This window comes from Hetaerina americana, unplaced genomic scaffold (genome assembly GCF_022747635.1).
Source record: "Hetaerina americana unplaced genomic scaffold, ioHetAmer1.1.p SCAF_6, whole genome shotgun sequence".
Lineage (NCBI taxonomy): Eukaryota > Metazoa > Arthropoda > Insecta > Odonata > Calopterygidae > Hetaerina > Hetaerina americana.
In genome coordinates this window covers 25,006,038-25,078,126 of record NW_027287205.1, presented here as the reverse complement: position 1 = coordinate 25,078,126, position 72,089 = coordinate 25,006,038, and the positions used below count along the sequence as shown (strand labels likewise).

At 37.2% G+C, this 72,089-nt stretch overlaps 2 protein-coding genes across 2 annotated transcripts; both read left to right on the top strand.

Moving 5' to 3' along the window:
* The first annotated feature begins 23,693 nt into the window (after positions 1-23,693).
* On the top strand, positions 23,694-62,872 carry LOC139695282 (uncharacterized). The gene is made up of 11 exons (XM_071593978.1): positions 23,694-23,898; positions 24,520-24,654; positions 28,387-28,455; positions 30,710-30,766; positions 34,482-34,544; positions 38,997-39,176; positions 44,085-44,909; positions 46,960-47,313; positions 57,736-58,336; positions 62,767-62,800; positions 62,833-62,872. The coding sequence occupies exons 1-11, from the start codon at positions 23,764-23,766 to the stop codon at positions 62,870-62,872; spliced, it is 2,493 nt and encodes an 830-aa protein (XP_071450079.1). The 5' UTR covers positions 23,694-23,763.
* On the top strand, positions 62,825-67,064 carry LOC139695142 (zinc finger protein OZF-like). The gene is made up of 4 exons (XM_071593790.1): positions 62,825-63,111; positions 64,679-65,013; positions 65,595-66,103; positions 66,374-67,064. Exons 1-3 carry the CDS (start codon positions 62,880-62,882, stop codon positions 66,051-66,053), a joined length of 1,026 nt encoding a protein of 341 aa, XP_071449891.1. The 5' UTR covers positions 62,825-62,879; the 3' UTR covers positions 66,054-66,103; positions 66,374-67,064.
* The last annotated feature ends 5,025 nt before the right edge of the window (positions 67,065-72,089 follow it).

Below are 72,089 nucleotides of genomic sequence, written 5' to 3'. Positions count from 1 at the left end.
ATTTAGTAGTGTAAATAAATTATTTTTATTTTCCATAATCATTTTTGGAGGTGTTAAGGGGGAAGTGTAAAAAATGATACTGAATTTGGGGATGTAATTTGGTGAAAATAAAGTTTTTATGGCTGCTGATAATAAATATCAAAATAAATAAAACAGAAGTTTAAATTTCAAAGCTCTAATCATGAAATTGATATTATTCGTAAAAGTATGTCCAACAGATAAGAATATAACCCGATAAAAGAATGTGCCAATCTCATTCGAGTGCTAGTAAAATAAGGCTTGATGCAGTGGTCTTCTTTCTAAATGTCATGAGTTTTTGCTCAGGACCATCGACCTCAACAGTCTCAAAATACCCAGTGATCTCATGAAATATCTAATGCTACATCCATAATTATAGTTTGTGTAACTAGTTTAATTATTAGGAAGTCGAAAAAAGCACGGTGCTCATGCATTATTTTGCGCATCGTCATGAGCACACTGGATCAGGACGAACCTATTTTATCTCACGTGCTAACTTATCGCATGTAGCCATAATTTGACTTTCGAATAAGCAGAATGTTCAATAAAAGGTGACCATATATATATATATCCTCATACTTTACTATTCAAAGAAATTTATTCATATGCTTAGCTGATATGTAATACAGGTATGCATAGCATGTGGCAAAAATTGATCGATTGTACACCAGTATTCCGTCAGCGGCGGCTTTGAGGCAAGTTGTAGCATGTTCAGTTCACCTACGAATTTCTGAAGATGAGAAACGATTTCCACGAAGATATATGTTCACATTAGAGAGGAAAAGAAAGTCACATGGGAATAGGTGTGCTCTATAGTGAGTATGTAAATACGCTGCACGTTGGTTTTTGCGAAAATATCACGACGTATTGTACAATTTCACGGGAAAACGCCACACACAAACAAATCGAGTATCCAATTTATATGTAATCAGCGTTTCAGTGATTCAAATCAGAGTGCAGTTCAGAACCTAATTAGATTTTCAATATTTATTCAATCATTGTACAATCATTCATCAAAATTACACCAGTGGATGTAATATTTACGCTCATATGAATGGGGGATATTCACATGATAAACCTAATGGGGGATATTCACATGATTACTTGTGAAAATGAAAACCTATTTTTATGTGATGCCCCCAAATTTGAAAATTTATGTGTATATGCATTATTTACATTTAATTGCGACAAGTCCTATGGCAACGTTCTAGTGATGCATAAGAAGATCATATATGAAATAATTGAATGTTTGAATTTATGCTAGTATGTATATATATATATATATATATATATATATATATATATATATATATATATATATATATATATATATATATATATATATATATATTCAAACACGAAAACCTGCCAAATGGCGAACACACTCATCTAGAAATATATAGATATTAGGAAAATATGTGGGTTTCCATCCCTCTTCCTCATATCTACTATATATCATTGTGAATATTAAATATTATTATTAGATAATTTACCGATTAAAGTAGGTTTTGGATGGAAACAACTACCAAATAAAAATTGTTTCTCCTGACAAAACACAACCCAACTCCCTGTTTACTCAACAACAAGTCCCTCTTCATCACTGTGTAGTTCCTTCCTTTATACCATCTAACATCCCCATTCTTTTCCTGCCCTTTACTCGTTTGCCTAACATTCTCCCCTATATCACAGTCTTCAACATTCCACTCCCGATCAATATGCTCTTCATCAAGTTTTTTATGTTTTATCCTCGTTCACTATACCTACCACTTCCTCAGTTGTTTTCCTTATGGTCAATTACACCTTCTCTGTCCTTCTACACACCCATATTTCAAAAGCCTCCAATCTTCGTCCATCCTACTGCTTCAGTGCTCATGTTTTTGCAGCGAATGTACATACACTTCATATCAAAGTTGTTATGAGCCTTTCCTTAACATCTTTACTCAAGGTTCCTGTCATTAACTCTCTCCTCCGAGTGAAAACCTCTTTCTTTAGAGCATCTCTTCTCTTTACGTACCTACTAATTTGACCATTTTGACCCAAAACACATCCGAGATGCATTCATTGTTTCACCTTCTCCAGTTTTTGCCCTCTATTTCAATGCTAACTTTAACCTTTCTCTTTCTGGAAAATCGCATTACCTTTGTTTAGTTACATTGATTCTCATTCCATATCTGTCGCAGTGTATATCTAATTCCCTCATTCATGCCGGCATCCTCCTGACTTCCACTTCTTCCCATTCCTCTTTTATCATTTTCTCCACATACACGTTATACAATTTAGCTACAATTACCATTTTTAGTGAATGAATACTGAATGATTATCTGTGTTTACAATATTTCCCTTAAAGAGTTTTAACTTCGGTTACGTTTCTTCTTTTTACTTTCTTCCATTTAAAAAAATAACATTAATTTATTTTTTTTAAACTGAATTTTGATTTCCATTTACAGGTATGCGTTGAAAAACCAATTTCGACATTCGCAAATTATTTAAAAGGGGAAGCTGAACTTTCTTCAAATTTAAAAACTCTAATTTTGACTTGAATTAATTTTTAAATATTTTTTTGTCTCATTGAATTTTATAAAAAAAATTATCTCCAATTTATTTATGAAATAGCACACGACAGTACTTCTATAGCCTTTGTTGGTTTTCGGCTGCACCCCGTGAAAATTTGTTTTTTGGATATTTTGATAGGCTGCGTATTACGTACCAAGTTGACTGTTTCCAAGAGGAAGAAATCAAATTCACATAGTCGAATTTTAAACACAATAATATTTTTCTTCCATTGTTCTTATCTGTTTGACGCTTTGTCAAATGGAAAAGAAGAAGACTTAAAATTAGTTAAAATATGACCTTTTGTCACGTAACGCACGTATTGAAAAATGACAGTCTTCTCCGAAACATAAATTAATAAAGCCTGGGTCAAGTGTTACGCTTTATGAGCTGTGCTGGCTGCCACTTAATATTTTCAAACGTAATTTTCTTTCTGATAACTCAAATATCAGATTTGACTACCGAGAACCGAAATGTCTGCTTTTCCTCGAACCCATAAAAAACATCGCATGTACTTGAAAACTGGAGGGCCACGGAAATTTCTTAGAAAATGGGGAATCCCCAAAATAATTTATTAACTGTGCTATTGTTCTTACATTTCCAATGTTATCTTTTTCCACCCAAAGCGTCTCTTTCATATTAAGTTTCAAAATTTTGGGAAGTGGGATATAACCGAAATACTCCCTCGATGTCTTACATTGGGAAGATAAATGCGAAATGGAAGGAATAATATTTTTCGCGGAAAAACTTGCGCAGCGCGCAGTGAAACGATTAAAAATTTTCACGCTGAGATTTTAAATACCATTAAGATCGAAAAAAATGGCAGAAGAATCATTTCACAACTCTAGGAAAATTTCAGGGGAATAAAAAAATAAGCGATAAAGCACTTGTAACTGTTTTATTATTTTCAAAATTTTTATTATTAAACTATAATTTAAGGTATTTACCCCTAAATAGTATTTTGATGAGGATTTCAAGAGTCAAATCATGCAAGATCAATGAAGAGTTTAATTGAAAAATATATTCTGCTGATGGTAGGTTGATTTTCGACGGAATGCTGAACTTTGTATGCTTTGCAAGTGTTCCTAGATGTTTTGGACACATACATGGTATGGTTTTTTCCACCTTGCTTGCTCGCAATGAGAAGTAATGGAGGAGTTATGTATGCTTCAATTTTGGAACGATCTTACTTACTTTATGATAAAGAGCTTAATTAATTAACTATTTAGAGTACATAGATATCTTCTAACTTTTCATATGGAATACCTATTATTAACATTGAATGGTCTGCATGCTTGTCCATCGAAGATCCCTGAGCTCACCCCATGCACTCATTCTGATGTGTAACTACCACCCGATGCATTATGATGTCCTTCTTGATAATCCATTGTACATTGTCTTTTTTAAACTTTTTAGTGAATAGTACTCGTAGATCCCAAATTTATATGGTCTACTTATTTACTCGAGGGAGACATAATCAATCACCTGAGTTACCTTTAAAAATGAAAAGTCGCGCATTTTTATTTCATCTTCTATTCCGAACTGATGGGAGAGAAATAGGGGGACAGCAAAATCTGCAACCAACAACAACATCAATTACCATTATCTCATTCTAGGCAGTGTATCAGATGCTGCCCAACGCCAAAAGGCACCCTTACAAATGAAGTAGCTACAGGGAAGAAATTTTAGAAATTATCAAGTTACTTTGACCAACTTTTGTTCAATGACAACATTTTACGATTTCGATAGCTTATACATTTTTTAATATAAAAATATTACCGGAAGTAAACGTTTTCTAGCTCTATTACCACAGGAATCCATAACCCCATATACTTACCACAGACATCAGATCTAGCTTTAGTTGGGAAAGTTTCCAAAATATAATTTATTATTACTGCCTACTTAAATAAGTTCAAAAGATGAAAGAAACTATTATTCAGCAAAAATGATGCCAAGCACTGCATTTACTCATTCTTAATTGAAATAAAAAAAGTATACCTAAGTCATCAAAAGAGATTCTCTCATAAATGTTTTGGATCTTAATGATGGGATATTTTAGTGCGTTTCCACCAAATGCATCGCAATAATTGGGCCTTTGCCGGCTCTGAGTTCTGATAGGTTTATTTTTAAACTTTACCATTTTATTTATTCATGATTTGTGAGGGAATATAACAGCAAAAAACGCTAATTTAATGGCTGTCAAAAAGAGTCTTAGACTTAATTGGACTGGTTTTGAGAATCGAGAGGATAAAGCATGGCTGCATCTCATGGACAGGGTGCAATAGAAGAGGATCTGGAGACGAGATGTGCTAAAGTAGCAGGGACAAGAGACCATTTATTATCAAAGCATGAATTTGGTTAAGATGAAAGAAATATATATTATGGAACCGGCTGAAATGTAATAGCTGTGGAGCAAAACTAGTTGATAGCAATTAATTCTACCCTGTAGAAACGCAAAGTATGTTTATTTTTCCTTTGCACTATTATGGTATTCCATAAAGTATCGGCTTCAACAATCTCTCAACTGAGAAATAGTAAAGAAGTAGTAAACCCCTGCAAGAAAGTCACTCCATAAGAGCCGAGTTAGATTTCAACTTTGTATACTTGAATTTAACGTACCTGCGGTCGAGAAGCAATAGAAAACGAAATAGCCGAGACCGTAAACTTGATTGGATCAATATTTGTTTAAGGGGCTGGGGAAGGTAAAACAAAGTGACAAGTAAGGGGAAGATGGGAAACTCACACTAGGTCACTTGGATGTATCTGGGAAACAGTGAACCACGTGTACCTCAATCACACATAAACAATGCAAAGATAATAAATAAGGAAACACACTTACAACCACTCAATCGATGAGCCCCGAAGAGTAACAGAGTGCAATTCACAAAGGTTTAACCCACCCGAGATGCAGTGACTGCAAACATGAACTTGGGCCTGTTTTTTTTCTTTTTTGATTTTTTATTTCAATTTGTTTTACATTCCTGTGTGATCTAGACGGGTACTTGGCATAAGCAATATCCCTGTAAACCCTAAATTTGTGTGTGAATGCGATCCACGGAAGTGACTATTACTCATTGACCATTAACACAACTTAGTGATTGAGTGGTTGTAAGTTTGTAACCTTATTTATTAATTTTGAATTGTTTGCGTGTGATTGAAGTACACGCGGGTCACTGTTTCCCAAACACACCCTAGTGACTTAGTGTGTGTTTCCCATCTTCCCCTTATTTGTCACTTTGTTTTACCTCCTCCCCCGAAACAAACCTAGTGCCAATCAAGTTTACGGTCTCAGCTATTCCGTTTTCTTTTCTAATTTTGCCAAAATTTCGATTGGGATGAGGCAGTTTCCTCAGAAAATAATTTGTCAAATTCCCTCCTTATTTCAAGGAGACACAGTTTCTGTTATGAATCAAGGTGTTTCACTGTCCCATTTTTGAAAAAAAGAAGTGAATCTAACAGACTAATGTTTTAATACACAACTCCTCGTAGAATATGTATAATGAGTGAATTTTACATAGTATTTTTTCCTGAATTCATCATTAAAGACCGGAAGTTTTTTTAAATATGAGCGTGAAATAAAATGATAAATGGGAAGTGCACTGAAAGAAAAAGGAAAGAGGGGATGCGAGGGTATTAAAGATAAAATATTGTTAGTGGAAATTAAAAGAAGGTAGAAAAAGTAAATGCAGCGCGTCATGAGTGGTAATGGAATACTGAAGATGTTGATGTACATGAGAGAGCGTTAAGAAAGCATGGAGTGAGGAAATGAGTAGTCATGCTGGGTAGAATAAAAGGAAGTGGGAAATTTATGTAGCAAAAAAATGCATTTCGTAACGCTGGGTGTTGGAGTATTAATATACAGGTACTTAGGTAAAACTCAGAAGTGCAGTAGTACCATATAATGTAATGGCACAAGTACTCCCATATGGTTGAGTTGCAGTAAAAGTGTTGATGCAGTCTCACAAAGTTCACTGGGATTTCTCCACAAAGTATAAATTTTTCCCTTGTAAATGAGAACATAGGGTGTGTCCTCAATATAACAACCACTCTAGAACCTCACTCCAGAATGCCGTTAGAACATTCCTTTAAAAAGGTTGGAGGAGGAAGTAAATGAGGCTCCTTTCACTCTCTAGAGCCCTCTTCATGCATTGCACACACATACTAAGCGCTAACCATTCTTTTTAGGCACTCCTGGATCCATCCTCAATCTCTCTTTGCCTATATGCTCTTTATAATAATAATAGTTTATTAATATTTCATAATGCAGAGCCGCAGCCTTTGTAGCTGCTACGTTTCCCTTCTGCCCCCAAAAGAAATATTTTCCTAAAACGGGAATTCCGGAAGGTTGCTATATATATATATATATATATATATATATATATATATATATATATATATATATATATATATATATACACACACACACGTTATGGCATCAATGCCTTTAAAATTCAAAATTGAACTCGAACCTTTATGGGGATCGGGATAGTTGGGTGGCTAACGTATAGGCTTCCCACCGAGAGGGTCTCAAACCCTGGAGGCAACAAATATTTTTCAGTGGTATCCCGATCCCTACTTGAGGTGCTTTTTGGAGAGCACTTTGAGTGAGTACGACGTCCGTCGGATGGGACGTTAAACTGCGAACCCCTTGGCGCCTTTCGACAAGAGTAAGCTAATGCCGACGCCGGGTTTCTCTCCATCCTTCCTTTCTCATCCATCCTTAATGATGCAAATGACCTTATCTATCGATGGCCTCCCCTAAAACTACTACTAGAACTTTTATAACGAGCACGGTGAAAGAATAAGAGTTGGTCTAGGAATGCAATAAGAATGGCTATGTACTAAATACTATTCGCGGACAAAAATATATAGTTGCAGAGAAGAGAAAAGATTTATCAAGAATACTAGCTATTAAGGCGAGAGGGATGCAAAAGTACACACTCAAGATAAGTAAAAGTAAAATTAAGGTAATGGTCTGCAGTTGAATGGCAGAAGATGACATTCAAGTAAGCCAGGGACAACAACAAAGAAGGGGCAATGGAAGAAGGAAGAGGGATATAGAAAGCAGAATAGAAAAGGCGAATAAGACTTCTTATGAGAAGAAAAAATTGGAATCGGAAAATCGGCTATCGGAAAATTTGTCAACATGGACATAAGGAAGCGATTCGTCAAAACTAATATATGGAATCTCCTTTTCTGAGGACGTGAGACGAAAAATAGGATCAATGGAGAAATGAATATTGTAGGCGATGGTAACGTGCTACAGAAGAAGAATGTTGAAAATAAAATGAATAAACAGAGTAAGAAACTGAATAAATATATCTTAGTGTCGGAAAAGAGATAATTCAATGAAGGGCTTCTAGAAGAAGAAGATAACGGATTGGACGTAACTGAGGCCCGATAGCATACTTAAGACCAAAAATGGAGGAATATAGAGGGGAAGAAATACATGTTCAAAAGAAAGACTTGGATGAACTACGAGGAGTATGCCATGGGAAATGCCGTTCCAAGAAGCTATGAAGAAATGAAGAGGAAGGCAGGAGACTGTGCTATTGGAGAGCTGCTACACACCAATCCACGAATTGATGAGCCGTGAGGATGGATACGTAGACTTCCATTCCTCGTAATTCTCCATTCGGAAGTACGTCCCACACTCAGGCTCCTATGATTCGATGCCGGGGTCAGGCTGCTATGATTCAGGCTCCCTTTTCGATGCGTTCTCATGTCCGAACAGCTTTATCGTCTTGCGTGCGTTTTCAATTAATGCATGCAAATGCCTCTTGGTCTCACTTGTGCGACCCTGCCTTCTTTGATTTCCTAGAAATGAGATTATCTTAAGATGGTCCCGATCTATCAAATTCTCCTTTCCGTAGGGTACGTTTTACACTTCGTTTTTACTTCTTCCTTTCTCACTTAAATGGTCCTTTAAATCTTCAGTAGCAACACCTAACATTAGGTTTATTAGGCTACAAATATTTTCTGACCAAATTTTTCACGTGGTCAGTGTCTCTAATACGTGAGTTATCAAAATCTACAGAAATATTTTCATGGAATATATTTCCTGTTTAAAATTTTTAATGTTGAGTCCTTTTTAAACTGATTTTATGTTAATTTTAACTTTTTTCCATGATTATAATGCAGAATTATGTTTTCATCTTAGTACTCTCATCTTAGTACTACATCTCTTCTTAGTACTACATCTCTCTTATGGTGTAACTTTGAGTATAAACAACCATATTTTTCCCAGTGTCTTCTTATTGTCTATTTTTTGGTGGCAAAATGTCATAGCACTTGCCCTATTACGGGAGAAAAGGTTGCATTTATCTTTCATCTTAATGCCACTGCACTGCGTCTTACTCTCCCCAGTTTCGCTCAGACGATGAGCTGTTCCTTCTCGCCTCCGCGGGATTTGTCACCCTGAAGAGTTATCTGATGACGCATTGGTCCTTTCTGGGTGAGCGTTAACATATCCGTATTTTTATTTTCACTTTATAATAGTAGCTGTGTCCATCCAAAAACCTACCTTAACCGGTAGATTACCTAATAATAATAATAGTAGTTGTTTAATTTTAAATGGGAAGTTTTTTGCTGTGGAAGAAATATTTCATTTTTCATTAAAGGATTTTTTCTTTTGGTTCGAAAGCAGTGTTCATTTGTGCGTAAATTTCAATGAAATAAATAATTAAGAATGCTTTCTAAATATATGCACTTATGTTGAAATCATATAGTAATAACCATTAAAATATGTTTTCTGCCGATTAGAGAGTTAGGTTTTAGAAAATTCTGGCGAACATAATTGTATGTTGCAGAATTTTTTAGAACTTTTGTTCAGCATAAACGCTTTTAAATCTGGTTATATGATTCATATAATTTAATACCCCTTCATACCTTCCAAAAGTGCCTTTCTCTACCCATCCCTTTTCCCGGTGAACTTCTCCTCCTCTATCTCATATCCCCTGCTACTACATCCAACAGCACCTCGTTTGTCTTCTTCTCTGTCCAGCTTATCTCTTTCAGAACCCTCTTTTAAAAGTCTTCACTCACGCTCTCAAATTTTCCAAGTTTCTGAAGATTATACCGTTGCGCTACATTGAAAGCTTTTACTCTATGCAACATACGTATTATAAAAATAAAATGAACGTCTTGAAAATATTGGAGCCGCTTTATTTTATACTATATTGAAAAGAAAAAAAAATATTTTTTTACAATCACCAGAAAATTGGAATATTTTTAACTTTGACTGAAAAGGAAAACCGTTACTTTGTAAGTTTTCAGTTAGAACTTTATTTCTATGATACTATTTATCCCATAATTTTAAAAAATCAGTTTTGGTAAAAAATAAATACTATTAGTATTTTATTTAACTTAATGATGAATTTTGACTCATTCAAAACTATATTGAGCATCTTTCTGTGTTTAAATAAATTTTTATACACGTATTCGAGGTGAATTGGTATTTTTGTACCACTAGTCCCTTCCTTTCAGCAGTCGAATTTAACCGATAGAAAAATGGTCAGATGAAAGAGTTGATTTGAAAATTAATATTCCCATAATTTTACTTCCATCTTCCGAAGCTTAAGGACATCTCTACATTCAGTCAGATCCATTTATAATGAATAATGTGCTGGGAATATTACATTATTGGATCGGTAAGTTAAAAATTATCCACGTTATTCATAGCACTTTCAGCGTTCGCATAACATTGAGAAGTTCACCAGCGCATGCTAATGCAGCTGTGACTACGTTTTGATAATCGGAAACCAAGTTTATAAGTTGTACGGTATATTTTATTCCATCTTATCTATTTTTAATGTGGATTTCTGTTATATGTATTTTTCACTTTATTTTCATAAGCGTACGTTTACCCTTACAATCTTGTATTTAGATTTTCTTTACCAATGAAACGTTCTGTCCATTGTTCCAGAGATCCCTATGAAATCCTGCCAAAGTCCCGTTGGAGAATTCAGTCAAAGACTCAACGCATCCACGAAGTGATTTTTGAAACTCTGGGGAAAGATATGCATTTTAATATTCGCTCTGTTGCTTTCCCGAAACAATCGCGTGATGTGCATCGTCCTTTTTATCCCGAATCTACTACGCTCTCATCGATCGTTCGATTCGTGGATTGAAAAGGCGCGGAGGGAAGGGAGGCGCGCGTTTTCCCACTCTTTTTTATTCGGAAAAAATAGTTCTCGTATTCACGTTACCAATGGAAATACGGGTAAAAATACAAAAATCGAGGGAAAAGGTTTAAGCAATATATTTTCTGGGATCCCACAAGGAGACTGCGTTTACACGATACCCTAAATGAGCCACTAGTAGAAGGTGCATGGCAGGGGGCCTTGTTACAAAACGCTCAAAAATTATTCAGCGTTTAAAAAAATGGGAAACTAATTTTTAATTGCCTTAACATGAATTAATTTAAGTTGGAAAATCAAAGCTCATAAAAATTAGGCATGACAGGTTTTCTCTACGAAAAAAGCCAACCCCTTGGTAGTCAACTTCATATGATTTTCGTAATATATTCTAGTTTCTAGTATGGGTAGTTCGGATATGTAAATGAAATCAGTATCTCTTCTATCAATATCATATCCGATGATTCAGCTCAACTCCTGGGGCCATTTTTTTTTAATTTACGAAAATTGAATGAAAACTTAGAACTCTGCGTTGCAACTGGTAAATTAACTCCTTCCCAAGAAATCGATGTGCCTTCACTGCAAACGAGAATGTATATTTCGATAGAGGAGAATAAGCTGACGATTTGAGTGACATTTCTATGATGAAAAGATTAACTTGAAACGTCTCATATCCTGACAATCGTCCGCCACGCTCGACAGGCAGACGGACAAACCGACGGGATGGGAGATTAAGAGCGGCTCAGTCCGCGTTCGATTCGGGAGGGGTCACTCACCTCTGCCGCCGTCGGCCGTCGCCCCGGCCCCGCCCCTGGGCCCCCCATTGTTGCCCACTCCATTCTTGCCGCCTTTGCTGGTCCCGTTCGCGCCTCCCGCTGTTCCGTTCTCGACCACCGGTGGTTGGGGAGGCACTGCGTTCGCCTCTTTGCTCGTGTTGCAACCCATCACTCAAAAAAAGTGTCCCCTTTGCCAAGAAAAGAAATCCTCTTCCTTCTCTTTCCCCTTCGCACACTTCTTGTCCCTTAGGGTTCCACAAAGTCCCTGCGTGTCGACGCTAGGGTTTTGTCCGGGAACCGGTCGCAGATCTTCGGTTCCCTTCACGTTTCGTGCTCTCTCACTCGACTGTAATTTTTTTTTTACCTCGCCGCGTCCCCAGTACACTTTTTATTATCACTAGCCTCACTTTCCGTTTCGGAGATCAATGGTTCGCGCACTCGTGACGGCAATCACTCGCTCGAGAAACTCTCACCGATGGGATAGTCGTCCTCGACATATCGTTGAAAGCGGCGCACAAAGACGGAGGAGTGCGTAAGGAAATACATCTGCCTCCCTCCCGCGGACTCCCTCCCTCCTTTCGAACAATCTGTCTCCCACCCTGTAACCCTTCCCCTCTCTGTCCCACGATATTATTTCTCCTCTCACTCGTCCACAGAGATGACGGTGCGCGTAGGAATCACTATCCACGTGAGACTTTGGCGCCTATGCCCTTCTAGTTTCTCACGATAGGCAAGCCGCATCTGCAAAGGAATACGAATGAGGTCCACTTCGTTGTTTGATCTGGTCTCTCGAATCGCGGTCTATCGAGGTGATTTACAACCACGTGTCACTTAAGACGGATAGGGAAATCCCCACCACTTCCGGTCTCGCCCACAACTTTCAATGGAACGTCTTAATTCGACACACGAATGACTTCATTTCCCCGCGGAAAACCTTAAGTATTTCGAGTTGTGTTCCCCTAGGTAGAGGATCAGAAGAATGTAAACACAAGGATTGTTTTAACGTTACTACCTTATAACCTCAATTTCTATCGCGATCCCGTTCACTCAGTGATATAGAAACTCTATTCCTCAACCCCTAGTGGGTAGACTTTCTCTCCTTATCTATTTCCTCTCCTCCCGTGGATCACAATATATGCTCCTTCCTACCGTCCGTCCGAGCGTCCGCTCTGCTCCTCCGCGATCGCCTCACTTAGCCCCCAGACATCAAAGGCACCGCGCTGATGAGGGAACGGCTTCAACCGCCGCCACGCGGCGAGACGCGAAACTATCGAGGTGGGAGACCACGTGGCTTGGAATCAACTGCGGCTGAAGGAAAACTTCTCTCACCCTCCCTCTCTCTCTCTCTTAAAGTGCGCGACCGTCCACTTGTTGACTTCTCTCCCCACAAGCGCACCAGTCAAAAGTTCGAAGGATGTCCACGGGCTGCGAAAGGGTACGTACCTACCAACTGCACTGACGTGTCAGTGCACAATATGGAAAGGCTAGGGGGCCTGGGCGGGGTGGGAGGTCAGTGGACAGGGTCGGAAAAGGGTAAGCGATCGATCGGCCGGAAGGTCCTTCCTCCCGATTCACTTTTTTTTCTCCCCTTCCGTCTGAATCGAAGCTGGGATGCTCCTCAGGGCGTGTAACACGGAGATCACTTCCGTTTCCTCCCGAGACGTCTCCTAGCCCAGATGAACGGTCACTGAATCTTCGTCCCCCACGTCTGAGCTGGATTTCTTCCCAAGGGTTCAGGGTGTTATCCCCATCGACCTACAGTGAGGAAATCGGCTCCACGTTGAGCCCACGTGGTCACATGGAAAGAATTCCTGGGAAAGTCCCCGACAGACCGCGTGTCTGGACCAACTCCAACAATTTCCACAACTATCAGAAGGTTGATGTCACCGATGACTTATGCAAACGTAAAAACGTTACGATAACCTCCGTTCTTCTGGCACCAGCCTTCGAGATCTATTCACTGTCGTCTCCAATCTCTGATATCAATCTTGCCTATACTGGCAAGGGGAAAACACTACGAACGGAGAGGGAAGGGCTTGAGAGTCCGTCTCACCCTCAGCACAGCTTCCCTCCTGTTACCCCTTCAGTCGAGAAGTAGATGGAATGAGAAAGGAAACTCGGGAACCAGGCCAGGAAGTAAATGGCGCTATGGTGTAGGATATCAGTCAGGGAGGGTGGGCTTCTTAAACCGTCCTTCGTGGACGGGGACACGTAAAAACCATGATATGGACCTACAACAGGGGGTAGTTATAAAATTTGGAAGATTACCAGCACCCAGTATCGCTGCAGCCCCTACGGGAAACGTTTCACGGTATGAATCCCGCTTTCGTGTCTTCCGATCTACGGCCACTCTCGTCTCCCACCGCGCTACCTCTCTCCCTATCTCCCCAGAGCACGTGCTGAACTGGCGCCGCCGACGCCGGTGCGCGCTGGCTCCCTTCACTTGTTTCCCCAGTGACGCCGCAGCGGGGGCGTGGCGTGTGGCGAAGGGGTTTTCCCCCATTTGGGGAGGGTTGAGAAAGGGACGAGGAAGAGGTGGGGGGAGGGGAGGGTATTTACCCCTGACGAGTTCCAACCCACAATATCAGAGAGGAATTATTGAGGGTAAGCGCAAAGGGGGAGGGGAAGGAGGTGGCGCATGTCTACGCGTCTGCCGCGCAAGTGGGGGCGGGTTAGTTGGGGGATGAAGTGGGGGAGGGGTTTTGGAGGAAATGGGTTTGGGAGAGTACGAAAGGACCGCGGAAAATGTTTGCACTGATTCGAAAATCGATTGTTGTTTCAATGCCATGCCCGATTATCGAACGGGATTATCCCGATTACCCCGTCTGCTGAAGAGATAGATGCAAAACGTTCTTTTTTCACTCTTCCACAATTCAGGAACTCGCTAAAAAGAGGGGAAGATGACTTTAATACATGCCCTCCTTAATCTTTTTCTCTCCATTGGTCCTCTTTTCGAATATATCAAATTATGTCTCGAGCATTGCCCAGCTATTAGAAAAAAATGGAAGGAAACCAAAGGAGAAATTAAAATTACAGGATTCGCTCCTTCTATTGGATGCATGAAAATCGTATTGGATACGAAAAGTGAAGAGTCAGGCGTGATGTTGTGGAATCGAGACATAATCTTGTCAAACCATGGTCGGCAATAAAGTTTTAACTGTGGAAAATTGCAACGAAGTTTTTATTATTCGTATTGGTTAAATGCTGACACGGAGGAGATAGTTCTACCTCGCATTTCATTATTACACAAAACCAAAATGAATATTTTAAGGGATATCAACCTTTGTACGAGGTTTGCTATTTATACTTTGAGCCTTGACAACATTAAGTGCTTTAGGCGCCATCTGACGTTTCCATCTGAACGTTTGACCCTTTTAACGCTAACATTCTTCAGGGCATCATGTCGTTTGATCATAACTTGGGTTGTTTACAGTGACTTGAAAATATTTTTCCCAGCGAAAAAATTGAGTAAACTCGTAAGCACTTTCGTGCGATGATTTCTCACGACTTTCAACGAGGATTATCAAGTCAGGAGTGCATCGACCAACTTACTTCCACTTTTGGCGATTGAGCCCCATTCTTTGCCACTGTGAAACGCTACTGTAATGCATTCCATCATGGCCGCCGTTCGCTCAGCGACGAAAGTCGTGTAGGTCGTCCAAAATCAGTTGTTTTGCCCGAAAACATTGATGCTGTGCAAGAACTAGTAAAGGAGGATCGTCATGTAACTTATTGTGAGGTTAAAGCCTGCTTGAGGATTAGTTAGACAAGCATCAATAAGATATTGCATGAACATTTAACTGTGAAAAAAATTCGTTCGCGTTGCATCCCGCATAATTTGATAAAAGCTCAAAAAGATGCTCGTGTCAATTGGTGCAAATAAATGCTCAAAAAATACAATCGCGGTGCATCAAAAGCTGTATATAACATAAACATAGGTGACGAATCTTGGATCTGTGCGGATGGGCCCGAAACTAAACAGAAATTCACTCTATGGGTCTTCCAAGACGAGCCAAATCCGACAAAAGTGATTCGTGCACGAAGCAAATGATCGCCTGTATCTTCTGAATAACTGAACATGCGGCATCCATACCGTTAGAGCACTGTAGAACCGTGAATTCTGAATTGTACACGATAATTTTTTTGCCAGAAGTGCTTGGTGAAATACGGAAAAAGAAGCGGCGATGAAGGATCATTCTTCATCAAGACAATGCAAGCTCCCACGTATCGGCTGAAACAACTACCTATTTGAATGGCCAGAACGTGAAATTGATGGGTCATCCTCCGTACAGCTCTGATTTAACACCAAATGACTTCATTTTATTCCCGTTTATCAAGAAAAAAATGCGCGTCCAACTTTTTTTGGCACCTGAAGAAGCCGTTGATGCATTTTAAAACCATGTTTTGGAAGTACCTCAATCGGATTGGAGAAAGTGTTACGAAAATTGGTTCGAGCGCATGCCAAAGTGTATTTATTATCAAGGAGAATACTTTGAAAAACAATAAAGCTACTTTCAAAAATAAATTACTGTCTTTTCAATATTAGGCACAAAATATAAATAGCAACCATCGTATCTATCGATATAAAAATCCTTTTCACAGTAAATTTTGTGCCAAAGAATATCGGAAAAATAGAACGACTGGAGGCACTTGAAAATAAATATTCCTGGTTTCTCTTCCAAATGTCTTTTAGCGCCAACTTTTAGTTCATCTAATAGGTGATGACCGTTAACACCGTTTTCCCATGGCGACTTTGAGAACCACTGACATGTACTCGTACATGTAACTGTTTGATTTATTCATTTTACATGGCCGATGTTGTAGCTCCCCAGCGTCATATCTTCACTGTATCTTACGTAATATTTTTTTTAAATGCAGGGGCAGACTATGTTTATCAATTTGATTCATCAAGATCCCGGTCCACCAATTTCCACGGTTTCCATGAAATAATTTTTCTTGTAACCACTTTCCCCCTCGGTCACTTTGGTCTTAATATAAAGAGGTCGAAAAAACGACCCTCTTTCTTTAAATTACCTTTTGTGAATCTATGAAACAAAACCCTCTTTACCATCGATGACTACTTTTTAATAAAGAAAAGATGCTAATAATGTTCCACTAGATAGAATATCTAGTCGGATATTGTCACTATCTTTTCTTTATTATGTTAGAATTTCACCACATCAAGCCTGATACTACTCAATTTGGACTTTTTTCAATTCTAAATGAAGTTTGGAATTAATGAAAATATTGTCATAATTGCGGTCCTTCTTGCGACAATGTTCATTTCACCCCACCCACAAACTTGCATTCTTCCCGTCCCTAATATAGTATGAGTTTCATAGCTTTGTCAAGTTTCATTTTATACATGAAAAACTCGGTGACTCGGATTACCTAACTACCTGTTTGGATTAAGGTTGACTTTTATATGGCGCTGATATTCACGGTGGTATCAATATTCGGATAACTTTATATGAAGGAAAAGGGTCTGACGGTTTTGTAAAAGTAAAAATCATTCTCCTTGACTGGGATTCAAACCCGGATCCTTCGATGTCCAGTCGATGCATTAGCCAGTTAAGCTACCAAGACATCCTCTTACACTCCGATATTTTGAGGCATACACGTCCTCCGTAAGAGGACACCTCGGTAGCTTAATTGACTAAAGCACTTGGCTGGACATCGAGGGATACGGGTGCGTATCCCGGTCAAGTTGAATAATTTTTACACTTTCATATTCCTGCAGTTCAACGCATGTTAGCGAATGCCTCCGTTAAAAGTTACTGTCACTGAATCTCCTACAGTTCTTTGAATTTGGAAAATCCTCGTAGATTTAGAAATTATAATATTATGTAGGCATATTGCCGATGGTCAATGATTGTGAAATGGGTAGATACGAATATTGGGATAGGGGAAAGCGAGGATTGAACATGGGAACGATGATTCACGGGACTCGATCGCTTGATGAAGAATACTTCGATTAGAGGCTGCAAAACTAGCTAGAACGTTGTCAACAACTTTGCTGGGTCCGAGTGACACGAGCTAACTAATGGCTAACGTGGTAGCAGTGTGGAGTAACGGAAGTTAAGAGCAGGTTGTGAGTAAAAAAAGAAATTTGAGGAAGAATCAAAGGGAAAAGAGAAAGAGAGGTTTTCGCAACGCAGTGTCGACGGTAGGATCTTCATCAGGCAAAGTATAATTATGAAATAACTGCACAACTGGATCGTGGGGAAGTAAGGTGGAAAGTGAAATGATTTTGGGAAGTAACAAAAACCAAATACATTATGATTCTGGGGAGCAGAACTTACTCTTCTTAAAAAAACGTCTGTACAAAAAAGATGAGACTAGTCTGCGCGCGAACTGCTTGACGGACCACGATTAGTGAGGTGTCGCCTTCTACTGGCGTCTGTGAGAAGTAACGCCTTAACCGTGGCTCTAACTCGACTTGTATCCGCACAACAGCGATTTTTCGCTGAGCTTGCACACGCTTGCTGTACAAAGTCTTGTGTCAGTGAGAATAAAGGTGTCAGAGAAGCAGCGCGTGTGTATTGAATTTTGTTTTAACGTCGGGAAAAGTGCGACGTAAATTTGTGCATGATTCAAAACCTTCGGCAATTAATATACGTATGAGTCGGGCTCGGTGTTTTCGTTGGTACAACCGCATTCAGTCTGGACAAACCTCGACCGATAAAAAACCGAAACGTGGACGACCATTGACATCAACAAACGACGGCCACATCAACAGTGTGAATGATTTCGTGCTTCCAACCGTCAGGGAGATTGCCAATGAAGTATACATTAGTGTTTAATCATGTTTCACCATTTTGAATAAAATTTTGGGCATGCAGAACGTCGCGTCCAAATTTGTGCCGTAATTTTAACGGATGAACAGAGGCAAATACGTCTTGGAATCAGCCAGGAACGTTCCAACGACGATTGGAACTTCTTAAAAACAATCATCACTGGCGACGGAACTTGGGTTTATGGTTATGATGTAGAAACCAAAGCCCAGTCTTCGCAGTAGAAAAGGCCATATTCCCCACGACCCAAAATAGCTCGGATGCCGCGATCGAACTTGAAGGTGATGTTGATTGTTTTCTTCGATCGGGAAGAGATTATTCATTATGAATATTTTCGTTATTAACGAATGTTTGGCCAAAAACAGCATTCTGATGATTTCCCAGCCACCCTGCTCGTTAATTTCGTTTCCTCAATGGCTCAATTGGTAAGAATATCTACCCGACAAGTCGAAGATCTGTTGTTCAAGTCCTGGTCAAGGAAACTCTTCTGCGCGTGTGATATGCTTCGCTCCATCTTCCCTACCAATCCGGTGTTTTTCTTTTATGTGTTCCTATCCCTTTTCATTTTCATAAATACGGCATTGTTGTTATCTCAATCTTTCTTAAATATACTTGTTTTTGACCTCTCTCAGGGTAGCAATCACATGTGCTTTTTTCTAAAGTAAAATCAAGTAACTTCCTTTATGTGAATTTTTTTAACAGCTTTATGAATATTTCTCTGTTCCTACCCACATTCCACACAAAAAAGCTGAAATCGGGATCTGAGAATTTTCAGAAGTCCCTTAAATATCGAATTTACTCATAAATATCTTCGGCGTTCCCTTGAAATAACGCTTGTCAAGGCAACCCTTTGCACAGGATGAGGCGGCGTCTGCACTTAATAGTTTCGCCTTCTCATAGCCATCTTAACGGTCGGGAGAGTAACAATTATAGTTGCTGGGATCCACATGGGAATCAAGATGAGTCATTTACCTTTGTGAAAAAATGGGGTTAGGTTGTTGCAAAGGAGACCCGTAATCGAAATGTAAGTTTAGTTATTAATGGGAAACCATGGCTGATTCTACGTGATAATAAATGCAGAAAAAGAATGCCGGAATCATTTGTGCTAATGGTGGGTAATCCTCGATATTCAGAATATAGTTATAGTTACCAATGTGAAGTCATTGAGATAGCCTTGTATTTCGCGAAGCAAAACCACAAAAATTATGGTAGAGAGTTTCGTTACCGGTTATTCGTCACAGAAAAACTGGAAGAAGTAAAGTAGAACCCCTTGAAAAACATATACATGCCTGCAATCGGCAAAGAACAGAATTTTTCAAACTGCTCTAAATTTTTCACATATTCTCAATAAATTCCTTTTTGGAAGTCACGGTGTTTGCTATGCTCCTTCCAAGTCACCACCTGTCAAAGATGAATTACTCTGTCAGTAAAGAGCAGAGATAAACTGTTTATAGGAGGAACTTATATGCAAAAAAACTAAAAAGGACAGGAAGATATCATTAAGAAGAGATTCATTTGTGCTGACTGAAGAACATTACATTTTCAGAAATGAAAAAATATTAATTTAAAGGAATTTGACTCCTCCAATGACAACTGCCATTGTTTTATGGAAGCTGTATCCCCATAATAAAATTCACGGACTGAGATTTTCCGTGATTTGAAATGATGAAATAATTTAAATTTTAAATGGAGCTGCTACCCGGTTGGCGTCCACCCTCCTCGGTTGATTTTAATAGGTGATAGTGAGTTTAATTGATGGAAGTAAGTGGGAGGGGAAGAGGGGAGAGAAAAAACAGTCACATTAAAACACACTCAATGAATACGTACTATCTTCAAGACATATTCGTATATTGTGACGATGGAAAAGATAGGTCACTATTCTTTGAAAATTCAATTCAATCATGGAAAATGGAAATGAACGTAGAACTCTTTTAAGAACTTACTCCTCGGTATGAAGGAAAACTAGCATTTGTAATTTAGAAAGGAATTGAATATTAATATTATTGGTATTCTATCGATTGATGTAGATTTTGGATGGACACAGCTGATACAATTTTACAATTCCTATGTATACTTGCCTCTCTTAACAAAACCATAACCTAACAACGGACACCTGCCGCGTCTCTCTTCGATTCCGCATGATTCTTTCGCTCCCCTCTCTCAGAGTCTTTCACATCCCATTCCCAATTAAAGCATTTCTGTCTTCTTCGGATTCTCCCAACAATCCCCTCAACTCCCTTTCCATGCATAGCACTTCCTCATTTGTTTTCCTTTCTGTCCACTTCACCTTCTCCATCCTTCTCCTCACCCACATTTAAAAAACCTTAAATCCATGCCTATCATCCTGCTTCAAGGACGATTAAAATGCAGCAATTTTAAAGTGTAGAAATCATTCGTGTTGACCAAGGCGAATGATTTTTCTACTTTGATTTTGTTGAACATTAATGCATATTGGCTGAAGATTCCTTTAATTTTACTGTTGCGGCATCCCCCGCAGTTTCTTTGAATTTTTCAATGACCATGTTTACGTACTGTATAAAACCACGCTCCTTATCAAAGTTTTTTCTTCACATCCTTACTCAGCCTGTCATCAATCCCCTCCTCCTTGTAAAATTTTCACCTACCGCAATTCTTTGCCTTATGTATCCACTACTTCGACAATTTTTATCCAGAAAAATCCCAAAATAAGTACTGATAAACTGTTTCAACTGCTCTAATTTATGAACTCTTATTTTAATACAACAATATCCGATGGTAAAAATTATTCGCATTGACCTGGATTCGAACTCGAATCCCTCGATGTCTGGTCGAGTGCTTTGGCAAGTTAAGCTACCGAATAAAGTAAACGAAATGTTAAGTAGAAGAAAGTAAAAATAATTGAATAAGCTAATGCGGGAAATTAACAAGGCATGGAAGACACAGAGTGAAGGTGTGGAAAGTTTGGAAAGGGTGAAAATCGGTTCCCCTTGCAGGAAGGTAAGAGAACTGCCATGAATTAAGAAAGAAAAATCCGTAATAATAATTGAAGATAGCAAAACATATAGGATCTATATCGTAAATACATTAGCCCAAGAAGTTTAAGCATAGGGAATTCAAACTAGATGGAAATAGCTTAGGACCGGGTGAGATAGAAAGGGATTTAAAGAAGTTGTTTATAAATTTCTTTATGGGGTTAGATAGCATTCCCGTCAAAATAATTAATGCTTTAGGAAAACGTGAGAGAAAAAGTTTTTATGGAATAATTCGTTCCATTTATTAGGTGGGAATTTGGCCAGAAGATTTCGTCAGATCAGTGTTAACTCCCGTCCATAAAAGGGATAGACATCTGATTGTCAGGACCACAAAACAAGAAGTGTGATTTCGGACCCAGTATTACGCGTGCGACTCCCCTTTTTGAGCCCAAACTGCTCCATAAGTAACCATTTCCCCATGTGTCCATTCTCTTATAAATGATCCTCAGAACCACTTTAGCTAGCGTAGCATACAATACGCTGACTCAAAGAGCCAAAAAAAAACACACCTAAAAACTATTTATGTACTCATTTAACATAAATTAGTTTCAGAAAGTATCACATGCTTACCTAAATAATAAATAGGTGATTTCCTGCTTTAGCGAGTACCTAAATGGATCTGAGCATCAGATGGAATATGTTGCAGTCTCATCACATCATATTGCCCAAGGGGGTTATCTATCAATTTAGGGATTAAGGCCATTCTTGTATTAATTTAGGTTTGCTGATGATCAAGCCTGAGTTTGCCAGTCAGTCAAGGTTTTTGAAACGCTGCTGAGCATATTGGACGGGTAGCGCAATAGGAACGGGATGAGAATAAATGTGAACAAAGCAAAGGTGAAGCGGTTTTCGAGAAAGATTAACACTATGTTAAACATTAAAATAGGAAATCATAAGAAACTGCGGGAGATGCCGCGACAGTGACCTTGAACGGAGTCATCCGCTAAATATGCATTTCAATGAAACAATTTCAGAGAGTAAGGGGTCCAGTTTAGAATCTCGGTCAAGACGAATGACTTGCTCTCGTCTATCTTCCTAATCAACTCGTCTATAATCTATGTTTTCCTTATTTTTTTGTTAACTGCTGGTCCTATAGTTTCGCATGCGGTTTTCGATGTCCCTTTTTTATATATGTCCATGTATCTTCTATTGCACCCGTTTCCCTCTCCTCACTCATAATTTTATCCGGCCGGCTAATACTCCTTTGTCGTTTCAGCTGTTTCTACATTCCATTTTATCAACCTTCTTCCCTGTTTATCTTTTTGAATCGGATGTTACACTATATATAATTAATAAATTGTCATCTGAGCCCACATCTTACCCTTGGAAACTGTACAAATTAATCACGTTGTTTTTAAATCTGTGTATAACCATAATATAGTTTTACTGATATAACTTTGAACATCCAAGAATTTGTATGTATATGTACGCCGTTCGTGGTGTCTAAAGCAAGGACTCGTTATGATTAACCCCTATCTCGCAGAACTGTATTGTTTTCTACCAGGGGTCGTTCATCGCCTAATTGCAACGTAATTGTGTAAATTAAAAAATAAATTATTCCTAAACCGCCATTTCCTACCTCGCTATCATTATTTCTTCCTTCGCCCACCTTCCCGTTCCAATATCCGTCATCATCAACCATGTCTTCCGGGAGCATACGCAATTATTTCATCCAATTGATCCTATTATGTTGATTTCTTCCTCCCTATGATTTCATGGTGGCATGTAGACTTGAGCAATGATCAAGTCCGCTGGTTCAGCATTTACCTCTACTTAGTATGTTGTATAACTCGCCTGCTCTATGTTTACTACTAAGTACCAGATATCGGTTATCCGCTGAGTGAAGGTTTCTGATACACTGAGTTACTGGTAGTTCGAGGAAAGCGATTTTCCTCGGAACGAGTTCCAATAAAACAGTTCGCTACTCATGCAAAAGTTTCCCTACAGAATCTCAGTGGAACCTCAGTGGAAACAGTTGCCTCTCATACTTGTTGGCGCTAGTGCTGACTATCGAGAAAAAAATATTGTAGTTTGTTTACCTTCCTAAAGATTCTAAAACTCGGTTTCTACTGTTTTAAAAACATAATTTAGAATGTGCAAACCAGCATTTTTATTGATCCCTCATATTTATTTGCCATTTTTACAACTAATTACATGGATGATCTAATTTCTTTAATGCTCTTTCAGCATGATTGATATTATTTCTTCTTGAATAAATCCCTTATTCAGAATAAAGAATTTGGATGCCGGTAAGTAAGGCGACCTTCGGAAGAGGGCTTTAGAATTATTAGTTGTTGTGGTGGCACCATGGTAACCAACAGCAATCGAAGCATTTCGATAGTCGATATATTTTTCCTGCCATTTTGGTATTAGTCGTAGATTTTCCGTGGGGTGCAAATCGTGAGAGTTGGGAAAACTTCACGCATCTTGTTTTCAAATGAGATAAAACGCGCTGGTTCTGTTCGCATTAAATTTCACCATGTTTGGCGATTGTTTTAGGGATATCTGTAGAATATGTGTAGAAAGAAGTGAGGACTACATTCGTATATATGACAAAGTTATTCTTGATAACACACCATTTTACTACATCATTAATGATGTTTGTCAGTTAGACGTAAGTACCTTAATAGTTACATTGTTGTGCTGATTGTTTTACTGTAATAAATGGTATTCGTGATATAATTTACTCGTTGAAGGTATGTGTTACTTAAATCCTCTCAATATAGGCAATGTCACTTCATTTTTCTGTGGTGTTTCCTAAATTTTCATATTGATCTTGGTATGCATAAAGTTGTATTGAAATGTTCGGGATATTTTTCCAGCTAAGCTTATGTTAAAGTCGATGAAATGTTCACTGCGTAGAGATGTATACTAAATCCTTTTTTGGGCGTTGTTAATTAGTTTATTTCATGGATGTCAAGTCCAATGGGACTTCAGATATAAAATATCTCAAATTTGTTTGGATGCTATTTTAGCCTATTTTCAGTGGTCATAACCCAGTATTTGCATAGCTGACTTAATAATTGTGATGAATGTGCGAGCCGGTGGCCTTTTAAAATGTAAAATAGTGCATTTATTATCAGTACCAGTGTTCCTGCGAGACGAGAACTTTGTTTAGGCAGAAATGGCTTTATAGATCTAGTTCTAACTGAACGCTATACCTAATTATATCCCGTGTGCTAAATGAATGCTGAAATTGTAAAGTGACGATGGTAATAATTATTTTTATGCGCAGATATCTGAAAACGATGGATTTCCGGAGTACATCTGTAAAGACTGCTTTCTCAAAATATCCGAATTTATGATTTTCAAGCGGAAGAGCCATGATGCCAAACTCAACTTCTTGAGCATGAAGATATCATTGTCTGAGGTAAGAGGTTTTACTTCCTTTTTGCATTTTTGACATCTCCTTAGAGAATGCGAGTGAAATTTAATTATTGAATATTATGTTAAGCCAGTACTATATTCTGGTTGTGTAATGTAACTGTTGTATAATTTGGGTAGTAAAACAAACTGGTAGTAAAATGTCATTCCATGTAAGTAATTGCAAAACAATAGTTGAAATGTAGACAGTAGCCTTCTCTTAATTAGTTAATGATTTTCAGCATATGCAGTGTGTTAAATTTTCCACTTATATTTATTACTGGTCGTAAAGTGATCTCTTGACAATGATAAATGTTTTTTTTTAAATAGTCGACTTCACTCTCATTTCTACTCCCTGTTCTATCAGTCAATTGAAATGTAATAATGCTAATAATGATTTTTTGTTAGCTCATGGACCATAGTAATAGTTAAATATACATTATGTAAGGCACACCAAGGGATGCCATATGCTTAATTAGGAAAATATATATTATGACAAAAAAGCATTTACAGATGTATGCCAAAAAGGCATGTACAGGCATTGAAAGTGAAATTACAAGAATTACATTTATGACATGCCGTTTTCAAATTCGCGTCTAGAATCATACATTTTATTCATTAAAATGTTTTCAATTTTGGTTTAAAATAATTAATTTCATTGACCAATTCAAAATTTTCTGGTGATTTATTGTTCAGTCTCAAACCGAAACTAAAGCCCATGGGGCCATTCGTTTTATTGTGATTATGGCTCAGTAGTGAAATTAATTTCTTGTCTTGGTAAAGTGTCCAAGAAAGTCTGAATTGACCGGTTTTTGTTTATTTATAGCGATGTAGATAATGTACTTCGGATTGGAAATAGTTGTAATTGAGTGAAAATTGATCTGAAAAGTGAGTTATATTGACTACCAGGAATTTAAGAGTTCTTGTTTGCAATTCTAATATTTTAGGGGAGGTATGTGAAGGCCCTCAAAGAATCATGCTGTAAAACATATGGTGATAAGATTGGCCATTGTATTAATTCAAGAGGACATTACTGTTTGTTGTGTGTTGTAGATGTCTGAGAAGTTAATAATTATTATTAAGTTTGTGACAAAGTATTGGCATGCTGCTCCCACGATAGATTCATACTTAGGTAAACACCAAGAAACTTACAGTTTGATACTTGTTTAATTGATTTTTTATTGAGTTTTATCAATAGACTCCATTTGATTTTTTTTGCGGAAAGGAGACCCTTTGAATGTCATTACATTGATGATCATCTACCACTCGCAGATATTGTGGTGACTCATCCGGAAATTTAAATTTTTTATTAAAAATGTGGCAATGGACTTTCCATTTGATTTTTATTGTGTTAAATGTAGATTATTTTAGTTGTTTTTACATTGAATATCTCCACACTACTTCTGGATATAATTAGTCTAAAATCAATAGTAAAAGTTTTCGTGAGGATGGTGATAATATGGCAAGTAAGCGTATGGCGGCAGCTTAATGTTGTTTATCCCATCCAAGGCCACTGGGAGGTTATTAATGTAAATGAGGAACAGTAGAAGCCCTTGGGTGGATCCTTGGGGTACACCCATGGCAGTATAGTGTAGAGTTCATTTCAGAAAGATAAGTCTAGAACGGTGGGTTAGGATATGGAATGTAGAAGCATTAAATGGATTGACTGAGAAGGAGTATCAGCAGGCTGTAGAGAAAATCATGGATGACGATAAAGAACTGAGTACTAGTGAAGAAAAATACAAATGTGTCAAGAAACATATATGTCGACTCGGCCCATAAAATATTTATTTGGTAGTTGTGTCCATCCAAAATCTACCTTAACTGATAGATTACCTTATAATAATAATAATAGTGATAACTTCAGTGATTTGGGATCTAGTTGCATCCTTTCATGTAGATAAATCCATTTGAAGAAATCACTATGTTGGAATTATCATTTTTCACAAGCTGCTGCTCTTTGTTATACATCACTTCTGTCATAGCTTTTAAATTATTATGCGAGTTTGTAATTGCCTTTATGGTCATTCTTTTATCATGACATGTGAGCCAGTATAGGATATTTATTATTATTGCCATATATTAGGGCACATAAAAATTATATCTCTTATTTGTTCACTCTAACTAGATTTAAAGTATTTTTTCAAATTCTGGATGGCAAACTCACTTCTATCCATCTTGTAAGAAATATCCATCAGTACAATGCAATTGTATGGAATAAAATGTGAAAAAATTCGTTCTCCCTATACTGAAGATTTCAATTATTACCTGACTGTTTATTTATCAAAGTGAAAAGATAGTGTTGCCTGTTGCTTCGTAAGAAAGGGCTTTATTGGCTTCTTAGTTGAGTGATAAATAAGATATTTCTTCTCAAAATATTTATTGTTAATGCAAATGCCATCACTGCTAATGTCATTGGTATTTACTTAAAATAATTCATGAATACAAGGTCTGTGCAATATAATATGACGCTGACTCTAGCCCCGCCCACTAGCTGCGCTAGTTGCCTGAGACTTAATGAGCCATCTGTGCTTGATGGATCATTGAGCTTTGTGTATGGTGCCTGATATGTTCGTTTCTGTTTTGTTTTTCCTGTTTGTCAAAAATTGAAATTAAAGAAATCACGGAGCCACGAATGTTTTGGTGAAGTGTGATAAAAGTTATCAAGAAATTATTGAAATGTTGACAGCTGATTATGGTAGTACTGCTATGGTGAAAACATCCATTTTCAAGTGGATTAGGTGTTTTAAAGATGGCTGACAAGACGCCACAGATGATACACGGCCGGGACGACCTTCAACCACCTGTGTTGATGACAACATTGATTGTGTGCGGTCCCTTGTCCTTGCCAACCATAGAGTATTTCGGAATGATAGCTGATGAACTGAATTTAGGAAAATCAACAGTGCACACTATTTCAACCAAACATGATGGATGAATCCTTCACCATGACAATGCACCTACACATTCAGCATTGATTGTTTGCCAGTTTCTGGCAAAAAATTCAATCACCATCCTTGATCATACAGATCTCGCTCCCTGCGGCTTTTTCCTGTCCTAAAATGCAAACGTGATGAGGGGGGCATCACTGGGAAGATGTTAACACAATAAAGCAAGAAACGACAAGAAAACTGACCAGCCTAACTGCAGAGAACTTCCAAGGGTGCTTTAAACAGTGGAAAAGAAGATGTAATAAGTGCATAGCAATGAATGGAGACTGATTTGAAGGGGAGAAAATCGATTTAGACTAAATTTTGTAAAATAAAGTTTTTATGGCCTCTGGCCATATTTATTGGACAGAATAGTGTACAAATAAAGTGTGCTGTGAGGCAAAAAATATCAAAAATGGGTTTTGCAATGGGTGTCATTCTATATAAAGTGCATCAGGGTTGAAGCTGTAATTATCATGGAATTATTTTCATTTTTTCCGTTAATGGTGTTTATAAATCACCTACCAAACCGACCTTTGGGTTGATTACCGACGATTGGGTTGATGTATATTATAAACTATTGTATGTTTGTGTTCATAAAGATGTTACAATTTTGCATGTCTACAAAGTTATGAAAGTAGTTGGCAAATATGGTCTTTCCAGTCCTTAATTTCTACCTACTTACTTTCCTCTAATTTTTTTACGAAGGGTAATTATGGGCTGTCAAGTAAATGTCGTGCAAGCAACTCTTTTCACTAATGATTCAATGATGAATAGTATATCACAGCTGTTTTTCTTCTCTTATGCAGGCAACCAATTTGAATGATGTGAACCTTGAAAAGGGAACAGTTGTGGCAACCAATATACTTGTCAAGGAGGTGAGTGCTACGATAGTGAGTGGAAAAAAATAAGGAAGGGGGAAGGGGCTGGGTACATTTTGGGGCATCTGTCATGATGAATACACTGACTTCTAAAACTGTAAAAATAAGCACAGATACTAAAATATTAGTCAGTCCTCATCTATTGTGATTCCCGAGAATTCATATACAAATTCACATATGTACTCTTCTGTTTCTCATATGTTTTCAAGTAACTTTAAATTGTATTTCAAGGATAAATCAACACGGATTTGGGTGTTTAAAATGTTAACATGCCATTTCACTCTTTTAGAATGAAACTCATACTTTCGGAATATTGTGACTCAAAAGTTATGAGATTTTTTTTCTGTAAAGCAGCAAGATAAGCTGTTGGCAATGTAGTTTATTAATTTACTATTGGTAATCAATATGTTTGACCAGTTTGATAGTTAATTGATAGTTGTGATCTTGATAAAATTATTAGTATATCAAAGCAGTGAAAAACCAGAAGCAATATGTGCCTTTTTGATTTTTACAAAAGAGAGGTTGTAAATAATGTTTTATTTGATTGAAATAAATTCTTGTTGCACGGACTAGGTTGAGTGAAGTTTATTTGTAAGAGAGGGATAGTGAAGGTAACAAAGGAGGAAGATCAGGACTGTAATTTCTTTCTTCTTATATGGTGTTTAAACTCTACATAGGTTCTAAAGAGTTATTATTATTATATTATAATGAAGATCTGTATGCTATACTTTTATATGCACTATTTAGGCCTGGGAGTTGATAATATTTTCCAACATTTACAGAAGCCGATGCAAATTTATCTGCTCTTTGTACTTGATTAATAGTAGCCCCTGAATCATATCACAAATGTTTCTTATATTCACAAATCAATTCCTAGGAATTATGCTTGAGAAACTTTTAGAACACCAGGCTTCATTTTAACAGATTTTATAGCCAAATGCTGAGGTCCAAAGATTTCTATTGCGTATTATTATTATGAGCTGTGGCGTAGGGTAGGTTTTTGATGAACCCTGGTACTATGACTGAAGTTTTCTTCACAAGACATCACTGTGATGATTCAATAAATCCTTAAACCCTATGCCTCATGCATGTAGATTAAAATAATTCATTATATCTGAGTAAAATCTACCTTCCTTAATTCTATTCAAAATAAATTCTTATACTCCCTTTACCTCACTTTCTGAGCATTCTCCCCTCTTTTTGCTGTTTTTGAAATCCCATTACCCCTTAGTATTTCTGGCCATATTCTCCAAGACATGCGAAACTAATATCCATTATGAAGTTTTATATTGTCTGTTGATGTGGTACATCTTAGAAGTTACCCTCATGCCAAACATTTTTATATCTTGAAAATTTATGCATTGAGTAACTTAATGTGCACTAGGTAACAAGGAGTTTGTCCGTGGAGGTTGGGCTAAAAAAGCGGCATAAGCATATGAATGGGATTGTTTATGATTTAATGAATGAGGCACAAATGTGAGATGAAAAGTACATGCAAATAACAAATTAATAGCACCAGGGAAAGCTATATAAAGGTAAAATAGATATACAGCATATGGGCCATTCAAGGATTATTTCGTGTAAAATATATTCCAAAGGTTTTTATGTATTTTTTTAGGTTTCCAATTGAAATTTAATAAGTTAAAGTTTTCTCTAATAAATTTTTTTTAAACTTGCATAACATTTTATGTTGACTTCAAGATCTGGATCAAATTGTCCTGGCCATCATCCTAGTGATGCTTTGTACTCTGAATGGTTCTTTCTGTTGTATTCTTGAGAGCTTAGGCAGAAATGGTCTTTCATTGATTGCTGGTGACAAAAACTGCTTCAGGGGTTACATTTTGCAAAAAAAAGATAAGGCAAAATTAAAATGTTTATATTTTGTAATTGCAGGGCAGTTTTCGGGAAAACAAACAAAATTTGCCGTAGTGAAAATTCATCCTTCCTCAAACAGTTAACATGAAAGGGTTTGAGTATAAAAGTTAAATAGTCCTGATATTCTGTATGGGTATTGAAAGTTGTGATTGTATTTTTAATGGATATCTACCAAGAATAGTAGTATGTTAGTGATGCATTATACTATCGTGGATTTAATCCCTTGAAGGTTCTTTTTTCAATTAAGTGGTTCACTAGATGTTAATTTGTGCATGTAGTGCACTTCTAGCATTGTAAGCTTAATAAGATAATAACAGAGACAAAGATTTAACTTAATAAGATACATGAACAGTCCCCTCTTGTTCCTCCATTTCAGATGACGTCAGAAGGTGTGACATTGGATGTTGCTCAGCCAGGTGATATCATTGAAGAGGTGGGTGGGTGTGTTTGTGTGGGTGCATTCTATTTGATACCGTATGTATTCCATGCCATCATGGAAAATGATCAGGCTTGTCTCCAGGGAAAGAATGAGTGATTTGCTGTTTTTAATCAATTTTAGTAGAAATTCTATTTCATGAATTAAATTTTAGGCATGGGAGATAAAAGTCAATTTTTATACATGTATAAATGTTCAAACTTATATTATGTACCTGCTAGTAGTTCAAAAATAGTCTCATCTTTGAAAAAGTTTAGTCCCAGAAAAATGTTTGTGCCAAAATGCTTGTAACAAAAGTATCTTGATTCATTACGAATGCATGATTAATCATTATTAATGATGTCTTTATTATGTAAAAACTCACAACGGGACAATACTTTCCTGAAGGCCATGGTCATTAGCTAATTAGTGATTATATAATTGTATATGTATATATATATATATATATACACACACACACACACACACACACGAGGGTCATCCGGAAAGTAGTACCCGTTCGTGAAATAAAGACACAAAAGTAAATATTAACAAACATAAAAAATTTTATTTGAAAGAGGATACTTTAAACTACTTCTCAACATAATCTCCAAGCAAATTAAGGCATTTGTCATAACGTGTGACAAGTTTCTGTATTCCTGCTGCATAGTCCTTCGCCGCCAGCTCATTGAGATACGAGAGGGACCCATCTTGCACAAATTTTTGCATAATGCAGATGGTGTTTAACAATTTCATGAACAATTGTTCGAGAAACATTGGGAAAATGCTCACAGATGTCATCAATTGTGACGCGCCGATCGTTCCTCACGAATTCGTCAACTGAGCTCACCAGTTGGTCTGTAATGACAGACGGTCTCCCCGAACGCTCATCGTCGTGTGTGTTCCCCCTCCCCATGTTGAAGTTGCGACACCACCGCCGAACAGACGACTCGTCCATTACATTGTCTCCATACACCTCCTTTAATTGGCGATGAATATCACATGGGCGAACGTTTCTTGCATTGAGGAATTTAATCACTGCCCTCACTTCACAACTGGCGGCGTTCTCAATTTTTTTAAACATTGTAAACAATCACAGAAACAACACAGGCAATGCTAGCGTCACGCAACTTGGCTCAGAGAAGGCAGACAAGCCACTGAAGCTATCTGACCTCGTCCAGCGGCTACTCGCGTCGTCAGCACTTCATGCGGCACGAACGGGTACTACTTTCCGGATGACCCTCGTATATATATAATGATATATTAATCAGTTCTTGAAAAGAAAACATTAATGCAACTCCGACAAGATTAGGCATTTCTAAAACGTTTTGTTACAGGATTCCTCAAGATTATTTAGTAATAATTGTGAACTAACAAAACCATAATTTCATTTTTTAAACATAAATCTACCTTTTCACCTTTTGTCTCATATATTTAAAATCTACCATTTTTTTTGCATTTGTTTACTATGTTGACTTTAGGATTTCATTTTCTGAGCTTTTGCAAAATTTTAATATTATTATTTTTTGATCTAGCTTAGTTTTACCATTTTCTCATTGCCTTAAATAAAATGAAATTATTCATTGATTTCTTTCTGATACTTTTATGCACACTCTTCTTCTTTGTTTTTGATTTAAAAACCCTTTCCTAAAAGTATTACATTGATAATATTTCATCATTTGCTTTAGTCAGTACATAAAAGCTTGATTCAAGACATCTGTATCTTTCATAAGAAAATAAACACTGTTACATGATCTATGTTGTCTCATGGTCAACTTAATACCAACATAATTTGTATTTTTTTTAATTATCTTGTCATATATGTTACCCTGTTAATTGTACTCATTGGTCAACTTGAGGACAGGCAGCAATATTTGAGCATGTAATTCAAATGAAAACATAGTAAATACGTATATGTTGCTAACCTTGCCAAATGAAACCATAAAGTGATCAACTTTAGATGTACAGGGTCCGGTGCTTATCTCCAGACAAATTTCAATTTGAATTTCCCACTATAACGTAGTCCCACTGGAGGACACAATTGGCATTTTTGAAAGCTCTAGGCATCTAGTAAACAGTCAAAGCCTCAAAAGGGCTGAGATGATACATACAAGTGCAGAGCACAATCGAAGAGCTGCTATTATTGAAAGTGTTCATGCTGGGCAGTGTAGATATTTCAAAATAGTTCGATTCTCCTGGTTTCCCAGTTCAACTGGTTACGGTATTGTGGCTGTGGAGTTGTATGAAGTATAATGCTTTGCAGAAATATGAGGAAGGTTTCGCTGACCCGGCGAGGAAATATCATTCGAGGAAGCGTGTGCTTGTCTGAATTTTAGTGCTGTACCCTGTACATACTGGAATAATAAATAGGAAAAAGACAAGGGGACCATGGATTACTGACAAGGTAATTAAGTGTGAAGAGGTAGTTAAAATGAACTGAGGGGAAAATTAATAGGACGAAAGAAGCATGAAGGAATCAGTGCAAGGACTTGGAGAGTTTAGAAAGGAAGGGTGACATAGATGTGCTATATGGGAAAGTGAAAGATCTACCAGGAAGTGAGAGGGGAAAACCTTGGTACACTATTATATATGTGGGAGGAAAGATACTGTTAGAACCGGGAAGAGAGATCTGAGGAATGATTGAAGAAAATGTGGGAGGAAGAGTTTTTATGGGTTAATTAATAGCATTATGTGTGAGGAACTTTACCAGGAGATTTTTTCATGGCAGCATGTTCGTTATATTTCAATTCAAGTTTTACATCTAGTATCACTTTGTGGATATTCTTCGCCATTTCTGGAGTTGTAACCTCATTTGGTCAACCAATGCAATGCTCATCTTGACAGCTCATACAGCCTCGTTTAAACTCTGCTACCCAATATTTTACTGTTGTGAACAAAGGAGGAGACTCACCCAGAGTAGAATCCAGCTCAGCATTTATATTGGTTTGGCTGAGGCCTTTCAAATAAAAGTATTGTTTCACATAACGATGACCAATTTTCTTCATTTTTACAAATTCACTGAAAACTTTTGCTATTGATGGCTGCCAAACAAATACTAAACAACGTGGCATCTTCAAACTTTGAACATATGCTTAATAGATTGCGTACTTTCTAATGCATTGATATTTTTCAAACAATTACCACCATCTCTAGGTCAGGTCGGGTATTAGTGGCCCCCCATGTAGATTGATGGGTAGGAGACTTATTCGTAGCATTTGCATGTCTCAGTCTGGTGCGAGTGGTGGATGATGAGTCCATGGGCAGTGTTAAGAAGAGGAGATAGACAGGGATGTCCATTATCGACTACACCCTTCAACCCATTTGTAGAGGATAATGAAAAGATGCCATGAGAGAAACTGAATATAGGAATGCAAGTTGGTGGGGAATCCATAAAATCAATTATTTGTGGATGATCAAGCTTTATTAAGCCAGTGAAGCCAAGGGGTTACAGTCATTGCTGTACACATTAGAAATTCAGTGTGATAGATCTGGAATGAAAGTCAATGTAAGCTAAACTAATGTTATGTGGGTCTCCATCCAAAATGTACAAGTACATCAAATGCTAGACTACCAAATAAATTGAAAAAAGTATTGAATGAACATGTCATGCCTATTTTTTTTAAATACTTTCTTAAATGATCGTTCTTCATTCTGTAATTTACTATATGCAACCTGTGTCATTTTTCTTTGTTGCACTGAAGTTACATCCAGTTGCTTTTTCCTTAAATTTCAGGTCATAACTGTACCATATCTTGTGGACTATGAAGAAGTTGTGACAGATGATACCTACACACTGGTGAGTGAGTTTCTCTTTGGCTTTTCTTTTATTGTCATGCCTTTGGTATTCCTACCCAGTTATTACATTTCTGCCTGTGGAAAGATATTGGAAAAATTATAATTCTTACATTTTCTTATTAACAAATCCAGTTTCTCTTTCAGTTCAACTTGAAATACTATTTATAATAATTGATGATTGACTGAATAAGAAAAACAGATGTGCAATTTGTTTTAAGATTTAAACTAGTATATTCTGAACTGGTGTCATTCTCAAATATCTTTGGGACTGTCACTTCTAGCATGCTTAGAACAGATTGCATTGCTCCTCTTCTAGGAATTGGGGATATACTTCAATGATTAATGATTCAAACTCTCTGCTGCCATGGGTATTTTGGATGCTTATGATGGTGGAGAATATTGCTCAATTACATACTTTGTAGCATTCCTGGGAAATAGCATGAGGAAGCAACCCCTTGGTTCAAACGAAGGGTAGCCTGAAATTTCCAGATGAACACTGCTGTCACAAAACAATAAGGAGGGTCCTAGTTTCCATTATTATCATGTTGGGGGCTATTGTTAGAAGCTAACATGAGCCTTCAGGGTTATAAGCTCTTAAAGAAATTTGTTACCGCTTGGCAATTTAGGAACATTTCATAGAACTTCATATTTCCTGGAATTTTCAGGTCTTTTTCCAAGGTTTGATCCTCAGAGTATTACTACTTTTTGTTCAAGACTGCTTATCATGCTAAAGGAAAACCTATTCTTCTATAACGTTGAGGTTGTACTCTCTGACTCTAACCTCTCAACCATATGGTATAAAGAATGAACTCAATATTTCAATTGGTTGTGAAGAAAACTTAGAGGAATATTATAGATGGAAGAATGCTAACTGCATCATGAGATGAGAAGTATGGTGTATGAAGTGTGTTCAGAAAAGTGAGAGGTGGCCCCATTTTACTGTAAGAAAGGTTGGTCTTAATCCTTTAAATCATTGGGTAAGTCAAGAAGAGAGCAGAACATCAAGAGTTTTTATTTTTTAGACCAAATCAAAAATTGTAATAAACATTTCCAGCTAGTCCCTTTTTTCCTTTGTTTTGAGTTTTAGAAAATTTGTATTTCAACCCATTTGATTTGAAAGAAGAAAAGTAATTATTGTTAAAATGAGAACAGTGGTAAATTTAGATATTGCTGATAGGATAATGATGACTAATTTGATGCTGTTGCTGTGCATAAGTAATTTAAAAAGCTTCAGTTCACTTCTTTTATCTCATTTAAAAAAAAATCTACTTAAGAGTGCTGTAATTAAAAGGCGTTCTCCTAATAACAGGCATTTGATGGTCTCTAAAATGTGAAAATTAATTATTTATCAGTTTTTTGTTCTGAAAGACCTGTCATTGAAATCCATTTATAATAATAACATATTTATTTTTCCATTGGTCACAGTGTACGGTATTGAGAATACATGAAAGGTGTATAGGACTCATCAATGGGATATACTACCTTGATCAAAAAGTTCCCGGAATAACCACCGTGTGGCGCTCCCATCGTTCCGATTTGAGTTCTGTTTTTTTTGTTAAATTGGTACATCTGTTGTTGATATTCCCTTTAAATCTTAGTGTCATAACTTGACATTTGCAAAAGTTACGTAGCCAAGAGTACATCTATCTCTGTGTGTGTTGGCGATTTTTTACAATTTCAGAAATGGATTTAAATTTGCAACAACGAACTTGTATTAAATTTTGCGTAAAAAACGGATTTAGTGGCGCACGGACGTTGGAAATGTTGGAAAAGTGTTTCGGCAACGATTCTCTAAAAAAAACGGTCGTTTACCAGTGGCACGAGCGGTTCAGAAGTGGTCGTGAGTCAATCGAAGATGATGAACGCAGTGGCAGACCATCGACATCGAAAGTCAGTGAAAAAATTGATAAAGTAAAAGAAATGTTGGTCAATAACCGCAAATTAACCATCAGAGAAATAGCGGAGGACTTGAACATTGCCTATGGATCCGCCCAAGACATTGTGGTTAATGATTTGGGTTTCCGTCGTGTAGCATGCCAAAAGACCTCAATTTCATGCAAAAAAGAGACCGTGTTGACGTCGCAAAAGACATGATTTGCGAGGCTGAATCCGATCCCACATTCATCAAAAGGATCATTACTGGAGACGAGACGTGGGTTTATGAGTACGACACGCAATCCAGACATCAGGCAAGTGAATGGCGTTCACCAAATGAGCCGAGACCAAAAAAACCACGTCGTTTTCAGTCAAAAAAGAAGGCAATGCTGACGGTTTTCATGGATTACAACGGTGTAGTGCATCATGAATTTTTGCCAGAAGGCCAGACAGTAAACAAAGAGTATTATTTGGGCGTTATGAGACGTTTGCGTGAAGCAATTCGCCGAAAGAGACCAGAAATGTGGGCAGAAAACTCGTGGATTTTGCACCATGATAACGCACCGTCGCACAGTGCTATCATTATTCGTAATTTTTTGACGAAAAATGCAACAAATACCATCCAACAGCCACCGAATTCACCTGATTTGGCTCCCTGTGACTTCTTTCTGTTCAATCGAGTTAAAAAACCATTACGGGGAACGCGTTTTAGCAGCCGAGAGGAAGTAATGGAAAAATCGCAGGAAGCACTGATGGACATACCGAAAACCGAATATAAAAAATGTTTCGAGGATTGGATCAAGCGCTGGCATAAGTGTGTTGCAGTCGATGGGGATTACTTTGAAGGGGACAATATAGATTTAGATGAATAAACTTGTATTTTTAATTTTCTGAATAAATTCCGGGAAATTTTTGATCAAGGTAGTAGATCACCTTATTCCCAAATAGAAATACAAAATACAGTTATAACAGGAAACTGATATACACTTAAGGAAAACATAAATATTCATTTACACTATAATAACACTCATGAACCAGATATGAAAATATATTCTTGTTGAATGGTGACATTTTTGTCTCATTTTTTAACTGGCTAGGCAGATAGTTGAACAATTTTGTGCATATCGATGCTGGCACTTGAGCTACCGTAGATATGCTTAATGTTTTCAAATGTATGACTTCACATCTTCTGGTATTGTGCCATTGATAACTGTTATTTATTGTCAAGTCACTCTTGTTTTTTCAAAGAATAGACCACTGCATGATACATATATATGCAAGGTAAAGTTCATATTCCCAAATATTTAAAAGGAGGTCAACAATGAGTGTGATAAGGTTGATTCTACATTTATGAGCCTTACTATTTTTTCTGAACTAAAATTACTTGATTTAATCAGGATGATGTTCCCCACATTAAAAATCTATGAAAAGTTCAGAGTAAAACAGGCCATAATATAACATTTTGAGGACCTCTAAACTAAAAGGGTTTTAAAACTGATATCTGGCAGCAAACTGAATTAATTTTCTCACATACCTGGGAGATATGTTCATCCCACTTAAGATGTTGGTCGGCATGTAACCCTAAATTTTAAATTTTCTACCACCATGGTTTCACGCATCTTACTCTGAAAGTCTAAATTGTGGGTTACATCCTGCCTTAGAGAATACAGCATCATTTGTGTTTTACCATTGTTAAGGACCATGCCATTACTTTCACACCAGTCATACATTGCCTTATCCACATTTCACCTGAAGCCAGTAAGTTATTCAACAAATTACAGGCGTTCATGATGCTCACATCATCAGCATACATACACATTTATTCCAGTTAACCACTAAATAATGGGTAGATAATTAATAAATATTTGCAATTTATTGGGCATAGCACAGACACCTGAGGTACTCATTTGTCTTCAATGGTGCCTGGCTCAACTTTGTGGGAGTTCATGTTCTTAGAATGAAGAACACAGTATATTTTGCCACTGTTATTTATTTTGGTACAACTAGTTTCAACGCTTAGGCATCATCATCAGGTACCTTATGATGATGCCTAAGCGTTGAAATTAGTAGTGCCACAATAAACAACAGTGGCAAAATGTACTGTGTTCTTCATTCCAAGTACTCCTTTGGTTACCTGGAGTGGAGATGAGAGAAAAGTATTTCCATATTTGTAGAAAAGAGCCTTTTGTTGTTGGTTAGATGAATATGTCTTTAGCCAACTCAGCAACTCCTCTTATACTGAGCACCTTTCTGTACTTTATCTCTTCCATTTCATTTTAATATACCTTTTTCAGGATTTTTCTTTATAGCTCATCCTGTTCAATTTATGTTTTGCAAACATCCTAGTCCATCATATCTCAAAATATGCCTAAGGATGGTATCTATACATTTCAGTGTCATCAATTCACTTAAATTCTCACCCACATATTTCCCTCAGTAATCATTCCATGTAGCCTTCATTGTTTTATCATCACTGGTAGGACCACATTTCTATTGATACCAATCTTCTCTCTGACTCTGCTTCTGTCTGTGCCTCCCCTCTCTGGTGAAGTACTGACCTATTTTTTTGTGTTTTCAGGATGAAGAGCAGACATACGTAGCTGAAACAGAAAATATATTGTCCCAAAGCCCACCATTGCCTGCTCCTTTAGTTGATCGTAAGAGGAACAGCAAGGAGAGAGAAGTGGCAATTATTCTAGCAGATGGTGGGAGGACGTTGCTGCCCAAGGAGAAGGAAAATGAAGTCATAGTCATGCAGGTGGGTGCCCGTTTCACTTGTAACTTCTTTTTTATCATTTAGCTGAATTCTGCTATAATTTAGCTGAATCAACTGTGTCAATCTTTACTATTAGCAAGTTTTGTTGCCAACAGATCCTTACAGGTAAATTACTCAATGTTTAGGTGATGCAAATGGTAAGCATGCATCCTTCAACCATTTCTTTTATAATATGATTTGCTATAATATCATAAAGGGTGACAAATTAGGGACAAGTTTTATGAGGTTAGGATTCATTTTTATAGTGATATTAGCTTTGAAAAGTTTTATTCTCAATTGTAGTAACCGATTCCTGTAAAGGTTTTCTGTGAGCATAGTTGGTCTTGGTGGAATACTTGGGTTTTCACTATGGCTCTGGACTTATCATATCTTGCTATCTCATGAATTAGTGGTGTACCAGAGGTATATTAAATGTTTCTAAAGAATTTAATTTGTCAATAACTATTATGATTTTCCTAGTAATTAATCCCACTTTTGAAAAGAAGGAATTCTTTTCTTAATTTCATTTTCTCTTGATGACCAAGAAATGTTAATAAGATAGGTAAAGTCTAAAAGTTGATGGTAATTGCATTATCAAGTATTTTTATGAGAGTTTCAGTGGAATATTAAGTTTTGATTTCACTAAATTCAACTATTACCTGGCATCTACAGGGCACAGCAGTTAAATCCAGACAAATGAAACTTATGTTGTAAAGCAAATGTATTTAAAAATACAAATGAAAATCCATCTACGTACAAGTAGTGGTATCTGTCAAGAGTAATATTACTCAATGTAACCCCCTTCAGCTGCAATGACCACCTCCAATCTTGTCCTGAATCGATCGCATGAACTCTTTAAAACAGCGCTGTCCATATTCGTGAATACTACTACGATAGCGGTGCGTAGCGATGTGACATTTGGGTGCCTCGTCTTATTGGTAACTCTTTCGACTACACTGCAAACATAATAGTGGAGAGAGGTTTTTCGCCAGGTTAGTGAAACCTTCCTCAGACTTCTCCGAAGCATTATACTTTACCACAATATTGGAAACAGTTGATCTGGGGTACCCGAAGAATCGAACAATTTCACTGGGTGAATGCCCTGCACGAACAATTTTGATAATAGCACGTCTTCAATTTTACTCTGCACTTGTAGGTAACATCTCGGCCATTTTGAGGTTATGAATGTTTACTAGATGCCTATAGCTTTCAAGGATGCTAATATCAACCTTCAGTGGAACTTTGATATGGTGGAAAATTCAAATTGAAATTTGTCCAGAGATAAGTGCCGCACCCTGGACAGTAACTTGACTCTTGATCAGGGTTACCAAACTCAAACTAGTTTTTTGCTTTGGTATATCTGCCTAAGGAAGTAATTTTAAATACCAGGGATTATGTATCTGTGTAATGCTTGAACTTATAAAGTTGCTGGGTATCAATTTCACACTCATGGTTCTTGGCCTATACTTTCTTGTATGTCATAGTTTCTGGTTGAATTTGGATAGAAAATTACTTTCCAATCGAGCCGTGGCCACAGATGTTTTTCCAGCAATGGATATAAGGTTGTCATCATGCATTTAATTTTGTGTATACATACTTAGCAAAACTAGAGCAGGTAGAACAGTTTACTTATCTCAGAAGTGTTTTGGACCAACACGGTCAAAGTAGTAGGAGAAGAATTGCACTAGGCAAAGATGCTTTCACAAGGAAGAGGGAGTTGATGACATGGACATTGAGTAAGGATATTAAGAAAAGACTTGAAAGAGGATAGACGTAAAGTGGAGGCTTTTGAAATGTGGGTGTGAAGAAGAATGGAGAAGGTGAAATGGACCGAGAAGAAAACAAATGAGGAAGCCCTTGGTATGGTTGGCGAAGAGAGGGGTTTGTTGGGAGAAATCCTATGGAGGTAGGAAAAATGGATGAAGGGTGTATTGATCGGCAGTGGGATGTTGGAGACTGTAATAGAGGGGAGAATGTTAGGCAAACAAGGAAAGGGCAGGAACAAGCTAGGGATGTTGGACGGGATGAAGGGAGGAAGGAGGTACTCGGAGATGAAGAGGGGTCTTATGTAGAGTAGGTTGCTGGATTGTGTTTTGTTAGGAGTCACAAAATATTTATTTGGTTATTGTGTCTATCCAAAAACCTATCTCAACCGGTAGATTACCTTATAATAATAATACTTAGCAGAAAGTGAACCCAGTTTTATCATGAAATTTCTTGGTTTTTGTATGATCCTTCGGAGTTACTTCTTGCTACAAAAAGTTTTTCTGAAAACAAGCATAAAATCCCCAGTTTAACATTTGGATTGTTTATTACAGTCAGTCATTCTATGTCAAGTATAAGCAACATCAGATCAGAATTAAATAAGGTAATGGCCGAGAAATTAATATTTCATCATTAGATAATGTTCCTTTTCATTAGTGGGTTTTATAATAGTGCATATTGCCAGCTTCCTCAACGACGCTTTGTCTCAGTGATGAATCAGGCTCAGTGAACTACTTGTAGTTCTACCGACAGCTTTAATCATTAACTTCATAAGAATTCTCCAAAGGAACCTATTAGAAGAAGAATAATCTACATCAATTCAAATCTACCGATATCGCTTTCAAGTTTATATGCACCTACCCAAAAAATCAGTTGTTGGATAACATAGTGTCCAGTGACGCGGAAAACATGGGGAGTTTTGTATTTTTTGGTGAAAACCCTTAAGCAATTATATTTAGACCTTGTTTGGACATGATTAGAACTAATTGAAACCTCTATGGTTGGTCTGTGTATTGTTCCTTGATACAAGAATTTGAATTGATTGATCCATAGCTTTCAAAATATGTGCACGTGCTGAATGGAAATTCTTTAGTAAATAAGACTGCTGAGGTCTCAAAATAAGATGAAAGATAGAAAAGAGAGGCTTCTTGGAAAGAGTTAGACCTGAAATCCAAGGAGAGTTAACTTCTCAAAAGTACAGAAAGAGAAGTTGCTCACATTTATGAAGAGGCTCCGTATTGATGGAGTTTAATTTGTTTGAAGTGTGTTCATGTGTTGTAATTGTATCATATAAGTTGTATATTCTCTTGAGCATTATTTGATTTCCAGCAACTTGCTGGAACTAGTCTGTAGCTACCAAGTTTTTCTATCTTTTTTAGCTTGATTAGTTTTACTATCTTTAATTTTGCTGTCATGAAAGAACCCTTCTTGATTATCATTTTCAATTTCTTACTGCTACAAACAATTGTTCTTGCATTTTAGATTAATATTTTTTCAAGAGGACTGCAATATTGACATGCAAATTGCCCTCTTCTCCATTATACATTGTGTTTAAAAATTTTCATTTTTCATGGATATTTTCCTCAAAAATTGACCGTGTTTTTGGAGAACATTGTACCATGGAAAGTATGATAGTTTAATAAATCTAGTATTTACCTCCTGCCTAAACTTCTTGGCTGCTACCTGGCTTGCTTATGTCTCAGGCCAGCTCTGCTGGTGAATGAAAGCCCAATGTGTAGCATTAGAATACCTGAAAACAAATATGCAAGGCCTCTTAAAGTTTAACGTGGATTTCCTTTTGTAAACACTAACAGAAGACAGCACTATTTTAGACTAAACCATAATTTAAGTAATGAAGATGTTTCTCTATCCACCCTAAGTTATATTTATTTCAAGTGTGCTTTCCTCATTCATGGTTTTTTCAACAAATACTAGAAAAAATTGACAATGACTTAGCCATTACAATGAAATTTATTTAGAACCAGCATGTTTGGAAGACTATTACACCTGAAAAAGAAAATTGTATTCTATTCTCATATAATAATTCTTAGGAATTTGATGGGCCTATGAGATGCATTAACAACAATAGGACCAAAAACAAATTTGTCCTGAATTCATTCTATGAGAATGCTTTAATCATTTCTACCATTTTATAATTTGCAACATTTCATCCTGTGTGTGGATTATAAATTTGAAAAAGTTGATTCCTATATGATTATAAAGGACCTCTGTGGACTATTATGCATACTCCCTTTTAGGAGGGAAGTACTATCACTCTTCTACCATCACTCTCATCCCTTGAAGAAGCATTAGCTACAGTTTATAGCTAACTTTTTGTATTTAGGCAGATTTTTCTCCCTAGAAAAAAGAACTGACAACACCAGAGTTTTGTCTGCTTAAAAGTGATGGGATTGTAAAGAGGTGGGTATTAACTACCTAAGTTGTGACTCTGCCCCCTAACATTCACAATGAAGTTTATTTTCAACACAGCTGGACTTCAGAGTCAAAATAGAAAAGTGTAAATATTTTTTCATGTCATTAGGATTCTTCATAGAGAAAAAATAACCTTGTAAATGATTGGAAATTATTCATCAGTTTTATAATATTTCCTGATTTAATCTAAGGTACTTGAATTCTTTGCATGAGAATTGCGAGTAGTCCCAAGTAACTTATAAGCTAATATTTGTTGCTGGTCTGAATTTTGGTACTTTTTTTTTCTTAGAAATTCAGGGCAAGGTGCTGGAAATAAGTTCAAAGCATTCATTGAAATTTGGAAATCCATGGAAGTTTAAGTAATTATTAGATTGATCAATGGGATAATTAGAGCCCTCAGCTGTTTCAGTTATAGCTACCAACCTCTCCATTTGCCTAAAAACACTGGAAATATCCCCTTGATTAACAGAATTTGTGATTTTCAGAGTGAGTGTTGGTCAAATTTAAAAATAGACTTTTATCTTTACTACTATTATATTGCTTCATACTATATGACATTGTTTTAAATGGTCATAGTACCCATACACCTTTTTTATCAAGTGTATTATATTTGGAATGTTGCCTCAGGTGAAGACATTGTTTCTACTATTTAAGTTTCTCTCCCATCTGCCTCCTTCTGGATTGTTAATATACCTTATACTTGTTTGCTCACAGGACACTGGACAGGAGGTAAGAGAGAAGGTGGCTGATGAAGAAGATGAGGAAAGTAATGTTAGTCTAAGGCGCTCATTTGTGGCACAGGCATATTACCGCTCTTACCTCCTAGAGAAGGAAAGGCGGGAAGAGGAGAAGGCCTCTGAAGCAGTGGCCAAAATCAGCACAAGCCCAGCACCAGATGCAGTAGACAATGAAGGGTATGTGAAGGTGGAGGAAGTATTGGAGTTCAATGTTGCAAGTGAGAAGGTGGATCTACCCGAGGAAGAAACAGAAGCAAACCAGGAGATCTCTGTTCCCATGGAAGTACTGCCTACCGTGGTAGAAGTGAATGGGGTCAAAGAGTTGGAGGTGGCTGGGCCAGAACTTGCTACTGCTGTACAAGAAGTGGTGGAGTCTCAAATTTGTGAAGAGGGGCCCCCCAAAGCTGTATGTTGCAAGAAGAAGATGCTGGCCATTAGCAAGAGCATAGAATTGTCTCGAAGTTTAGAGCTGTCTGAAAAGAAGATAAAGCCAGAGACTTTTGTGGTGGAAAGTGATTTGGATGTGCTGGTAGAAGCCTGTAGATCAAGGGAAGTGAGTTGGAACTCAATGGTGGAGAAAACTCCTGTTGAAAGTGTTGAGCTGCCTGTGGAGGCAGAAGGTCAACCTTTAGAGACAGAAATAGCCAATGATGCTGTGCTGTCAGATAGTGAGGAAGATGGTGGTGTTATGGGTGGGACAGACCAAGTGAATACTCACGCAATTAGACAAGTTAGAACTCAGAAGGTCTCTAGCAAAGCTTCTTTGAAATCTGCCAGAGGAGACAGAAGAGGCATGTCTCAGGTAAGAGCTTGATAGTCCAAAAACAATTTTCTTTCTCAAGCACAAGGCTGCCTTTTTCATGGAGTACAATATGAAATGTGGAATTTTTTATTAATCCATTCATGGTGTATTTCCATGTGAAACTGTTGCAATGAAAAATAAATATCTCAACATCAATACGGATTGTCAATCTAAGGAATGGTTTGTAGCAACTTGCCAAACTCTTCCACTGCCTCCCAGTCTCTTTAAAGCTCTTGTGCCCTACATCATCCATTATCTGTGATACTGATAGTTGTGGCTCTTCAATTGTAATTCTTCCCCTTATTACCTTGAAAGGTTGTTGTTTTATAAAGGTCTTTGCTAGACAGTTATGATCTTTGGTAGGCTATCGTGCCTCAGGATGTAACAAAGTTATTTCCTTCTTTTTTATTCAAGTGTCCTTTTTAATTTTCTCTCTTTGACTAATCTCCAAAATTTATCTTCATTTTTAATCCAGAACATTTTATTTTCACCATTCTTTGGTAGTGCCACATTTCCATTGCCTTCAATCTTCTTTTCTCTGCTTCTCCTATCATTCTCATATCACATGTATAGGGATGTAAATTAGAGAAATTTCCTCTATCCATCTGCTGCTTAATTTTTTTATTTCCCTGTCCTCAACATTATCTTAACATTTAAAGTTTCTATTCTAACTCATTTAGCCCTCATCTCTTCTCTGCTGCTGCTGTCGTTCTGATTTGCAATGATTTTGTGTGGTGACAAATGTGGAAGACTGCCTTTCCTGCTGCCAAGAACAACGCATGGCCCAGTAGGCCAGGTTCTGTAGTTCCCAGGAATCATATTTATAATTGTGTCATCATAAGTCTGTTGAATAATGATTAAGGTGGCTTCCCAGTGCCTTCCTCAATAGAGTTTTTAACCCGACACAGTTACTGAAGTGCCTGCCCCACTACTGCCCGTTGCCTTTGCCGCTGCCTAACTGCAGAACAGAAGCTGCATGGAGTACATTTGTCAGGCTCCTACCCTTTGATTTGATTTGCATAGGCGGCCCAACCAAGAGAAGTTATCATTGCTTTTGCCAACATACCTCTAAGGGTCATGTCACACGAGCCCTTCCACCGCATCGACATCTTTTGTCATTGTAATTCATTCCTATATCTGTTCAAGTACTTGTATCTGTACTAGTATGAGTGCATTATTCTTTTCTTCAATTGAATTGTTCACTCCCTCAATGTACATGTAGTAAATTGAGGGAGCGAACAATTACATGAGCCTGACTTTTGACCTGTGCCTTTATACATAATTTTGTTGTCACTGTCATCACTTCCTCTTCCATATTGATTAAATGCAATGAAATAAGTAATTATGATTATTCATTCATATCAAAATTCATGTGTTATATGTACTTACTTGTGCTAGGGGTGATGGTGACTTCATAGTCTTAGGTGGTGGATAAGAGCACTTAGTTAAATTTGTTAGAGTTCAAATGATAATTTTGTACACAAGGACATTAATTTGTATGATATCTCATTTATCTCCACATGGCTGAGATGTGCTGGTATGCTGTCATGTCTCAGGATGTATCATATCAATTGCCCTCTTCTCCTTTAAATATTCCTCATAGGTTTCTCTTTTCATCCATTCTTCATAGTTTGTTACTTTTCATTTTCTCCATTATTCAAGAGTATCACATTTCAAATACCTCTAATGTTCCCTACTCAGTTGCTTTTATCATTCACATCTTGCATTCATAGAAGTTGAAATGTAGGAATAGTTCTAAATTACTGTACTTTTGTTCTTTTATGCCACTTTTAGTATTTTAATATCTTATAGTATGAGATATTTACATTACCATTAGAAGGGATCACTTCTATATCCAATTGATACTGTGCCTAGAAAAATTTTCTGATTTGATTTGTTTATTATTTGTTGTGTATGAATCATGTAATGTGCCTTAGTATTCTTCAGAAAATATCCTACTTCCCACATTTCTTTGACGCCACCTACAGTAAGTTACCATAAAAAGAAAAACACTAAGAGTCAATGTATGACTGTGATGCGATATCCCCAGGGCCCACGGTTCAGGATACCTTGCAGTGAGCCTGCTCCTCCCAAGAGGAAAAAGAAAGAGGTCACCAAGCAGGGGCTGAAGTTTATCCAAGTCATAGCATCAGAGGAGTTAAGGGCTAAGAGGCAGCAGCTAGACTTGATGGAGGTGGAGGATATCTTGAAGAAAAACTTCTCGGGGAAGAAGACAATTCAAGTAAGCGAAGTGGGTCCTTCAGGGAAGGTGTTCCATGTGGAGCCAACCATCGTCAAGCTGAGGGGCATTCCATTGATACCAGGCCAAATGATACGCTCCAACAGCACTGCCAGTACTGAGACTGCTGTGAAAAACGGCTCAACAAAGGTACCATGGAGACAGGTCAGTGGCTGCTCTTATATTTCACAAATTGTATGAAATGGAGACTTTTCTTTGCTTAAGTGGGTACCATTGATGGAACTTGCTTCGGCAAAAAAAGATGCTCAGTAGTTGTATGATTATTATTGGTATTCTCCTATTTAAGGTAGTTTTGAATGGACGTTAGCAATACTTGTACAACAGTACGATGATAAATTTCTTTGCTTCTCCAAAGAAAACACAACCTGATATTTGACGCAATGATAAACCCTTCTTCAATTCTTAATGCTTTCTCTCTTAATTTTCTCCAACTTACCTATCCTATTTCTATCCTTTTCTTGTTCTTTTAATGTTCTCCCCCTCTTTCACAGACTTCAACATCCTATTGGTAATTAAAATGCTCTGTATCCACCTTCAATACCTCCTTAGTAGTTAGATATAAAAAATGTCAATTCTATTTACCAGATGAAATCTGTTGCACAAAAATGAATATGACATGAGAAACATTCATTTGCTGAAATTGAGTTTTTGAAAATTAAGTTATTTATAAAAATATAAATCTAGCTGAGTCATTCGGGTAATGGCAGTTGTCAGTTTAAAAGTAGCTCCTCTTCTCAAGGCAAATGCAGCCTTACAGTACATGGGTGTGACAACAGGTGCACTTAGTTAATTACAATCACATTAAGGCCAAGGTTTATAAACCTTTGTTTCATATAAAATCACTTGACTGGCATCCTTTTATTGATTAGCAATCAGAGTTGCATACACAGTCGTAATAAATTTGGGGGAGGCAAACGACAGCTGAGGTCATTTGCATATTGCATTCATTCCATAAAATATTGATTGTAGATCAGGAATATTGAGCTATCATAATTTTTCAAACTGCCTTCTTATTTTCGTCTTCTGTCATATGGCCACAATAGTTATTTATTTGTCCTATGACTTCAAAGTTAAAGCTAAATGTGCAATGAACAAATTAATTACCATGGTTAAATAGTCCAGACCATTCAACCGTGAAACTTCTAACTGTTGCATTGATATAATTGCAAACAAGAAGACCAGAATATGTGTAATATTAAGGAAAACAGAAAGCATAGAAAGAACTCATTGCTAAAAAAAATATCATAATATCGTTTCAGCAACTAAAAACACTTTCTACGAAAAAATGAAATGTCAGACAAAGAGGAATGCAGCTGATGAAAATGTTTTTATAAATAGCTGAGATGGCAAGACAGATGTAAGCTACCCATAGAAATCCCACATCAAAGTAAGATCTTTTTACCAATCAGTGGCTGCATATTTAGTTGATTAATTTACGGTAAACCTTTGCTAATCTGGGATGTATGGTGCCAGAGGTTGTTTGGATTAAGTGGGGATTTGACACATTTGACTCCAAGAAGAATTTTTCACCACGATTCTATGAAGCTTAATCTCCAATGACTTAAAATAACTTTATGTATGGTAAAAAGGAAGCCTCAAGTGTAAAAATCTCTTTTGCCAAGTTGAAAAAATCCTAATCAAGTAAAATATGTTACAGATGTCCACAGAAATTAGGTAGTTGTAACAATTGAGTAATTTCTGGCGTGATGTGGTGAAATTCAAACATAATAAAGAATGGATAGGAGCAATTTGGCACTAGATAAGATTTATTGGCAACCAACCTGAAGATAATATAATACATCACATCCCAGTCATACAATAACTCTAGTAGCAATTTTCAACTTGATAAGATTGATTGATGATCAACCTGTAGATGATGTAATGCATGGAAACCCGGCCGTACAATAAATCTTATTTAGTGGAAAATTGCTATTATCCGTTCTTTATTTTATTACTCAGAAATTAGCTCTGTCATTCTTAAATAACTTAAATCAGCAATGATAATGTGTTATTAGCTATCTTAACAATGATATTATCCCATTTATGTGACACATTAATATACATCAAATAAATCTATCAGGTTTTTATTCAATGAATCTGAACTTAAATTAACCAAAGTGTATTACAGCTGACCACTTTCTATCAGCAACATCATATTATTGATTGCAGTTGAATTCCATTAGATATTAGCAGAGCTAGTAAAATTCTATGTACAAATACCTGTAAAGTTGACCAAATTAACAGCTGCTGACAAATGAAATGCTCTTGAGAGCATTTTTTCATTCTCATGATCATTATGGTAACAATAATCAACCATATGATGATGTAATGAGTTACAAAATGCATATTAATAAGTTTGAAATTATGTTAAGATTATTCCTTGAGGAATTTCAGTGCTACATGGCTATTTTATTGAAATTTAAAAGCTAGGTATTGATGTCATTTTCTATAATTAATTCTATTTAACCAAAAGTATGTAGTAAATATTGAAGAAAGACAAGATGATATAAAATGATTAAGGAATGTAATGGAAGGAAAATTGACGACCACAATTGGACAAATAATTATTTTAAAAACACATTTGGAAAAGATTTTATTATTGTATTGTATATAAATGCATATGGGGCTACAGTAGTCCAGGGATAGAGTGTTGGACTACTAACCGGAGGACCCGGGTTCAACTCCCAGCAAGCCTTTCTGGGCACCCTCAGCTCAACCCAAGCTTTGTGATTTTTTGGGTATCAGGTCTTCCTGGGAAACCATAGCCAGCACTGGGAAAGGAACTCACCCCCCTACCCTGATGTGTGAATTTCATACGCCATCAGGCTTAGTTTTGGGTGAACTCTATCATCTCCTACATAGCAGTCCTTAGGGTTGATAACTGTTTTTATGGGTTTCTATATAAATACATATGGATTTTGTACATTCCATAATTGGCATATGATGTTATAAGCTCTGGAGTTGTAAGGAAAGAAGAGGGAAATTTTATGAAAAAGGTACTTATTTTACTTTGGTGGCTTCATTGAAGTTGCTTACGAATTACTATCTCCCATAGAGTTCTCAAATGTCCATTCCATTGTTGCATGTCAACTATTTCTTCTTCTTTTAATGTTTGTAAACCCAGATAGCCTTCATCAACATTAAGTCAGTTTTCAACATTTTTAACAGTCAAGGATATTTCCGCTGCAGACTTCAATAGTTCCCGATAATTTTCTGGTTTTTATCCTGTGAAATGGGAATCTACCTCCTCTTCATGTAACATATTTTTTCGCACATTTTGAATAGTGGATTGTAGCCCAATTGAAGCAGATAGACTTCAAATTGCAGTTTTTTGTGTTGATTGTTCTCCTTCCCCTACTGTCTTCAATGTCATCTTCACTTCTCTCTAGCACTTCTAACACTTCATTCAAAACTTTTGCCTCTACAACCTCTTGCAACTATTTATTAGTCCTTGATCCATTAACCGAAATGATGAAGTTGTATTTGGGGGTGAAGCAAAGTACCTACATTTTGCCATCCCACTGGAGAGGGACTTGTCCAATATCAACAGTACTTTTATCTCATCCATTAGAATTCCCTAAACATTGACTTGGTATTTCACAGTTTCAGGGAAAAAGTAGTTATGGAACCAGTTTGCTGTGATAACCCCGGTAAACCATGCACTTGCCTAATGCCTATAAAGCACAGAGAGTTCATTTATTATTTTCCTCAGAGCTTGGGATTGTCTAAATTTTCCTACAGCAATGCCCTTCAACTTGTGGCTACCATCTGCATTAGCACACACAAGTCTAGTGACACTTTCCATACTGATTTTTATCCAGGAACCTTTGATTCACTTTGTAAAGCTTCTTCTACTGTATGTATTCTGGCAAAGCTCCCATTCACAAGCATGTTTTATCTGCATTTGACAGTTGTAAATCATAGCTATCAGTGCATGCAACGTTATCCTAAATGGTTCAAATGCATTACAATCATCACTAATGACTTTCATGACCTACTTTTTTATTACAATAATTATGTCTCATTATATTAACCACATAACCAACCACTAGTCGCAGTGAAGTTCTTTACATGTATTTGGCAAGTTCTTGTGCATGGATCCATGTTCTAGGACAACATTTTTGCCAGCATTGCAGTCTGCATCTTCGGGTCAGAAGTGGCTGATGCTTGCTTTCGCCCATCTTATATAGGTCTTCTGTTTAAAAAGGTGCACTGTGATTGGTCGACTCACATATTTTTGATAAAACCCATCTCCAGGACCTGGAAAGCACGTAGCTATTTTCCCTGTTGAAATAGTTGGGCCCCTTGGCTATTTCCAGGGCTTCATGAATGAGTCGTGAGGAATAATGAATTTCTTTAGCAAGCAATTTTGTATCTTCAAAGTTTACGTGGTTTCCGGGACCTGTCCAAGCATGCAGTGGGCAGGTGGAGAGGTATAGATTTCTATTCTTCGTAGCGCTGGTATGTTCCTGAATATAGCATTACCTCAAAGTATTAGCAGCTTTTACGTTGCATACAAAATTGTATTATTTATAATCCCCATAATTATCAATGAATTTTTTGCCCCCTAGATTTCAACAGGCAGAAAGGATTTGTTGGAATGAAAGTATCATCCTCCAAAAGAACTCATTTTGCCCTAAAACACTTTCCAAAGTAATTTTTTCACCCGTATTGAAAATAGGTGCACCTGGTCTCACTTGACAAGATTCAACAGCTCAAATGGGACCCTTTTTGATCACCCCCCCTACAGCCCAGATCTTGCACCTAGTGTCTTCCACATCTTCCTCCACCCTAAGAAGAGGTGTGGTCCTCAATGGTTTGAGGATAGTGAGGAGTTGAAAACGACTGACTGTGTTTTATTAATTCCAATCTCAAGTAGCTGATTTTTATGAGCCAAATTTTTAATGAAACATGTTCCTAGATATCACAATTGTGGTAATGTAAAAAAATTAAATGTGTACAAATATCAAATGGGTAATAAATATTTTCTTACCGTTCGTATTAGCAAGTTTTTTTATTGACATGCTCACTTTTAAAATACACCTCACGTAAGAGCTCCTCCTCCATTTATTCATTAAAAGTGAGGCATTACATTGGTACTGTTGTTTGCCGAGAAATGGCGGTGGGAAGAGTTCCCCTCACCTTCGTCATCCAGTCCAATACTTCTTGCCATTACCAAAATCTTGCTTTTTGCAGAATAAGAAATTATGTTACCCAAACTCTGGTAGTTACCTAAAGTGAGATCGTATTCTTTCACAACCAAGCATGAAACTTCAGTTTATTAGGCCTATCAGTTGTTTATTAAGTGTTTTTAGAAACAAAATTCTCAGCCTGTGTTGCAACTGATAATATTTGCTGTCACTTGATGACTCTCCATTTCATCACAGCGCATACTTTGTGACAGGTATTTTTATTAGGACATATCCTTCCTCCCTGAAGGTGAATGCTGCTTGAACGAAAATACTGGTGTTCATATTCAATGAGTTTGTGATTTTCCACAGATTTTATTTTAAGGTGCAATGCATTTCACTGCCTTGCGGCATCATCAGGTACAAGTTACATATACAGATTTTGAATATATACCCTTCAGACAGAGAGGAGGGGGGTTGGAAGTTAAAAGTGGAGGGGTCAGGGTTTTTCGGGAGGTCAAAGTCAGTGGTCATAGTTTTTTCAATTAAGAGAAGTAGAGGTGGTGGCACCTTGGTTACGACTGGGCATTGGGTCTGGTCTAAGGAATGGGAGGGGTAGGGGCATGAGGGTAAGCAAATCCAATGGTTTTACGCTCCCATCCACCTTTACCCTCCACTCCTCCCATACCCCGGACCAGGCCCAATGCCTAGTCATAACTAAGGTGCCACGGACTCTCCTGCCCTTAACTGAAAAAACGGCAACCATTGACTTTGATGTCCTGAAAAACCCTGATCCCCTGCCCTTTAACTTCCCGCCCTCTCCTCTGTCCGAAAGATATATATTCAACAGCTGTATGTGTGACTTGTACATAATGATGCCACAAGCCGATGAAAGGCATTGTATCTTAAAATAAAATCTGTGGAAAATTGCAAACTCATTAAATATGGACATTAGCAATTCCACGAAGTGAAGCCTGAAAGTGTAAATTATACAAAATACTGGTATTTTGGTTAGTTTTCTTCACTGTAGTCATTGACCTATGATTTTGCTTTTAAAAACTTTATGCCAATAGCTTGCATTTTTAATTTGTTTATGAAGTGTGCTCAAAACCTTCATCATTGTTCCTACAAAACTGAAAGGATCTCATAAGAGGATTCTCCTACTAACGCTGAGGGAAGTAGCAGTCTATAGGCAGGGGTACATATTTTTTGTATAGGTTAAACAAGGACTTGGAATCAGTGATTTGAAGAAAAATTAGTTCCGTTGGAGGGTAAGCTACTTTTATTCTGCCAAATCCTGTGTACTGTTTTCAGTGTAGGTATTGTCGTGAATTACAGGTATGTCCTGGTGATAGAATACCACATTTCCAGTTTTGAATGGCTTGCCTTAGTTATGGAAATGTTTCTTGGTGCGCGTCCACTGTGATTGCTGCAGGTACATAAAATCTACCATAAGGGCACATTTTTTGTCCAAGAAAATGGTGGAATCATATTCATAGCTGATAGGGTATGCTTCAATTCTAATGTCGTTGACGAACTCAAATGATGCCCCTGCATAGATTTTTGGGTTCAACATTGACTTAGAAAATCCACATAATATCACCCCTTAATAATAGAAAGTATTTCATCCTTCCCTCTCTTGCCTTTTTTTGCATTCTACTGGTTAAGGTAGGTTTTGGCTGGAAAAAATTTCTCCTGACCGAGAATAAAGCTTGAAATTGGGCACTAGAGTAATTCCCTCCTCATTCTGCATACTTCCTTCCCTACTGCTTTGGTAAATTTCGGTCCGGGAACTTCCAAGATATGTAAAGTGTTCCACCTGCTCCAGTTAATGAACTTTGTATTTTTTTAAACTATTGAATTATACTTCTACATGAAATATTATATATTTAACTTAGTCGTCATCTTTCTCAAAAACTGCTTAACCTTTGTTTTCATTACGTTTATTCTCATCCTCTTTCTATTGCATTGACCTTCCAATGCACTCAGAAGAGTTTGAAGTGACTGATAAATAAAGCCTGGTCATCCAAAAATCCATTTTTTTGAATTATCGACCAATTTTCATTTCTTTCTACAGTTCTTCCCATGCCTCTCTTAGTATTTCCTTAGCATATTTGTTGAAAAGCACAGATGATAATGAACACCCCTGTATTACTCTGTCTTTCTAACAGCTCATTAGGACTCTACATCCATTAGGACTCTCTTGTTGACTACAGTTTCTCCAGCCATGCTGCTGGTGTTTTCAGATCAGAATTGACAATGTGTTGATTTTGGTGTCTTATGCAGGGTAATTGGACCCTAGGTGGGCTCTGGTTGGTCAAGCCAGACATTTGGTTGTCAATCCTTAATATCCTCTTCGTGAATAATCTTGAAGATATTTCTTTCACCTAATAGTTCCTCACCTTGGGTTATTATTCATTTCATTGTGCTTTTTTTACCCAATTCTATGGTTTCCCCGATGCAATTTCTTATTTATCTTCATAATCTGCTCCTCTGTAGTCCATATTTTCCTTTGTCTATTTACATTTCCTTTAGTGTAAGTTGCAGTTCTCAATATCTCTTTTTTAAACCCTCTCATCTTTCTCCTACTCTGTCCATCTCCTTATCCTCACTGAGGAATTTGTTGGTTATATCCAGGCACTCCTTCCTTTTCATCTTCATTGAAGCCGAACTAAGAAAATTAAATTCATTAAAAATTCAATCCTCATCTATCTCTCTTATTTGATATCCCCTTGTAGTTTATTTTTCACCTTATTAGTATTTTATTATAATATGTGCCCACATCTCCTCCCAAGAAACTGGGCCAATTGGAATCTTGTTGCATACAGCTGTGCCTAAATTTGTGCCCAACCATAATGTAATTGAATTGATAAACTCTCTGAATTCCTTGGAAGTTTCTTCATGTACCTATGGCTAAAACAAAAATTTACATAGAATCCAATAAAAATGTCACCATTCAGGAGAGGGGCACAAATCATCATGATGATGTCAATATTTGCCCAGTTCTTAATTAGCGTTAAACCCAGGTTTGCTTGGTCTGCGATCAGTGATGTTTTCAACTGTAAAGGATTTAAACTAAGACTAATACCAACTATTAATAGGAGCAAAGTGCACCAAAACTATTGTCCATTATGCAATTCAGTCAAAGGGAGGCCCTAAAGATTCAGAAAATTTATAAACTACAAACATAATTGGGGAAGAAAGGCACTTCAACAATCATAGGGTAAAACATGAAGCCTAATGCTTCCTCAATGACATGGTGGTAGCCTGGTATGACTGGGTATAAAAAAAATTACCCCAGCACCTAATTATGTATCAATTATTAAAAAGAAAACATTTATGTGTATTTCTAAAAAAATTGGAGACTTAACTAACATAATTTATGAAGGTACATATTACTGATCATATGCACATATCGACAGAACTTGTGGAATATTTTTTATGCAGAAAACTGGCATTTTCACTTTAAGTTTGGCCAATAGAATACCTGGAAAATAGATAGACTCTTATGAACATGATGATGACAACTTAAGCAAACAAAATGCTCTTATTGTGCACTTCTCCAGCACAGGATCCATCTTCACAACTCTTGACTCTTGTCACCTACGGCACTAAAGTTTAATGTTACAAAAGTTTACCCGAGTTAATAATGGCTTGCCATTAAATGCAGTGACCATCCAAGGAATCTGTGGTTTATTACAGCATGGTCTCAGCAGTAAAAGGTAATGTAGGAAATCTAGTTCAAAAGTTAATCAGGGTTATACTTGATTTACTCATCCTAAGAAGCAATGTCTTCTGACAGCAGAGACCATGCGAATCAACTTGCCACGTAGAAGATTTTAACAGCCAGGAAAATTGAAAAGAAGGTAAGCACTTGAAGAACATTTCATATTCCAAGGCTGAATTGTGAGGACAAAAACGGCACAACCTAAAAACTAGCAGGAGGGCAATGAAAATTCCATTGCCCCTATGATGACAAATGATGTCTTCCAAAGAATTTAAGTGACCATAGATTCATTGTCGTTGGGAGGCTGTATTTAAGGACCTGGGTGAATGCGTATGTTACTTTATGGGGTCTTAATCCATTTAGTACTTAAAATGATTACGTAGGACAGAAGGCAAGAAAAACCAAAATGCTAACAAATTAATGCTTTCATTAGAATCAACTCATCTAAGCCATAGTTAGCAGTTATTATGGATACAGATTCATTATTATGCATTCATGAGGTTTGCATGAAACAATGTGCTTTATGTGAATTCATAATGTAATATAATCTAGTCTGGTGTGCAGTCACCCCCTGCCACACATCCTAGGATGGCTTGCGGGGTTCTCTGTAATTAAATAAAATAAATAAATTTGAGCAGATTTGCCTTTCAGTGGGTGTCATAGTGGTAGGAGATAGTAGTTAGTAGGTACCACTCAGTGAAAAAATTAAGCATGTGATTAGGCTGAGCCTCTTTGCATGTAAATAGTTCTGTGTCAATATTATGGTTTGATTCATACTTTATATAAAGCGAAGAATTCATATTTTTGACTAGAGAAACAATACACAGTATGCAATAAAAATTAAATAAATTATGGTGATTTTAATAGTAGCCTACGTTTGAGCCAATAAATCGGCCTACTGCACTTTTTGCCTGAGATGCAAAAGCTGATGTATTGACCTACCGCACTAAAAGGGTTAAGGATGCATGCGTTAAAACCTTAATTCGTGGCTTCCTTGACTGCTAGTAAAGACCTTAACCATGTTAAGTTGAGACTTGTAAATGCTGTCTTTTAAGCATACATTCAAGTCTGTGTATTTACACATGGTATGGATTCATCTGAGTGTGACTGCTAGAATAACAGAGAATGCCTTGGCTTGAATCCTAGAAGGAATATCAACGATGAAAACTTAAAATTTTCAATTTTATTCGATCTGGGGTAGGTACAATTCGGACTTCATGCATGGCCATTTCATGGAGAATCTTGGATAAGTGAACATAAGCTAAAAGCAGCATGAATATTGATACCACCTTGGTGATTTGTAATCCAGAGCTGGATTATGAGTCATGTATAGTTAGTTACCTGTGGCAGACCTAACATTTAGACATAAGGCAGTCAAACTTTTGTGTATATGCTAATGGATAAGTAATATTTTTTTGCATTAATTGCTTTAAGAAGGTGTTGTAACAAAAATGTAAAAATACCCTAAAAAGATCCTGTGTAAACATGAAGTAATGGTGCAATTGATAATATGATAGCATATGAGAATTAGGCAAGTTTTGACATTTTCAACCCTCTGAACCCATAGGAAGCTTTTTGTCAAGAATTGCTCAAAAGTTGAACTGAGGGGTCAACATAAGTTGACTCTTTTAAGTTCTGAGTTAATGCACATGGTAACCTTGATAATTATTGAGAAACCTAACAATCATTGGCTTTTTCTATTATTTACAGAGAGATAATGAGGGGGATAATGGTGGAGGGGACAGGGTCATTGTTGTTCCTGGAATTTCTTCACATGGTGACAGCAAAGGATGTGAGAATGGTGGAGAAGAAAAACAGGACAAGGGGTGTACTGAGGTCAGCAATGGAGAGGTAACAATCTCCTCTGGTTCACCCATTTCCATCGACATTCTCGGAAGTGATGATGGCACCCCCAAAACATTACTTTTGACTGCACCAAAGGAGGAAAACTCAAGCACCCAGGCATTGGCAATACTCTTGAGACCCTTGAAGCAGGAGGAGGAAGAGGAAGACCCATTGGAGGCTGTTGAACATGCGGTGAGAACCAAGTCTCTTCAGCAGATCCTGGGTGACCCACATGAGGATGATCCTGAGCAACCCATGACTCTATTGATGGATCCACCCCCAATGAAGAGGAAACTGAGGGAGGGAGAAGAGCCGGCAGAGGAAGACTCTGAGATCTTCTGCAACCGGATCCGTCTGCGTGCTAAGAGGGCCATGTTGGGCTGCATCAAGAAAACACTGGATGAGCTGGAGAAAATACAAGGACAAGAGGTGGAGGGTCAAGGGGAGACGGCACAGGGAGAACCGGGTAAGTGCGTCTAAAAATTTGTTGCTTCTTTGGGGTATCAAAGGACATGAAAATACCTTCATTCATCATCTTCAATCTGGATTGAGCTCTCAACCAGTTCTGGCATATTAATTCCCATCTTTCCTTGGTCTTCCCTCATTTCTTTTGTCAGTAGCCTTATATTGAAAATTATCCTACTTCCATCTGTTTCACACAGTCCTTTTATTTTATCATATTTTGTATTGTTTTTTCATAAACATCCTGTATTTTGTTTTTCCATAATATCTGTAGCGGAATCCCCCTAGTTCATAGGAGTACACTAAACTCCCTTGCCGTGGGTTATGCATGTCTGTCATCCCTTATGGGTTTATTGACTTATTGACAACTTTTTCCATGCTTACATAAAAAATAATGGTGCAATTGATGGTATAACAGGGCAATAAGTACAATCAATGTCAATTGACCAATTCAGTCAAACTTTCAACTCCCTTCCCCAAACTTGGGATTTACTTAATGCATTGCTTGGTTCTGGGACCTCCGGGACCCTATGTAGAATCATTTCACTTGTATCAGCTGAAAAACATATGTATTTGGAAAAAAATATTTGTGCCCTCCCAAATTTTCTCAATTTTCAATAAAATGCTAAAAATGTAGGGGATGTGAAAGAAGAAGATAATTGGAAGGATGCTTACCTTGAGAACTTTGATTGTCATACTTGGATAGTTTGAGGCATAATCATTTTGTAGAAGTGAGTCATATTATAGCAATGGGAATCATACTGAAGAAGATTAATTAACTGAAATAGCTAAATTTGACTTATATGGATCTGAGGTAAACATGTTGCATTTTAGTGGATTGGCTTTTATGTGCAACAGTGTTATTGGCCTTTTGGTACAGATATCACCACCATATCTTAACGGGAGAATGTTTGTCAGTCACTCAGAAATCCTTTTTGGGTCTATTATTTCAATGAAAGCTGCAAAATGATATTGTGCAATGAAAAATCTAATTATACTTGAAACTGGAGTACAATTTTTGGAGAAGACCAGAAATAAACTAGGAAGAAACAGGGTTTGCATTAGGTAGATACAAGGTTTGTATAAAAAGGATTGGGAAAATATTTTTCCTGACCTGGCCATCGTAGCACACTCCTACCATGCAGAGTCATTGGTGGTCTGACCTTCAACATGCACCAAGTGCCAATCTCTTACATGCATTTGTTCAGGCTAGATCATGTTTTTAGTGGACCCCTGTTGAGTGACTCAGTGCAAGCTCAAAATGCAGCGAACTATTGAACATCAGTATGCAATCAAATTTTGTGTTGCACTGGGGAAATCAGGTACAGAGACAATGGGCATGATTTGCCCAGTGTTCAAGGATGAAAGTATGTCACAAACTGCAGTTTTTAAGTGACACAAGTTCTTCAAAGTTGGCCAAGAGAGTGTTGAGGATGAGCCGTTGACATCCAGACGGCTCTACGGCCATTGACGTCAAGAACTGTTGACAATCTGCAACATGTGCGTGAAGTACTGAACTCAGACCATTGTTTAAGCCTGCACATGATCGTATTGGCCTTGATTAGATGACTGTGCAAAGCATCATTGCTGAAAATTTGGCGATGTGAAAGATCTGTGCTAAACTTGTCCCGGTCTTGTAGGATGAACAAAAGTACAATGGATTATCTACTTGCAAAGACCTGCAATGCGTTGAAGAAGACCCAAATAATGTGGGCATTCCGAACTTGGTGGTTTGGAGACTTTCCTATTCTCAAAAGTGAAATCCTCCCTTTAAGGACACTGCCATGGGACCCTAAGTGCTGTCAAAGAAGCTTGCATGCATATCCCTAAGGACCTACCTAAATTCATCTTCCAGGGAGCCTTAAAGTTGTGGAAAATCCACTGGAAAAAATATGTCGACACTCAAGGGATGTACTCTGAAAAAGTTTGAGGCATAGTAGCACTATCTGAAATAAATCTATTTTGCCAAAACTTTTTCTGATACTTTTTATACTCTCATTGTATGATTTAGGGAAGTATGATGAAGGATTGTGATTGAAGAGAAAGGTTTATGGAATACTTACAGCTATAGAAATTAGTGGTGGTGAACGCACACTTTCAGGACCACTCAAGGAAATGACATGCATGGAAGAAACAGAAGGCATGACAAAATGTCAAATTGACTACATACGAGGGTCATCCGGAAAGTAGTACCCGTTCGTGCCGCATGAAGTGCTGACGACGCGAGTAGCCGCTGGACGAGGTCAGATAGCTTCAGTGGCTTGTCTGCCTTCTCTGAGCCAAGTTGCGTGACGCTAGCATTGCCTGTGTTGTTTCTGTGATTGTTTACAATGTTTAAAAAAATTGAGAACGCCGCCAGTTGTGAAGTGAGGGCAGTGATTAAATTCCTCAATGCAAGAAACGTTCGCCCATGTGATATTCATCGCCAATTAAAGGAGGTGTATGGAGACAATGTAATGGACGAGTCGTCTGTTCGGCGGTGGTGTCGCAACTTCAACATGGGGAGGGGGAACACACACGACGATGAGCGTTCGGGGAGACCGTCTGTCATTACAGACCAACTGGTGAGCTCAGTTGACGAATTCGTGAGGAACGATCGGCGCGTCACAATTGATGACATCTGTGAGCATTTTCCCAATGTTTCTCGAACAATTGTTCATGAAATTGTTAAACACCATCTGCATTATGCAAAAATTTGTGCAAGATGGGTCCCTCGCGTATCTCAATGAGCTGGCGGCGAAGGACTATGCAGCAGGAATACAGAAACTTGTCACACGTTATGACAAATGCCTTAATTTGCTTGGAGATTATGTTGAGAAGTAGTTTAAAGTATCCTCTTTCAAATAAAATTTTTTATGTTTGTTAATATTTACTTTTGTGTCTTTATTTCACGAACGGGTACTACTTTCCGCATGACCCTCGTATTTATGAAGTTAGAGATTTAGGACTAAAAAAAAACCGGAAAAGTTTCCCGGGGGCTCATACCAGCAATGACTTCAATCCTTTGCTAATGAAGTGGCATCTGAAATACAAGAAGCCAAAGGACAAAATCAAGACCCAATTGGAGTTAGATAGATTTATGGAAACTGAGCTACTGTTTGGATTTCCAGCGGAAATTGGGGAAAGAAATGGAAAATGTATCAAACAGGATTGATTGAAGAAAAATGGAAAGAAATGAAGGCTGAAATTATTGGATGTGAAGAAAGCTGTAGGTTGAAGTAAATCTATCCAGAAGAAACCATGGATCATAGACAATGTACTGGACCTAATAGAAGAGAGAAGAAATTACAAAAACTCTAGTTTGGATATTTCTCACAAGGTTGAGAAATGAAATCAACTGAAAAGTGAGTAGAGCCGGAAAATAATGGATAAATAAATGCAGCATAACCTTTTTCACAGAAAAATTGAAGTAGCTTACAGAATTGCAAGACACCAATTCAATAAACACGGAGTAAATATCAATGCCATTCAGGGTAGCAATGTGAATTTTTAATTATTGTAAACCATTCTTGCTGAAGATTAAGCCAAAATGAAGAAAGGAAAGAGTGTTTTGAGAATCATAATGACGGAAAAGAATTTTATTCTAGGAAACTGGAAGATGAGAACACTGTCAATGGTAATGAGAAAGAATACTACATCCATCCTCAGGTCTGAGTTTAGCAATCCAATATTAAGGGCAGGCTAGGCACCAGGGACCAATGATGTATCTTCAGAACTAAGAAATAAATTCAGGGAATATTGATCTGACAGCTATGGAACCTAATATGTGAGAGGAGGAATGCTGATGTGCTTTAAAAATAATATGTGAATGATGGATGTGTATGATAGTGGCAGGATCTAGTTGGCGAAAATGAGCCATTATGCCAAAGAATAAAATTGTAATTCTCCACTGGTATTTCTTTAGTACAAAACATTTTAATGCTAATTCATTATCCTCAATGAATTAGTATGTAAAATATTGACATTATTTAGCCATCTAGATCCCACACGGATGCTCCAAGTATTGTGATATACCTCTAAAGGTTTATTACACTTGTTATTTACTAATGGCTCTTGAGATTCCACAGTATTTTATTTCATATACCTGTATAAGAGATGTTTTCTAAAAATGTTTATTTCAAAATTAAACATAGCTTCTGATTTCTAATTCTTTTAGCATCAAGTTAATCTTTATGCTTCTGATTTCTGGAAAATTGTACTGTTTACCTCTTAGGATGTTCAGAGGAGGAGGATTTTCTGTGTGATTTGAATTTAGGACTGCAGCTGAATGCTTATCACACCTGGCAATCATGTTGATTTATGAAGACAATTTGTTCATTGTACAGGCACAAATGTCGTGCAGTGACCCTCGGATTTTACAATTGTACTCATCGAGAATATGTGGTTGTGTGTAATGTGCCTAATGTAGTCCAATTTCTGGTGCTTTGGTTCCAGAATTTGCACCAGAGGGAGGGGAAACTGGGGAGGGGCAGGTGCAGGAGGTTGAGGATGAGGAGACAGTATACACTTGTGTACACTGTGGGCAGTCATCATACTCTAAGTCGGAGATGGGCTGGCACATGAAGGAGGCCCATGGCAGTGGTAAACAGACTTCTGAGTACTACTGCACCAAGTGTGACAAGTGCTTTACAAAGCGCTATGTCTACCGGCTGCACATGGAGATGCATGACATTGTGCAGCAGGAGGAGGAGGAGGGAGAGGAAGCAGCCAAGGAAAAGACAACATCTCAAAAGGGCTCCTCTCCATTTAAGTGTCAGTACTGTGACCTCCAGTTCTCAGGTAAGTGGCATCTCACCATCCTGTTGTTTTCTCCTGAGGAGGAAACTTGTGACTATTATTGCTGGAACTGAGGGGCTGACTGAAGTTATTTTGGGAATGATAATTTATTTACTTAGCTCATGGCTTTGCCTGAACTAATTAGAATAGAGGAGAATGATTCTGTTATTAACTTTTATTGCCATTGCCATTATTTTGCTGTGGTAGAGCATCATTATGAACATCAATCAAGTAAGTACCTGCAGGGTGTTAACCAGGTGTAAAAAGTGTGTTCAATAAATTATGGGAATTTGAGTTATGTGGAAGGAATTTCATTTATTCGTCTGTGGCAATTGCATCCCCTTCAAAGTTACCCCCATTAGTTATAATACTAGTGCTTTTTCCAATCCTCGAAACATTTCCGGAACTTGATCTTGGTATAGCTTTTAGATCTCTCAGAGATGCATGTATAATCTCATCTATGCTTGTAAAATTATGGCCCTTTAAGGTGCTCTTTATTATTGGGAACCAAGAAAAGTCACGCAAGGCCATGTCTGGCAAATATGGAGGCTGGGATATCATTACAGTGCTGTTATTGGCCATAAATTCACAAACAAGCAGTGAGCAGGTGCATTATCGTGATGTATAAACCATGAATTTTTTAGCCACAAATGTGTGCATTTTTTTGTATTGCTTCTCATAAACAACATTGAACTTATAAGTAGGATTCTTAATTGATTGTTTGACCTTGTGGCAAGAACTCATGGTGAACTATGCAACATCACTAATTTCCTGTTACTTTTGAGCCCATCTCCTATGTAGTTTTAGACTTATGAGGAAAATTTTGCAATAAATTAGCTGCAATTTGGGGGACTTAAATGTATGCAGTGATCTCTTATTATGGGATTCCTTGGTGACATGTTTCCATGATTAGGGTATTATTTTTTCAGTCCCTTTCATAACCCGTGTGAATTGTTTAGCAATGTAATTATGCATATCTCTAATGTCATTCCACTAAAGACCAAATTAAAAATTTGTCCATGTGTAGGCAGTTAACCTAGAGGTCAAATCAATGTAAAATATATGCAAAAAGATACTTTCTCAGAACAATAGATGGGATCTTAGTGATTTCAACTATTAAAGCCTATGTTTCTAATTTGCTCATGTGGGTAAATAAGATGTTATCTCTATGCATAATAATGAAAGTTTTCAATGCATGTTTTTATTATCATCTCATTTACAAGTGTACAAATAGGTAATTTAGGACTGAATTTTTTAAAATACATGGATCACAAAACCATCCCATCATTCCTTAAGGCCTGTATATTAAAAATTAAAGTTTATAAAGTTATGCATTTTAGTCTTTGAAATCATAAATTGAATCCTCAGTGAACTCTAAGAGGTGATGTACGAGTACAGCTAATTCCAAAGTTGTGAATGGAAACTGCAATTACCAAGATTAACCATGAAAACCTTTCAAACATGTAAATTGATAACACTAGGACAATTTCGACTTGTCATGCTAAATGAACAATATAAATGTAGTTTAGCCTCATGAGAATCTATTTAAGTGGACATTTTATCTTAACAGGGAAATCAGCTCTGCTCTTTCATGAGGCATCCAAACATCAAACATGTCCGCTGTTCTCTTGTGCCCTCTGTTCTAAGAAGTTCCTCACTGAGGAGAAGAAGGAAATACACCAGAGCCTTTGCAGCGGCAACAGACTCGAGTGCGAGTTGTGCCACAAGGAGTACAATGTGGGATCAATCACACAACACATGCGTACGCATCGAGGGGAGAAACCTTATCTCTGCGCAGAGTGTGGCAAGACCTTCAGCCAGAAGGGAGACTTGAAGCGTCACACAAAGCAGATACATATGGGGTTGGAGCCTGCCAAACCGTTCCTCTGCTCTTACTGCCCAAAGGTGAGTGAGTACTGAAATAAATTTGCATTTACTTCTGAATTATAACAACCAAGGGGAGTGAAGTAAAGGAGGGCTAACTGTGTCATCGTTAATTGCCAGTTCCCATGCAAGCTATTGAGTTGTGTAAAGTAGCACTTATAATGATATTACCAAAGGAAATAACTTTCAAGATATAAATATGTATGGAGAGCAATGGAAAGCCTTTGTTAACCCTTAATAAACACATGATTGAAAGGTAATGTAAGGTGATTGAGGTCTAGACAAGGTCATTAAGGATTATTTATTTAATATCAGCCACTCATTACTACAGCAAATAGTGATGATCATACTCTAATCAGATCGGCTTATCTGCTGAGTTCATCATTGCATTTACTTCTGATTCCATCTGAGATTTTCCTAACGGAATATTTTATACTGCCAAGTCCCTTTGAGTTAAAATTACAAAAGAATTAGGTCAGTGAAATGTATCGTCTCTCAAAATCTAGTGGTTTATTTGTAATATTTTGCATACTGAAGTAATTTAAAGCCCTACTAGCATGCTGCATTAATGTAAATCATTGAATAAATCTCTCTTCTTCCAGACATTTTCTGCACAGAGCAAGCTTAAAATCCATGAACGCTCACACACAAAGGAGAAGCCTTATTCATGTGATGAGTGTGGCAAGGGGTTTGCACACCTCTCCACGCTTCGCAAGCATCGTGAGAACAGAGAGTTTGCTTGCCTGCCTGTAATAGAGCAGGCAGCAAAGCCATACACATGTGCAATCTGCAAGAAGGGTTGGGACCAAAAGTATGCTCTCACCAAACACATAGAATGGGTCCACGAACAAAAGAGGCCCAGTCGGACATTCCCTTGCCCTTATTGTTCCAAAGTGTATTACTGTCGCAGCCAACTCACGTACCATGAGCGAACACACACCAAGGAGAAGCCATTTGTCTGTGGCATCTGTGAAAAGAGCTTCACGTATAATAGTGTACGTAAGACACACATGGCAAAGGAGCATGGCTTAAAAAGGAGTATCAATGATGGGCCTCGGTGAAGGAAGTTGCTGTCTTGCTGTTACCATTCTTATGATAAGAGGAAAATGAGGTGAGCAGGCTGTTTTTATGAAATTTCTATTGTATATCACTTGTTTCCATGCATCCTTCCGTCTTTGCAAGGAGAGCACTGCCCCTTGCATTCACCCTTTTTGACATACTTCTTAACACCCTCCCTCCGAGTCACTCTCTACTCTCACCCACCCCTCCCAGTTAGCATAGGCCAACCCTCTTCTTCACCATCCCCACTCTCCCTCTCTTCATTTTTTAATTGCATTTAAATTTTAAATTAATTTTTTTTCTTCTTTCTTCTTTTATGTAGGATTTGAGATTCCTCTGGGAACACCATATGCAGTCCCTCATTATGGACTGAAATTCTCAATTGGCATTGATGTCTTCAGTGTTACGTCTGCATCTCCAGTCCATTTTGCATGATAGATTGATAAATATAACAACACGATATGAATTTTATATTGGGCTGTTTATTCTGAGAAGGCTGGTAGGCATGCTCACATACTGAACATGTTCTTTCTTTGATCACTCTTGACCAACTTTTTGAGTCATTGTGTGTTCAATAAGGAGTACCAAATGGGAGAAATAAAATAAAATGAGCCAGCCTTGTACATTCCCAGGTTAATTGTTTTGTTTGTGCAAAGAATTGTATGCAGGAATGTATAATCAAGTGCATAAGTCTTATTGTCTTATTGTTACAGGATATTTTCATTAAAATTTTATAGCTGGACTGTTTTGACCTTAAGATAACAGTCCAGAGATGTTAATAACTGATAAGCCTCAGTGAAGTAACTAAAATATCAAAAAAACCTAACTACTGAGTAAAATGTGGAGTTACTGAGTAAGAAGACTGTATACTGTCCTGCTCTTTCTCAAAATAATTACCCATTTGATGTCACTAAATGTGAAAATGTGTGTAATTGTTCTTTATATTGTATTTTTATTTTATCTTCAAGTTTTGTTTTTGAATTATATGATTACTTCATTCTACCATAATTGTAATGTGCCAAAGTATATAAAGTTTATGTTGCTCCAAAAGGCAAAAAATACAGATTTGTGTGTCATTTTAACCTGTTTTCTCTCCAACTTCTGCGAATTGAGGATTTTGGTTTGTTTTTTTCGCCTATGTAAGCCTCATTATGAACAAAAAATTTCAGTTATAAGAAGTGAGAGTAGTACTGCCATTAAAATACACTTTGAAATGCTGCATTTGCAGCATTTAAAATTTTAAAATTCATTTTCCTTGACTGTGATTTGAACCCAGATCCCTTGATGTCCAGCTGAGTGCTTTAGTGAGTTAAGCTACGGAGGTGTTCCCTTACATTCAGAAATCAAAACAAAATATTTAAATGTAAGTGAGCAGGTGCAGGGCTCAGTATCTTAAATGGTTAATGCATTCTGCCGGATATAGAGGGAATCTGGGTTTAAATCCTGGTCAAGATGAATGATTTTAACACTTTGAAATTGGTGCATTTTAATGCATATTGGTGGATGACTTTATCAAAGTTACTGTCCTGGCATCTCCCACAGTTCTTTGAATAACACTGTGATAATTAATAGCATTTTTTCACATATTTATTTGAAGTTAGGTTACAAAGTCACTCCATCATCAAGTGAAGAGAGCATACTAGTGCCACATTATCATGTGGGCATACTTTGTCTAAGCATCTGTGCAATTATAAAGACACCATTGGCAAGGATAAGGAAAGTGTATATGAATATGTGTAAGTGCAAAGTTCAAAGCTTTATATTGGTCAATAAGCTACAGATACAAACACAGATATTTCACCACCAGAATCAGCATCAAAATTGCACCATGGTAAGGAACACAACATCTATGGTATCAAAACTCTCATTAGAAGTAAAAAATATTAAGAGTAGAATAACTGATGTCCTTTCCCCATTTCCTGAACATCCTACCTTTACCCGCCTATCTCTAATGAATACATATGACATTAGTAGTCGATTGCCTCCCATATTGCTTTAATGGCTACAACTTAATGCTATAGTTAGAGCTTTAACTCCCCCCTCCTGTCCACCATCTTCAATTACTGCACTCTAACATCCCTTCCACAATAACCAGTAGCGACTCTCAACACTGGCCAAAAGCACCTCTCCCCAAAGTTGAGAGAATATCTGGCTTTCATGGTTATGAGAAACTGATGACACTGCCCCATAGGATATCAACCCTGAAATTCCTGAAGATGGAATTTCCCTTGAATCTGTGTATGGATATTCCCCATATTGCCACCCCTAGCCAATTGCGAACCGTAATCCCTATACCTTGTTATTACTAAGGATTTTCCCCATTTCCCACCCATACCTCAATTATGGATTCCATAATAAATGTAATTTTAATTTTTTTCAGAGAAAAAGATAAAAGCCTTCATGTTTTACTTAAATTTAATGAAATCGGTAGTGAATTTGTGGCAATTATGGATATCCATAATGAATATAATTTTAATTTTGTTTTAGAACAAGTTTACTTTCCTTAAGTAAAGTTACCTTAGGTTAAAGAAGTATGAGTGGTATATGTAAATCAACCATGGTGCTAAATTATTTTTTATGCATTTCCTAGCCCATAAGGCCTGGAAATACGGTCAATTAGTAAAGGCCCATAAGAGACACCCTGATTTTTCAGGTTAGAATTTATAAAAGATACTTGGATCTGACAGAAAAGGATCAAAATATTTTGATATGAACACTTAATGTGAATTAAATTGAAAGTTTAATTAAAAAAATAGCAGCTACTCATATCAATGTTCATTCATTGTAGCTTCCCAGAAATTTGTCATCACTGCTGCAAAATCATTTCTTCACTTATTTTCCCTAGAGTTTTCTAATTCCTTATTCAGTTTCATCTTCACTTCCATGTAGCTCATTACTAATTTCACATTTAAAAAAATATTATCTTAGTCACTGTTCATTTAACTTTCTGCCAGGACTTTTTCGATCACAGACACTAGAAATCAATGGCCATTTTATTCTTCTCATTGTTATGAGATCATGAATTGGTGCCTCATAAACTTTCTTTTGTATTCCAGTGAAATGCCTTTCATCTGTCTTGTTTCTGAAGGATTCATGACTTCCAGTTTAAATGTAATACTGTATGACAATCTGTTGAGATCCCATGATGTCATTATCATGTTAACTTTTTATGCATTGCTAAGTTTCTGTTATTATTTTGATAATATCAAAATTTGTGTTAAAAGCAACATTTTCTTTACCTCTATGACACACTCAAACTACTTCAGGTTGAATACCTACAGGGTTACCTGAGGTATTCAACCTAAAGGCCACCTGTATATACACCTGAGTTTATCAGGAGATATGCTGACAATGTACAAAGTCTGTCCACAAAAAGATGAGTCTGGTCTTTCTACGTGCGAACTGCTTTATGGATCACAATAATTGAGGTGTCACCTTCTAGCAGCATCTGTGAGAAGTGAAACATTTCCTTGTTTGAGGCCCTATCAGCTTGTTTCCGCACAACAGTAATTCTTGAAATGTAATGAAATAATTGACTTTGTAATTCCACACACTTTATTTAAAAACACACGACCCAGGTTTCGACGTTGAACGTCATCATCAGGTCTGACCTGATGATGACGTTCAACGTCGAAACCTGGGTCGTGTGTTTTTAAATAAAGTGTGTGGAATTACAAAGTCAATTATTTCATTACATTTCAATATGTTATGCAAATTCCACAAAGTTACGCCTGAGACAACAAATTTTTTTACAGTAATTCTTGTCTGAGCTTGCACATGCTTTCTTTACAAATTCTTGTATTTGTGGGAGGTGTTAGAGAAGCAGCACATGTGCATAGAGTTTCTGTTTAGACCTTCTGAAAAGTGCAATTGAAACTAATGCAATGATTCAAGATGCATTTGGCAATGAATCTATGTATGAGTCTGACACAATATTTTTGTTTGGTACAACCGCTTCCAGTCTGGACAAACCTCAACTGAAGAAGAACCAAGGAGTGGACGACCATGGATGTCAACAAATGATGCCCATGTCAACAGTGTGAATGATTTAGTGTATCCAAACTGCAGGTTAACTGTCAGTGAGATTGCCAATGAAGTTGGCATTAGTGTTGGATTGTGTTTCACCATTTTGTTCGAAATACGTAATATTGAATGAGGAATCCAGCCTTTTAATTGAAAATATTCTTTTAGATTTATAAATTTGCCATTAACTTTTGAAGCTACACAAATGTTGCTAAAAATGTAATTACTTTAACAATTAAACTAATTTTTCTAACTTAGAATTTTTTAAATAGTGCAGCAATGGTAAATTTAAATTCTGGAATTAACCCAAAAACACATCTCATACAACAATTAAATATTTATTCTATTTGTATTTTCCTAAAAAAGTTCAATTTATAAAAACTTATGATTTCTCATTTTTAAAACAGGCCTTGGTAGCACCATTCTGCCTTTAAGTGTCGTCCCAATGATGAACCTTTTTGCAGTATGCTCCAGTCTACAATGGCGCACTCATGCTACAGCTACTCACCATATTGGACTACATCGAATAAGAATTAATGATGTCAATGCTCACCACATTGGATTGAAACATCATGGAAGAATGGAAACTGCTGCACTGGAGTGAAATTTCTTGTATTGAAGACATTCTATTTGCCTGTATGCTCTGTGCTACATACTGCCACGCCAAGAAAGCGACATCACTTAAAATTGAGTTATTGCATGAATTATCTTTCTGAGATCCTCAGCATTTACTCTCAACTATAATTTTATGAATTTCCTTTGTATGCACTCTACAAATAAATTTTTCAAATGAAACTTCAAAACACTTAATAAAATTTCCCGATCTTGGAGGTGGGATTTTTTATGATTTCAGAATATTGACTTTATTGCTTTATTTACTTTGGGCTTGATAATTTTGTTTATCCTCTGACATGGTAAAAATTGAAATGGTAGTGACATAATTGTGATACCAATAATAAACACATGTACACGTACTTCAACATTAGGAAGCTGTGCTTAGTTTGAACACTTATGAATTTAAAAGGCAAAAGAATGCCTAAAAAACTACCATTAAATCCAGCTAAAAGCAGACAGCGTTGAGAGTTAAGTAATTGTATGATGCTTAGGGTCACAGAAAAAATTATCTGGCAAAAAACGGTGAGGGAACGGGAATGAAATGAAAATAATATTTAAATTATTATATTTCATCAAATGGTTCGAAAAATGCCATAAATATTCAAAATCACCTAAAATATCATAAAATTAAAAGAATAATTTTAAATTATGCGATAAACACGGATAAAAACGCGAAATGACGGAGTTCGGAGTCGCCGAGAGCAACAAAAACGCTGAAAAATGTGGGATTTTCTGAGATTTGTATCCGGCGAACATAATACGCTAGGAGGTATCCTCGTAGAATGCTCCACTTGACTTCCGCTCCTGGTACTACGGGAAATTGCCTCACACCATACCACTAGTCGCAGGCGGCCTATTGGCCCTTTCGTCAAGTGGGTGGATCCTCGACCCTCCCCGGGGAAAACTGGCCAATCATAATTTTTTCTGCTCTCCTGAATAGGGGGGTGGGAGATGTCACCGGATAGGCTGATGCCCTTATATATTTTCTGAGCACTCGGCCTCCCAGTTTTTTCAGCCAATGGGGTACTAGCGGGCGTGAGCGAAGGGGGGGGGGGATTTTCCAGCGGTAACAGGAGTATGAGTTAAGTGGAACGTTCTGCGAGGATACCTCCTAGCATGTTAGGTTCGCCGGATACCAAATTTCTGAAACGCCGGATTTTCACCGTTTGTTGCCTCCGCCGCTGGCGTCGAGCTTCGTTATTTTCCTGCTTCAGTTCATATTTAATATATACAATTATTATGCCATAACTTTACCTTTACTATACAAAATATTCTTCTCAATATGTATTCCAGGCATATGTAACAGGTATATTATGTAATATATCAGAAAATAAACAAGTTATCTAACATGTATTTATTACCAAGCGTTTGTTGACGTCGTATTTTATCTGCAGAGCGCA

Coding starts and splice junctions, on each gene's coding strand:
- LOC139695282 (XM_071593978.1), top strand. CDS start 23,764: ATGTTTGGCGATTGTTTTAGGGATATCTGTAGAATATGTGTAGAAAGA. Junction 34,545..38,996: donor CAGATGATACCTACACACTG/GTGAGTGAGTTT, acceptor TTGTGTTTTCAG/GATGAAGAGCAGACATACGT. Junction 39,177..44,084: donor ATGAAGTCATAGTCATGCAG/GTGGGTGCCCGT, acceptor GTTTGCTCACAG/GACACTGGACAGGAGGTAAG.
- LOC139695142 (XM_071593790.1), top strand. CDS start 62,880: ATGGGCTGGCACATGAAGGAGGCCCATGGCAGTGGTAAACAGACTTCT. Junction 63,112..64,678: donor CTGTGACCTCCAGTTCTCAG/GTAAGTGGCATC, acceptor TTATCTTAACAG/GGAAATCAGCTCTGCTCTTT. Junction 65,014..65,594: donor TCTGCTCTTACTGCCCAAAG/GTGAGTGAGTAC, acceptor CTCTTCTTCCAG/ACATTTTCTGCACAGAGCAA.